General features: G+C 31.5%; 4 protein-coding genes across 6 annotated transcripts; 1 reads left to right on the forward strand and 3 right to left on the reverse strand.

Annotated features, from left to right (window-relative positions):
• Positions 1 to 9,553: 9,553 nt before the first annotated feature.
• LOC112756086 (transcription factor MYB44) lies at positions 9,554 to 11,404 on the reverse strand. Its single transcript, XM_025804513.3, has one exon. The coding sequence runs from the start codon at positions 10,539 to 10,541 to the stop codon at positions 9,780 to 9,782; it is 762 nt and encodes a 253-aa protein (XP_025660298.1). The 5' UTR covers positions 10,542 to 11,404; the 3' UTR covers positions 9,554 to 9,779.
• Positions 11,405 to 36,898: 25,494 nt separating this feature from the next.
• On the forward strand, positions 36,899 to 40,535 carry LOC112756087 (probable carbohydrate esterase At4g34215). The gene is made up of 3 exons (XM_025804514.3): positions 36,899 to 37,318; positions 37,540 to 37,820; positions 40,225 to 40,535. The coding sequence occupies exons 1-3, from the start codon at positions 37,006 to 37,008 to the stop codon at positions 40,471 to 40,473; spliced, it is 843 nt and encodes a 280-aa protein (XP_025660299.1). The 5' UTR covers positions 36,899 to 37,005; the 3' UTR covers positions 40,474 to 40,535.
• A 393-nt stretch (positions 40,536 to 40,928) lies between these two features.
• LOC112756088 (ubiquitin-like protein 5) lies at positions 40,929 to 42,048 on the reverse strand. Of its 2 annotated transcripts, none has more exons than XM_025804515.3 (3): positions 41,837 to 42,048; positions 41,379 to 41,658; positions 40,929 to 41,130 (listed from the first exon to the last, which is right to left on the reverse strand). In XM_025804515.3, the coding sequence occupies exon 2, from the start codon at positions 41,613 to 41,615 to the stop codon at positions 41,394 to 41,396; it is 222 nt and encodes a 73-aa protein (XP_025660300.1). In that variant the 5' UTR covers positions 41,616 to 41,658; positions 41,837 to 42,048; the 3' UTR covers positions 40,929 to 41,130; positions 41,379 to 41,393. The 2 variants fall into 2 exon arrangements, with proteins under 2 accessions (XP_025660300.1, XP_025660301.1); XM_025804516.3 differs by having other exon boundaries at positions 41,379 to 41,655; positions 41,837 to 42,044.
• Positions 42,049 to 50,732: 8,684 nt separating this feature from the next.
• Positions 50,733 to 51,757, reverse strand: LOC112756089 (ubiquitin-like protein 5). 2 transcript variants are annotated; one of them, XM_072198413.1, is made up of 2 exons: positions 51,586 to 51,757; positions 50,733 to 51,414 (listed from the first exon to the last, which is right to left on the reverse strand). In XM_072198413.1, the coding sequence occupies exon 2, from the start codon at positions 51,361 to 51,363 to the stop codon at positions 51,166 to 51,168; it is 198 nt and encodes a 65-aa protein (XP_072054514.1). In that variant the 5' UTR covers positions 51,364 to 51,414; positions 51,586 to 51,757; the 3' UTR covers positions 50,733 to 51,165. The 2 variants fall into 2 exon arrangements, with proteins under 2 accessions (XP_072054514.1, XP_025660302.1); XM_025804517.3 differs by having other exon boundaries at positions 50,910 to 51,417; positions 51,586 to 51,727.
• Between the last annotated feature and the right edge of the window lie 20,332 nt (positions 51,758 to 72,089).

The following is a 72,089-nucleotide window of genomic DNA, read 5'->3' on the forward strand; positions in this document are numbered from 1 at the left end:
AATAAATTTAGAAATAATATACAAATTAAAACTTGGATTTTGAGACACTCATTTTATATTTATCCCCAGATTTCTATATTTATGACTTGTTTTCAGAACAAAACTTAGTATTATAAAAAAAGACAGAGATAGGATTGTGCGTGACGACATATATAAGAAACTAAATAAAGATTTCACTCATTAATTATCCAATAATATATGATGAGACAATGAAGTGGCAAGGTACCTAACATAATATCACATTTAAGTACAAGTAGAATTTCTGGTATCCTAAAGATACTCCTGATTATATTGTTGATAACTATTTAAAGTCAACTAACTAAAATATATATATATATAAAAGAAATATCTGATATATATACGTGTGTGTGTAACGCAAATAAGTTGATAAATAAAATGATAGTGCTCCTAATTAACAGGAAACGCACCAAATGAAATATTAATTAACGAACAAATGCATGGCACATTTGCAATATAATTATACATTGTTTCAAGCATCAAACAATCCAATCAAATATTTAAATTTATCAAATAATAGGTATTTATACACGCCAATTTGAGCAACAATTAATATGATTTATGGTGCATTTGGATGAGATGATAGTCTTTTTCGCTAACCAACAAATAAGTGAATATGTTTAGATTTGTTTGGTGGCGAATATGTTTAGATTTGTGTTTTCGTTTTTAATATTTTCTGCATAACATGATCTATTTTAATATCATGATTATATTGTCTCTATCCTTTACCTAGACACATTTTGAAACTTGAGAGGCAATTTAACCAAATTCTACAACATCACAAATAAGATTGTCAAACTCATAAATTTAAGTAAATTTGTAGAGTTAATTACTTAATTTGTAGACTCAATTTGTAAACTCGTATAAATTTATATTATAAATTTTTTATAAAAAATATATATCATATGTAATATTTATACTTATTTAAATATAGACATTTAAATTTAACCATTTTTAATTCATAACACATAATAAATTAAAATAGTACATTAATTAATACAATAATTACAACAAATACTTTAGAATATACATTTAAATCCCTCACGATAAAGCATTTAGTTTAATATAAAACACAGCAGAAAAAAAAAAAACAATAACTATATACTCTAATAAACTAAAAATTCAAAACTGAAATCCTCTAATATCTTCATCTTCTATAGTATCAACATCATCATCTTCACCATCTTTATCAAAAATATTATTTCTTTTAGGATAATTAAATTCAGAATTATTCCTAAATAAAAAATACAATAACAACTAGCAACTATCACAGAACCAACTTAAGTTTAACAATGAATTAAGTAACAACTAACAAATAAAAAATGCAGTAACAACTATCAACTATCACAGAATTAACTTAAGTTTAACAATGAATTAACAACTATTGCAGAGTTCAGTAACAAGTAATAATTATTACATAAAACAGATCAAGTAAGAAATTGAAGTAATTAAGTTGTGAATTTTTTAAAACATACCTGAATGGAGAAGAAGTCCCAGGTAGTTGTGTTGTCACTATTGTGCAGTCAGACAGCGGCGGCAATGCGTGAACAGAAGATGAAAACGCAGCGGACGACAGAAGAATTGAGAAACGCTAGCAACCGGCAACGCAACAAACAACGGCAGCACAGAAGACGGCATATGCTCCACTTGAAGTGAAATCGAACAGAACAAATTCAATAAAGAATGCGAGGAGGAAAAGCAGAACAGAGAGTAGGGAGCGACATGCGCACAGGTGATTGATTGATGGCGAACGGCGGACGACAGACATGATAGAGGTGAGATGTCACAACAATGAAGAGGAAAAGAGTGAGAGAGTGAGAGTGAGTGACGAGCCCAAGCCATTAGGGTTACATTTTTTTTTATTTTCGGCCAAAACAACACTGTTGTGGGCCAAAACTCACAGGCACCATCATTAAATTCGCTAACTCGAGCTTAAACTCGCGATTTTGATCGAGTTTATGTGAATCTAGTCAAGTTTACTCATAAACGAATTTGTGTATGAGTTAATTCGATTCCACTTCCTAAATTTATATAAGTTTACGAGTTAATTCACGAGCTTGACAAAATGATCATAAACTCACGCACACTTCACATTCATACACTTTAAGAGTTTTATCCACTATTTAGTTATTTTTAAGGTTTGAACTCGGATACCACGTATTAAAAGATACCATATTTTGTTATTCAATCAAAGAGTAAATACCCATAGTCGTCCTTGAGATTCACGCAAATACCCATAATAATCCCTAAGATCCCGATTTCCCCATTGTAGTCCTCCAGATAGAGCTCCGAGCACTCAAAGTGGTCCCTAGCCATATTTCAGGTGATGAGTCATCACCGGAGCGCTGACGTGGCCTCGGATTGCCACGCTGGAGGGTCCAACGGCTAGCTGAGCTGGCTAATTTTCAATTTGTACCCATGTTGGTCCTTCGTATTATATGTAACCCTAAATCCCCAAATTTTCATATAATTCATCTCCTCTTCGACTTCATCTCTTCTTCTTCTTTTTCATACCCTTGAACTACACGTTGTGATCTTCGGGAATGAAGCTTCACCACCTTCCCAGCCATCTGTAGCATCATCATAAACAGAACAATGCCATAGTTAAAGGAGAACAATGCCATTCAGTTCCTAAAAGAAGCAATCTAGGAATACTGAGGGTCAAGCATATCGAAAAATATCAAAACAGAAAGTAACAAACCATTCTCCATACCAAGTCTTCAGGACCCAATGGTTGAGCTGGACAAGGATACAGGAAATGCATTGAGTACTGAAAAATAAAATAAAAGCAATTAATGCCAAATAGGAAAGCAAGACATTGAACTAAATATCAATTTTAGAAAAATAACAAATATGCAGGGTGATTAGTGGTTATATTGCACGGGGCATAAATTATGCTTAAACTTGCCATTGGCATTGGAAAACAGTAGAAAGTTTTTGCAAGGTTTCAGCAGCAAAAGACTGTACATAACCCAGAATACAAACCTTGGAAAGATTTTGTTGCATTTCTTTTATACGAGCAGCACTAATGCCTTTCAAAAAATTTAGAAGCCAACCTAAAGGATTTGAGGTACACATTGGACCACAAACTATTTGGAAGAAGAGTTTCATAGTTTTTCCTCTTATAAGGATCAATGCAGTTGCAATTCCTACTGATAAATAAACAGTTAGAAAGAGAACAAGCCACACCCCCAATCTTTCACCTGAAAAAGCAAGGTTGAAACCTTTTCAAATCATGCAATGATAGTTTTAGGACTGTTATATGCATATAAATCTTCAATTAACTTGGTTTGAGTACCCAACATAGTTTTTGAGGATCAATTATATGTAAAGTATTTTTGCATTGTTAATTATGCAACTTTACATCAGATTATAATGCACTTCTTTAAAAACATATAAAGAAATAAAACAGTATGGCATGAAATAAAATAGAGATTTTGCAGCAAGGTCTACTTTCACCATTTATGTGCTAAGAATCAACTCTATACCTGCAATCAAACATTTAAATTTGCATTTGGAAAATCATTGTTAGGGATCATTTTTCTAATTTACTCTTGTTTTCACTTAGCATGAGAGCCTAGCTGTCCTTGAAACTATCCAATAATTGTGATGAACCAAACGTAATAATCACCTTTTTCATTATACCACTCAGGAAGCAATCTTTCTCTTCCACTTCCAACACAAACATGGAAACCAGGAAGTCTAGCAGGGGCTGCAAAATTCAATTGTCACATCAAGATAATTATAGCATAGAGGGAGAGAGAATATCACAACTTACACTCAGGAAAAAGGTAAGTCTTGCTTAGTACAGGACGTTCATAAGGTGCTACCTACAGAAAATACAAAAAGAAAATACAAGGGAACGTGTATTAAGACAAAATGTAAAGAAAGCCTACTAATGCATTAAAAAAAATTAATCACCACAAGAAAACATATTTTTCCAATCCTGCATACAACTCCCTGTTTCATCCGTGTTTCATTCAGGTTAAATAGAGCAATCCTACAAACCCCAGCCAGCCTTCAAACCCTAGACACTACAATGAGACCAAAACTCCAGAACCTCAACTATACTAACAACTTGCATATCATCAACCAACACTGTATTGAAAAAAAAAAAAAGAAGGTTACCTTGAGTCCAATCACAAAGTCAGAATCTCGTGCTTATGGTGGTGAAGGAGGGGAAGAACGATAACAACTTCTGATCGGATTACTTCTTCTCTCAAATTTTCCTAAACCCAGCGAATACAACCCTATGGCTACGCCATTCATGGGGAGATGAAGAAGAAGTCAGAGGGTGGAAGAAGAAGAGATAAGTGAAGTGAAGTGTTTGTGTACGGCATCGTTTTTGGCTTTTAAGGGCGCCAAACCCAAAACGACGACGTTTTGGACCCCTCCCACGTGGCAATCAAAGTCCACGTCAGCACTCTGGTGATGAGTCATCACCTGAAATATGGTCAGGGACCAGTTTGAGTGCTCGGAGCTCTATCTGGAGGATTACAATGAGGAAATCGGGATCTTAGAGATTATTATGGGTATTTGCGTGAATCTCAGGAACGACTATGAGTATTTACTCTTCAATCAAAACTTCAACTGCAAATTCTACTTGTTATTACTCTTTGAAATATAAATCAAAGTGGACTTGAAGTTTTCAGTACAACCCATTGGGTCACCTTATGGCCATCACTAAATACACTACCAACAAACTCAGCCCAGGATTCCCAAAGTACCCACTTGATGTGCGCTTGGCTTCTATTTAGGAAATATGAAATGGAATTGGGCTTGTCTCTTAACCAACAAAACAAAAATGTTAATAAACCTTTACCAAAAACAAGAAAGGGTAATAAACAAGACAAATATAGTATAAATAAAAAATATACAAATCTTAATAGACAACTAAAAACACAACTAATAAGTAATAATCACTAGAGTTACCACAAGTAATCGTTGTTTGGCCCAGTTTGATCCATTATGTAATTGTAGATATTGACCACTTTATCACTTCATATTTTACATTTTTGTTCTTGATGGAGGGTAGAAAACCACACAACAATTAACCCTAAACACAACTAACAACCACTAGACCTAACCTAACCCATCAAAACGCATTTAGAAGAAAGACCTCCATATCCTTATAAGACATATTTTATTTTTTATTTTTAATCTAGGTGAAATTTTACATATTAGAATTAGGATACAAATTAGGTCGGCAAACATCTTGGATTTACACCTAGTGGACCTAAAACGAAGAAATTTGAACTAATATATCAATACAAAATTCAAAATTGACTCAAGAAACCAAACATTGAGAGTAGCAGATAGATTAGAAATCAAGAAACTTATATTAGTTTTGTTACGAACTTGGAGGAATTGTATGCTTCTTCAACATACACACAATGAAGGCTCAAGAGAGTGTTAGGAAGAGAAACGAATCATTAATGTGGTTCGTAGTGGAACAGACACACGTGCAAATTCAATCTACTAGCTAGCTAGATATGCAAGGGCTATATTTTAAGGAGCAAGGAACCTTCGCCATTCATTCTACAAACATGTGAGAATTGATTAATTGAAGGTTATTGAGAATGGAATCACTTTAATAATAAAGCATACATGATACATGTATGTATATAGCATAGTAAATAAATTAAATAATCAATAGATTAAAGAAGCAGTCCGTAGCAAAAGGTGTACTTGGGAATTGCTATTCTAAGAAAAGATGAAACCTAACTGACACAATAACAATATAATGTTGTTGTGACCCTACCCTATAACATTAATCCCTTTGCATAGGTTCATGTACCTTGTTGGAATCCAATGCCCAGATTAATAATGTTCATCAATAAAGCTAGCCTACCCATATATATACCCACTTCATTGTTTTGGGACCATTTTGTGTTATCAAAATTTTAGGATCTTATTAAGTAAATTTTATTTTATAGAAAATGTAAAAATAAATATTCATTTTAATTTCTTTAATATATTAAAAATTGATTATTCCCTTAATCAATATATCTTTAGCTAGCTAAGTCTAAATTTTAAATGTAATTATACTAATTGATTTACAAAGAGAGATCTGATCTTACGTAATAGACATGCTCCTTGAAAAGAGAAGAGGGGGAGATATGTTTTAAAACTTGCCAAGATCCTAATCACTCAAAATGAGATGAAAATCAATTAAGTTTATTAATTATTACTATACCAAGAGAATATTTATTTATAATTAAATGGGCATGTGATGTAGTACAAGATTGATTAGTTTGAAGTTTGAAGTGTACGCAAGAGGACGGTTGTGAAGTGGAAAAGTTGTACTCGCAAAAGGACGAAATAACGCATGCACCTGACCTTAGGATATGTCCCATATATCATTGTTTATTATTATTTTTTGTTTAAAAATAGAGCAAATTATATTTTTTTTTGTCTCTGAATTATGTTAAAATTTTTAAATATTTTTTAATTTTATTTTATTTTTCAAATTTTTAATTTGTATTAAATATATTCTGACATCTAAATTTTTAAAAAAATTAAGATTAATTCAATAATAACGTATGACAATAATTTGTTTGTGTTAAAGGTTATTTTTATAAAATTATTACTGAATTGATCCAAAATTTTTTAAAAAAATAATCTCAAGAATATATTTAATATAAATAAAAAAATTTTATGATAAAATTAAAATAAAATAAAATAAAATTATTTTTAAAATTTTTAATAAATTTTAAGAAAAAAACTATAATTTACCCGTAAAAATAATAAAATTAAATTTAGATGGAAAAAAAAAAATCAAATCATGAAGTGGTTTGGAGCACGTGTTATTGAGGTCTACAAACTTTAGATGCTCTTAGAATCGTATGTGAATTGTTCTTTCCTGTAATAATAAGATTTTTTTACATTATTAGTGAATCTTGTATTAGAAAAAAAATTATATTATATTATTAATTGCGCGGATATTCAACTGATGGTTTTGTTTGAGTAAATACTTAAAGATTAAATTTAGTCTTTTAAATTTTAACTTATTTAAAATGATTTTAAAATTTTGTTCCATAATTTAATTTGATGATTGATATTTGTGTAATATATACATATAATATTTTCTACTATCGTGACCTAATTTATTCTCTTAGCATGATAAAATTTAGAACAATCTAAAAAGTTAATTAAAAATTAAAAAATTAAACTAAGTAACTAACTATTTTTTTCAATTAAGTGCTACTGAGTACTGACCTAATACAGCTGTTCTTCGTTGAATATGAGGTCCAGTTCTGAAATCTCTTTTTCTCATTTTTTTTCCATTCTTTATTATTATTACTTTTATTTTCACAAACTTCCAAAACTCAAGTCATTCTCATCATTCCATGCACTGCCATTGCCAACGGCCAGTGTTGTATATGGTCGGTATATTTTATTTTAGTAAAATTCTGGATTTGCTTTTAAAATTTCTTAGCAATTTATTTAGTTACTAATATTTGATTATAAAAAATATTAAATATATATTAAAAATTAATTATCAAATTAATTATTATATATTTATATATAAATATATATTATTTAATTTTTTTAATATATATTTTATACAAATAACTGATTTAATAATTAATATTTGAGATGTAATTAATGTAACTATTTTTTTGGTGACTTACTAATGTAATTATTTGATTATTGGTAATTAAATTTTATATTTTAAATTACATGACATATTAGCTAACTAAAATGTTTCGTTTCACAAGTTTAGCAACTAATTGGATTTGTCTCACAGTTCAAAAATTGTAAAAATCAATAAGTAATAAACAAAACCACTTTAAAAGTTGGAAATTAATTTGAGATTTTATTCATTTTGTATTTGTATAGATATTTGTACACAGTATTTGATTTGTAGTGAAAATCAGATGAAGAAATTTTGTTTGATTATAATAGATGTGACAAAAAATCGCAATGAAAATAGTAGTGGGCATTGTAGATAAATATGGTAGTGGGAGAAGTGCGTGTCTATAAGTGAGAGTGAATTTTTTTTAATTTTTAAAATTTTATATTTGTATAAATATTTATATACGATAATTAATTTTAGTGATTGATTTTAATATACACTTAATATGATTGTAAAAAAAAAAAAAACTTTTTGACATGCCCATCGAGTAACTTTAAAGCCCAAACTCGTTAATTCTTTTACAAAATGATCAAAACGGCAGAATTGAGAAAAACTCATTAACAAAAATATTGTTAGTTTTACGAATAAAGTCCTTGATTTTCTAACTGCTAGGATGTTTTTAGTTTTTACTTTGACAGTTACAACTTACAAGTTACCAGCATAGCATACTCAAATCAACTAATTTGGTGTTTGCTTAAAAAAAAAAAAAACTAATTTGTTATTTATTTATTAAATTATAGGGTTTGATGAGACTACTTATGATTTATGTAAAATGTGTCAATCTACCATTCATCGTAGTATTATAATTTATTCAGGTTTGATTCTTTTTTGTTATAAGGGGAATAGAATGGGCCAATGAGTAATAGCTCAAATGGCATAGATTTTCCATACTCAATTAAGAGGTTGCGAGTTTGAGTCTTCTATTTTTTCCAAATTTGTTGCGGGTTCGAAAGTTGATTCTGAAAATAATTTTTTAAGCTAAAATAAATTTTAATAAATATCTAGAATAATATATATAAAAAAATCAACCACTAAAAATAATCACCAATGTAAAATATTTATTAAAATATAAAATATATATTAAAAATAAAATAAATTATATATATATTTATATACAAATATATAATGACTGATTTTAATAACAAATTTTAGTGTATAAATAATATTCTTTTATTAAAAAATATTTTTACAGTGTTTAAAATTTGAACCTGAACAACTTAATTATAATATAAAGAATTTACTAGCTTAAGTAACTTGATATATCTAACTAAATATATGCAAATATTTTGTTTTGAATCAAATTTAAATCCAGCTATCTAGACTGCAACATGCATTAATTTAAAAGATTTTAACCTGAATGCCGTAAGTGAGTTGATGAATGATGAAGCTGGGTATGATTTGAAGTGATTTAAATTTGAGGAAATCAAAATCCAAACTAAATTAACTGATAAAAATGAGGTAGAATTGAGTATAGATAGAGAGTATTGTTTTTCCTTATTTATCACATGCCCTAAATGGGTTGGCAACTTGGCATCACTCAATCTGTCAATCACTTACCCAACAAGTTCCCACCGCCAAGAAACAAAAACCTTCCAACTCTGACCCCACTTTTTTTTATGTTTCTTCTTCCTTCAATTTGCCGAATCCAAACAAAAACAGTTTCTTTTCTTTTTTTTTTTTTGTTTTTAATTTTAAACTTTCTGTCTCCATCACCAACTTGTTTTCCACCAGAATCAGCAATTTTAGTTCAATACACCAATCTCTGACCCACCCCTTCATCATCATCATTTTCATTATGCACGCTCATCACAATCATTTCTCTTCAATTTTTAAATAACGTATGGCGGTTTTATTTATTTATTCATCATATGATATTCATAATTGGCCACGGTATCATTCCTCAGCAAAATGCGCAATTAAAATTGAATCATCACTCAGTTCTATGTTCATTCTGTACACCACCAAAATTATTCCAACTCTTTTTTTTTTGTTTTGCCCTCGAGTGAAGGACTGAAGGGAAATGAAAATGAAAAGTTGAAAACTAATCTAATAACCGTTCGGAAAGAAAGCACAGAAAAAGAAAAAGAAAACTGTTCCTGCTCCAAGGGGCAACACCGTCTTTTTACCTCTCTATTCCGTTTCTAATTCCCATTCGTTTCATAACACCGTTTCGAATCGCTTCCGTCTGCTGCATGCGAACCCCGTTCTCTTCAACCATCGACATGTAATTCCTAACCTCTTTCCTCACCATTTCTTGCATCATCGCCAAGAACTCCGGACTGAACATTTGGGCCGGGTCAGGATCAGGACTAAGCCCAGAACCAAGCCCATCTTTAATCGAATCTGAGCCTGCGCCTGATCCCGATGATCCCGGCAGCGACAAGCTCAGCAACGTTCTTGGATCCGAACCCGGAGCTGACAGAGAGGGAAGCCCCGGATCGCTGAGCTCAGAGCCCGACGGGCTGCTAGGCGTGGTAACGTGGCACGGGCCGACACTGGCGGATCTTTTAAGAGGCTGCGCGTCGGGGTAAACGGCGACGGTGACGGCGTCAGAAGCAGAAGAGCGGCATTTCCTTTTGAGCGTAGAGTTCCAGTGATTCTTGACGGCGTTATCGGTTCTTCCGTTAAGTAACCGGGCTATCGTGGCCCACTTGTTTCCGAACTCAGCGTGGGCTCTGACGATGATATCGTCCTCCTCCGGCGTGAATGCGCGGTGCTCCACCTCCGGTGACAGCTGGTTGCACCACCGCAACCGGCACGACTTGCCGGATCGGCCTGGAATGGACTTGCTGATAATAGTCCAGTTTCTCGGCCCGTGGGCTCCCACCAGCCTCCTCAGCGTCTCGTCCTCCTCCGGGCTCCACGGGCCCTTAACTCGATCCATTGCAATAAGAATAAAATCAAATTCCAACACAAAAGCGAAACAGAGCACCAAGCTCTGTGATTCTTTGAGTCTTATTATAAAGAAAATATGAGACGTTGAAGAACAAATAAATATTTATAAGAGAGAATATTAATAACTAATAAGAGTTCGTTTACTGGGGAAAACGGAAAGATAAGAATAACCGGTTGGGCCGGTGGAAAGTGACCGGTCGTGGCGGTTATTGGAGGCAGTTACTAGGATACAGCTGTCAAACTAACACGCGGTTGGGGTAACGGTTACACGTATGATCACGCTATCGGTGCCTTTATTTAAGACTCGGTTGGTTAGTGTTTAGTAACTGATTAGTACTAACTACTGTTCTGCTTAAACTACTTCAAATTTTCATTCTGTCAAGCGAATTTTATTTATTTATTAATTATTATTTGAATTTAATTTCGATATATGTGTTTAAATATTTATAAATAGTGAATTTGAAATTAGTTATTTTAGCTAATACATCAATACACAATTAATTATAGAACATATTTTAGGTGCATAAAATTAAATTCTTATTATTTTGGTGTTTGAAAGAAGAAACCACTCGCCCACAACTAACAAGTATCTCCCACCCCTTTGATAATGACCGTTTGAGTGGTTAAGCCAACACATATTTATATATTTACATATTAAACATGGGACAAAACGGAGTTGTTTATTTATTTCCAGCTGCATAACAATAAAAATAAAATAATAAATTGATAGATAATACAGCGGGTTGATTGTATACTTTTACGGGCATATTTGAATTAGTAACTAATTCTGACAAGCATTTACGCATGATATTGATTGTTTCATTTGTTTGAGTGATGAAAGAGAATTTATAAGATGTTTAACTGAAATGGCAAAGGGTCATTTCAAAATGAGGCAGGTGATAACGGACAAGAGAGAATAAATGAGGAAATATACTGACGTATAGCTTCAACCTAATTGATTGATTGTTAGAGGTATGTCTTTATTGGTTTGGGCTAACGTATGAATCCATAAATTTTGATTCAATGTAACTATAAAATTGTATTGTTTCCATTTTTTATTTAAGTTTGAAAAGTCATCCATGGGTGGTGTTACTTAGGTAACCTGAGATAGGTGAATTAGAGTTGTAAGATTGGCCCAAACTAGGGGTGCACAGATTCGGCTCGGCCCAATCCCGAACACTTTAGGGGCTAATTTAGTGTGATTTCATCAGGTTTAGGGTCGGGTAAGGGTCTCAAAAATAGACCTGGTCATTATTTCGGGTCGGATCCGGGCCATAGTTCGGAACACCCGAAGTCGGCCCGGTCATCATACACAATTAATATTTTGTGTTATTAGTGATGGATCATGACTATTTTTATGTGGAATTTAAGTATTGTAAACCTTAATATTTTTTGTTATTAGTCATTATAAGACTATAAGTTAATGTTTTATATTTAGAATGCATAAGACTTTAGACTAATGCATAATATTGTGTTATTTGTATTAATTTAAATATTTGGAATTATTAGACAATATTAGTATTGATTGTGGTTTTGCTTTAGTATTGATTGTGGTTATGCTTTAATTTTAAAGAATGGTTGGTTCTTGTTATATTTTTCTAAGTGAATTTTACCATGTTAAATAATGGTTGGAGTCTTGAAAATTTGGATATTTTTACATGCTAGCTTACAAAAAGGTATCAATGTAATGTAATGTTAAGGGCCCGGTTTTCACCCGGTATAATTGTGGCCCGAAAGTGTATTGGTTTCATCGGGTCTAGGGTCGGGTTCGGGTCTAATAAATAGACCCGTTGTATATTTCGAGTCAGGTCTGCGTCACATCAAACCCGACTTCACCGGGCCCATGTGCACCCCTAGCCCAAACGTTAATAGAAGGTGGCCTCCAACTTGTATGTATTCAGAAGCCGTCGTCCGAGTTGTGTGTTTGAAGAATGGGGGGTGGTACCTGCAAAGACATTCCGATGCCTAAATTGGTTAAGCAATTTTAGAATATATTGAAACTTAGTTTTACCTGAGTGTATCAGTGTATTTATAGTGGTGATCCAAGAACCACTGTTGGAGTAGTTCCACTTCTGAAGGTGGATAACTGTCTCTTTATCTTAGGGTTGTTGAAATATTGCTTCTGAAAGTGGATGAGATACTTTAGGGGACAGTTACTTATTTGAATAAGTGTTATCTGCCAGCTCATGTCGAGCCCGACCTCTTTGGGGAAGAGTCTATGTGGAGCCCGACCTCTTTCGAATGAGGTTGGGTAAGTGGTGAAGGTCAATCTTTAGGTTGGGCCTTTTTGACTTACATGAGCCTGGACCATAGTATTGGGCCATGGTATGAACAGTGCACCTACTCGAGTCCGATCTCTTTGCTATGATTTGGATTCGAGTATTAATTAAATTTGGATTCGTTCAAGTCGGAAACCAACGTGATTTTAAAAACCGACGTGATTCCAAATTTCTCAACCGTCGTGTCTAATCAAACGTTGCGTCCATTTGGGGTTTCACATTTACACGTGGGAGCAGTTACATTGGTATCGGCGCATTTCTTTAATGATCGCGTTATTTTACTGTTGTGCCCCTGGCATGTTATAAATACTTTTCCATTTTCTTTCTTTGTTTTCTTTCGTCTTCTCTTTCGAAGTTTTTTTCCTGCACTCTCACTCTTTCTCGTTCAAAAAATCCTTTTGGTCTTTCATTCTCGAGTGCTTCATTATTTTCTGCTGTTGCGACTATCTCTCTTCGATTCTACAGAAAAATGTTAATTCTTATCTACCTTCCTTTATCATTTGTATAGTGCTTTCTTTATTTCTGTTTGGCACGTTTGTACGTTTGAGGAGAATTTCATGCCTTTATCATTCCTTAGTTTGTAATGCGAGGCTTTAGGATTTTTGCATGTTTATTAGATATAGTTGTTGCCGCCTGATGATTCTTTTTCTTATTTGCTTTTGGAAGAAACTGCCTTGTCTTTGAGAACCCTGTTTTTGATGACTTCATTTTTCTTTGTAGGTCTTATCGCTTTTATACCTCTTCCTCCTTTGTCGGAAAAATGTCTTCCCGTATCCTTGAGACCCTTTTGAAATGGGTAGATGATTCTGTGCTTATTGAGAAGCCTTTAGATTTTATTACCGAGTTTCGTACCCATAATAGGATTTGTAGTTTGGAGGCTGACGAGCATAAGTATAAATTAGTGGCCCCAGATCCTGAGGACTGGGTTTGTTCTGGGAGGGTTGCTGATTCCGACCCTCACTTTTTCTTTATGTATGTTAGAAACAAGAGACTAAATTGGAGAAAGAATTTGTATATTATTGAATATATTCAAATTGTCTATTCAAGTTGTCTATTTAAGTTGTCTGGAATGATATAATATAAAAAGGGTATTTATAGGTACTAAGAGAATCGTAATAATAAAGATGTAATCTCCTATAATAAATATTCAGATATACTAAATAATACTAATTGATCCTAATTGATTATAATTATATTCTAACATCCCCTCAAACTCAAGTGGCAACTTGAGTTTGAAAGTTATTTAAAACAACGAAATAAAGAGAAAAAAAACTGCATAAACTGATAAAACAGGTGCAGACGGAACTATCAGAAGGAAGCGCAGATGGAACTGCCGCTAGTCTGAAGGAAGCGCAGATGGAATTGCCGCTAGTCTGAAGGAAGCGCAGACAAAACTGCCACTATATTAAGGAAGTGCAGACGGAACTGCCAGAAAGAAACGCAGACGGAACTGCCACAAGAAAGCACAAACGAAACGCAGACGGAACTGAGAGAACACAAACGGAACTGCCACAAGAGAACGCAGATGGAACTGCCACGAGAGAACGCAAACAAAACTGCCACGAGAGAACGCAGATAGAACTGCCGAAAGAGAGTGAAAACTATATGATTTCTTCATGAAAATAGGTAAGCAGCGGATGACAATGGTGTTTGATCATACGACTCGAAAAAAACACAAGACAGAAAAAATAGGCTAGTCGGTGAGATGAAAAAATATCAAAAGAGTGACAAAAGGGAAAGAAGAATGGCATAGAAAAAATAAAAAAACTACGGTGATTTCACCGCAAGAAAAACAACATATCCTCTTCAAGGAGGATATCATGGCTCTAATACCATGTTAGAAACAAGAGACTAAATTGGAGAAAGAATTTGTATATTATTTAGTGTATTCGAATTGTCTATTCAAGTTGTCAATTTAAGTTGTCTAGAATGATACAATATAAAAAGGGTATTTATAGGTACTAAGAGAATCGTAATAATAAAAACGTAATCTCCTATAATAAATATTCAGATATACTAAATAATACTAATTGATCCTAATTATATTCTAACAATGTACGACTGCCTTTTTTACCCGCTTAGGGGTTTTCTTCCCTTTTTCTGATTTTGAAATGGAGGTCTTATCCCACTGCCGAGTTGTCCCTACCCAGCTTTATCCCAATTCTTGGGGTTTCATGAGGATCTACCAACTTGTAAGCCAAGAGCTTGATTTTCCGACTTCTTCTAAGAATCTTTTTCTATCTCTTCCACCTTACCCGACCTTTTAGTAGGCAAAACACACAACAATGGGTGTCTTTCCGAGCTATTCAGGATCGAAAGGTATTTTCCATTTTTGACGAATCCTTCTACGATTTTAAAAACTTTTTCTTCAAGGTCCAGGCTGTAGAGGGCCACCATCCTTTTTTCTTAGATGAGAATAGCCAGCCCCGATTTTCTCTGTACTGGTTGGAGGCCTCCCCTATTGAAAAATATAGTTTGGATGATTTGGATGAGGTGGAGGAGGCCATTATTGGGTTTTTTCGAGAGGCCTGGGGGAGATCCGAATCTGGACACTAAAAAATTCTTTCTTAGTTCTCCAAGTTTAATCCAATCCGAGCTAGGTAGTTTTGATTTTCTTTGTAGCCATTTTTAACAAGTTCTGATTTGCAACGTGTTTTCCTCCGATTTTGTAAGTTGATTGCCTTTTCGTATATTTTCAGAAATGGTGAAAAGTGGGTCTAGTGCTGCCTATCAAAAGGTCTAGGAAGCCAAGGGGAAGGCTCGTACCCGAGCTGATGCTGCGAAGGTCGAAACTACTGGCGTTCCTCCTCCTCTTCATGACTCGGGGACCTCTTCTCTCCCAATTTTGGTAACCTCTGCCTCTGCTTCTCCTCTTCCTCCTCCTGCCCCTGTCCCCCCAGTTCGACCTCCTTCTGAACCCGAAAAAAAAGAAACGTAAGACCTCGGAGACGGGTTCTTCCCCTTCTAGGGAGGCCAACTTGGACGGTCCGAAATTCGTTCAGAAGCACATCTTTCTTCATAGCCAAATTGCTATGGATGATGCTTCCCTTCGAAATTATCTTCAGATTTTGGTTCGGGGGGGAGTTTGGACTGCTGGAATTTGCACTGCTCTTCTTGACATCTTGGGCAAAATTCCCTTGAGTTCTTTGAGCTCTTTCCAAAAAACTGTGGAGGACCTTCAGGGGACGATTGTCCTGTATCAAAAAGAAGAGAAGAGGCTTCAGGGGGAGAATGTCTGGCTGAAGGAGGAGCTGGCCAAGCTTCAGGAGAGGGAAAAGAAGTTAATGGTCCAGTGATTGTTTCTCCTCCTCGCCCTGAGACCGATTCTGAGCTGAAGACTCGTGGGCAACGTGTTGTTGAGTCTCCTCCTCACGAGGAGCAACAGGAGAGATTCCGGCCGAGTTCTTCTGAAGCTCCGACTCCTGCCGCCAAAGAGATCGCTCCGACCCCTCCGACTTCTGCAGTAGACCGGAGCTCTATTCCCCTTGATGACTCCAATCTTCCTTCTCAGTGATTTCAGTTATTAGCGCCTGGCTTGTGGGCCTTTTTTTTGAACAATTTATTTTATGTGATTGTGTGGTGTTGGTTTCTGACATATTGATCCTTAATAGGATCATTAACAAAAAGGTATTTGTTTTCTTGGTCTTTTTTTGGATAAGGGCCTTTAACAAAATATTTTGATTATGCATATTTTGTGGATTGTTTTGACGCTTTTGTCTTCTTGAGGTTTTAAAACCGTTTGCGAAAAAAACTTTTGTCGTGTGGGTTGTTTTGTCTAAGTTAAACAATTTCATTTGCTAAAAAAACTCTTTTTTGAAAATTTGAGAAAGCCTTCGCTTCTACCCTTGGGATTTTCCTATCTCTTTTGTATTCCTTACATATTCAATTCTTGCTTATTGAATTGTTTTCGTGACTTAGGTTATTTTTGCGATGCATTTCGATTTTCTCTCGGATTTTTCGACTAGTAAGTCGTTTAGTGGTATTGTTCCCGAGTTATCATGATCGTCTTTGTAACCTCTTTATACCGACTTGTACCTCGTCGTTTTATCCTGCCGGTCACTTAGGTCGGTCATGGAATTTTTACGCTTTTTCGAGCTTAAATCGGTGCGTTTCATAGAATAATGATGACAATAATAGAATTATAAAGAGGTAGAATAAAATCTTTATTTATTGATGGAGGTAAATTTTATAAAATTTAACTTAGCTACTAAGGGATTTCAAGACTATTAACCCTTAGTCCCCACTTTGATGCCTCGTTAAAATCCCCTTTAGGAAAACCCTCTTTGCGAAAAAATCATGAAGTCGGAAAAAAGAGTACATCTGGAAATGGAGTTCACTTCTAGCTATAATACCTCCTCATGTTGCAAGCATGCCACGATCTTGGGAGCTCGGCTCCACTCAAGTCAGATACCTTATAATATCCCTCACCCGTTGGAGTAGTTCCACTTCTGAAGGTGGATAACTGTCCCTTTATCTTAGGGTTATTGAGATATTTCTTCTGGAAGTGGATGAGAGACTTTGGCGGACAGTTACTTATTTGAATAAGTGTTATCTGCCAACTCATGTGGAGCCCGACCTCTTTGGGGAGGAGCCTATGTGGAGCCCGACCTCTTTCGAATGAAGTTGGATAAGTGGTGAAGGCCAATCTTTAAGTTGAATCTTTTTGACTTACTTGGACCTAGACCATCGTATTGAGTCAGGGTATGAACAAGTAGTATATACTATATAGATCGTTGGTGGCTTTAATTTCATGCAACTCATTCAATTCATTTAATTTGTTTATGACCATTGAGTTTGAAAACTAATTACTTGAATTAGCATGGTATCACTGGATATTTGTGTAAAATACTTTTATAATACATGAAAATTAATTTTTTATATTTATAGTTATAAATTTAATTTTAATATATTATTCGTATAAAATAATTATATTCATGTATTTAGTTATATAATGTCATATAAGTAAAAATAGGGTAAAGTATACTTTTTGTCCTTAAAGTTTAATAAAAGTTTCAAAAATACCCCTAAGTTTTATTTTGTTTCAATTTTGTCCCAGAAGTTTTCGATTTGCATCAAATATATCCTTGACAGCTAAATTTTTTAAAAAATTTAAGATCAATCTAACAATAATACATGAAAATTATGCTTGATTTGCTTATATTGGGGGTTGTTCTTATGAAATTGTTGTTAAATTGGTCTTAAATATTTTGAAAAATTAGTCGACAGGGGTATATTTGATGTAAATCGAAAACTTTTGGGACAAAATTGAAACAAAATAAAACCTAGGGGTATTTTTGAAACTTTTGTGAAACTTCAGGGACAAAAAATATACTTTACCCGTAAAAATAATATTTTTTTATATTAATCACATAAATAATTATTTAAAAGAACAGATGTAATTGAATCACTGATAAATCTGTTAGAACAATCAATTTCTAAAGCAATTTCCAAAATCAATAGTAAAATACAAGCAGCAATATCAACAATCTTTAATGTATGAAACAATAAGAGATGAGCAAGAGAGGCTCCACTAACACAGTATAATTTTTGGCATTCCTCTTTTGTCCTCTTGCCTCTCTTTTAAATCAACCATCCACTAAGTTGTTATAACTAAGTCGCTAATAAAATTATTTTTCTGTAATGCACCCACTAAATTTCATAATCTTTTATCTATGCCGGTTGTTTCTTTATTATAGTACTCTTCTACTCTGATGTTTGGTCATTTGGTCTAATTGAGTTACTGTTTAGAATAATCGAGTTCATATTAATGATTGTGTAAAATATTTTACACTGTCAATACATTAAAATTAAACTCTTACGATAAATTAATAATAAAAAAAAGCTAATAAAATAAGCATTAGATTTATGACAAAAACCAAAGTCAAGAATTTGGCAGGGAATGAAATTGTATAATTTTCTAGGTTTTAAAAAATTAAATTAAAATTTCTTTTACCTTTCCCTCGAAATCTCTCCATCTACATTTCTTGCTGCTTCGTGATTTTTAGTGTTTTTTGTTTTTTCATGCGCGATTTCTAGTGTTTGTTAATTATCTTCTATAACCCATTATAGGTATGGGCTGGGTTGGCATACATTAAATGGGTTTCCTCTTTAGATCGTAGCCCAATATACCTTATAATTGATCCAATTATAACAAAAAAAATTATAAACACAGAATATAGATCTCTCAACTGATTTCTCCCAAAAAAAAAAAATCTTGACCTAGAAATTAAAACAAAAAACACAGTTTTCCTTCCGTTTTAGGCTTTTTGCTCCAAGACACCGCGCAATTATGCCCATAACTTTTCTTATGATGGTGCCTCTTCGTGATTTGTCATATATTATCAAAGATTTCCCTACAAACCATATTTAGTTAATTGGTTTAGGAGAAGTATGGAAACAAGTAAACAACTCTTCTACAAGCCAATATAAGTTAATTTTATTATAATTTAAATTTTATAAATAAATTTAAATTTAAATTTTTTTATATTTATTCTAATTAATTATATTTATAATACATAATAAATATAATCCATAAAAAATTTAATCTCTTTCTATTCTAAAAACAGTTAAATTAAAATGCATAATTTTCTATTCTAGTAAAGATATACATGAGAGTACTTTTGGAGTACTGTATTTATATTTAAATTATAAAAATATTATTAATATTATATTAATATTTTTGAAAACAATGACAATAATTGTCAATTTGTCATGGAACCAAAAAATCATAATAGTAGAGACAAAAACATGCATTTCGGTAAATAAAGTTCAAAAATAAATTTTAAAAAAATAAATATTTTTTATAATTTATATTAAAAAAAATTCTATTTTTGTAGGTTAACTCCCTCACGCATATTCATAATCTCTTCTGTCAACATTACGAGATTTTGTTGTCCAGTATAAAGCTTACAAATGAGATTTGTTGGCACGAGAAAAAGTTTAGATAGTAATCTTCTAATTTTGCTAATTAATTTATAATTTTTCCCTTATTTTTGTAGTCTTATTTTATTTATTTTTATGTTCAACTATCATCGCTTAACCGCATTCTTTGTGAAAGGAATACATATTTAATATATCGAAATTTGCTGGATCATCTCCTTTATAGAAATATATATTAATATTATATTAATAATATTTCTATAATTTAAATATAAATACGACACTCTAAGAATATTCTTATGTATATTTTTACTAGAATAAAAAAATATACATTTAAAAGATTATTAATATAATATTTTTATAATATTAATATAGGAGTACTTTTGGAGTACCATATTTATATTTAAATTATAAAAATATTATTAATATGTATTTCTATGAAAAAGATGATCGAGTAAAAGAAAAAAAAAAAAAAAAAAACTAACCGTTTTTTAATATATTAAATCTCTATTCCTTCCACAAAAAATGCGGTTAAGCGATGATAGCTGAACATAACAAAAAAATTCTGACGCTCCTCCCAACAAATTTCATTGTAAGCTTTATATTAGGCAACAAAATTTCATAACGGTGAAGGAAGAGATTATGAATATCCATGAGAAAGTTAACCTACAAAAATAAGATTTTTTTTAATATAAATTATAAAAAATATTTATTTTTTTTAAAATCTATTTCTGAACTTTATTTATTGAAATGTTAGTTTTTGTCTCAACTATTATAATTTTTTGGGTCTATGACAATCATTATTATCGTCTCCAAAATTATTAATATAATATTAATATAATATTAATATTATTTCTATAATTTAAGTATAAATACGGTACTCCAAAAGTACTCTTATATATATTTTTACTATGATAGAAAATTATGTATTTTAATTTGTCAGGATCATAAATTATATTTTTTATTTTTTATTTTTTTAAAAATATATAATTAATAATTATTAATTGAAGTTGTTTAACTGTATTTTTTCTAATAATATTGATCTTATTCCTACTTAGATCCATTGATAAGTGGTCCAAGGTTTTAAATGCTCTCATATGAACTTAACGAGGGATTTTTGATGCAATAAGAAGAATAAAAATTAACCTATTCACATATGACATACCTACTAATTTTGACATAAAAGTTTCTAAACTTTCATTTTTTTTTTTGTATTCCTCAACTTAAAACTTTTTTTTTGTATTGAAATGGGACTAAAGTCCAAAGAAGAGAAAACTAATTACAAATTGCCATGAAGGAGCCACAAAGTTTTTAGCCCACTTCGCTCCAGGCCCAATCACTTCAACCAATCTAGGACAACCATTTCAGAATGGGACTCTGAGTTCGTGGGAGTTGGAATTTAAAATTTGGGTAGGGTATTTTGGGCTTAGCCCAAGGGAAAATATTTTTTCTCAAAAACAGATTTAATAAAATACAAAAAAAAAAAATTTAACATCGTAATGTAAGCCTGTAAGGTATCTGGCACAAGTGAGAAGAGAAAGGAAAAGTAATAAACTTGAGTAGTGAAAATCTGGAGAGAGAGATTTTTATAGTGCCTAAGAAGAATAAAATTAGTTACGACTTTAGCTTGTATTTATAGCTGATTAGAGTGCCAGCTGTCATAATTACCTAAACTAAAACTATAACTAACTTAACTATCTATAAATTTGTCCTTTAAACTCTAATACTTTTATCATGTAGAAAATGTATTCAAACCACCTTGTTCAGCATATTAAGAAAAAAAATGGCACCCACCCAATTCTTGGCATTTAATTGAATTGTACAGCATGAGAAATTAAATATTTTCTTTAGGAAGACAAACAAATATCAAATTAAGGCTTAGTTAGTGAAAAAAACAAAGAATTGAATTAAGAAACTCGATTTGTTGGCTTTATACACAAGCATGCACATTCTGTAATAGTTGTGATTATTATTTTCAGCGGAATGATTATGTTTTCCGCTCTTTAAAAGGTATAAACCATCAGTTATCCAAAGATTAGAAGCCAACGACTAATCCTAGTTATGAAAACTATTGCACACACGTTGTTTGGCTGCCTCTAAATATTGGACTTAAAATAATCCGAACAATTATCACTTGTGTTAGACCTCATGAATGGAGAATGAATAGCTGATTATTACATATATTTTAATCATAAATAAATTAAACCATTTGAGAAGTCCTCCAGTATTTTCAGTAGAAAGCAAACCACACACAAAAATTAGTTTTGCTAGTTCAATCATTCTGTTCTTTTATTTATATACGTAAGAAAAGACCTTGTTATTATCTATTGTTTTTGCATTTTTGCGGCCATAGCTTTGGCTCAACCTGTAGATTCTGATACATAATAAGGATGTACAACAAATACAGAGGATGTGAGAAAGAATGATAAAATTTATGTGGGTTCCGCTAGTTTTTATTTGAATAAAATATTTGTTCACCACCAAACATGTTTAGTCCCTGCATACTATGTAGATTAGTAATCTATATGTGAATATTGGCCTTAGCTCAAACCTTGGTCTAATGTTGTGCTTTACCAGACCATAGTGACTAAACATTTTTATTTGAAGGCACTCATTGGTGCTGAATAAGAAGGGAGGGAGGGGGCATGGAGTCATATTTTTGTTTCTCGTATTTTTTTTTTACTTCTTTTAAAAAAGTTTAAAGAACCAACTACAATTTAAGTCGACTTAAGTCAATTTTTTGTATTTTTAGTTTTGATTCGAAAAATTAAGATAGTGGAAGGTTGTTTTTTCTTTTTTATAATAGACTTCTTGTTTTTTCAACTAGTTAATTATAGTTGACTACCTTCCTATTTAGTTCCCTAATAAAATCGTTTTTTTATATATATTGAAAAGTTAAGTTACTAAATTAGTTAATATATTTATTTATATACATATATTATTAAAAAATATTTTTAATATATATTTTATATAAATAATTATTTTAATAATTAATTTTTAGTGTTTATATATATATATATAAAGATTAACTTAATTTAAGTTGAGGGTTAACATATATTGACAAATGTGTTTTGAGCGTCAAAAACTAACATAACGATTATTTCATTCACAGTTTGTATCATTCAAAACAGAAAATATAGAAAAACCTAGCTACTCATACATAATTCCACATCACTACATAATATATGCTATCGTCTTAATTATTTGAACACAAAGGATGTATATTAAGCAACAAAAAAATGGCATCTCCATAAAAAACAATAAAACATACGTGATATATATTTTATATTTATTTTTAATTTTTACCTATTATATTATACACAATAAAACACTAAATATTAACTACATAATAATTTTTTTGGCATTGTCATTAATATTATTGTGAATTAGAATTTTATTAGAAGGTATTTATTATCATCGTTATTTTAATATTTATTGTCTTATGTAAAAAAATTGTATTTGTTTGACTTATTTACCCAAATGCTACAACTTTAAAACAAGTACTTCTATAACTAAAATTCAAACACAAAATAATTTATTTATAAACTATTATTAATAAAATTCTTATATTTTAAGTTATTTTTTCAAAAGATTTTATTTAAATTATTTACCCAAATTAGACCGAATCAACATTAATATTTTGTTTTAAATGTTTTATTTATTTATTTTTGCTACACTAGTCCGTGGCAGAAAGTAAGGATGGCAACACGATTCGAATTCGCCGTACCACTCGTCCCTTTCCGTTCGGAGCGGGTAATTATTCACCCCGCACCGAAGTAGATTTTCAGCAGGACGAGACAGACTGGATTTATATATATATATATATAAAAAATAATTAATAAAATAATTAATAAATTATATCATATTTAAAATTTTATTTTAATTTATATAATGTATGTAATGATGGTTATATAAATTTTAAAATTTTATTTTATTTATTAGATTTTAATAATAATAAAGACAGATAGGAACAGAACAGGGCAGGTGCCCGTGCAAGCAGGCAGGAAGCTGCTTAATACAAAAAAAGAAAATTCCTTTACTTTTGCTTACACTTTAATAACACAACAACACTTGATCAACAAAAAATCATCACCATAATAACAGAGATAGATTTATAGTCGTTTCCTTGATCAATGGATCCTGGAACCAAACCCGTGGTGGTAGTCAAGTGTAGACATCAAATCTTGAATCTTTTACAAAGAATACAAATTAAACCCAATATCATTCGGATAATGACATTATTCCAATTAAAGGGGCCTTTTACAAGTCAAAAATTACGTTTGACACATTTATCCAGTTCTAACACATAGTATATATTACGCCATTAATAGCACATGAAACAAATAACATTAAAAGATCAGTCTCAAGTACTATTATACCATTCAAGGAAGCAGCATGCACAGAAACAATACCTGCAGACTTTGTGTTTGATTCTGTGAGTTTGGAGAAAGAAGGGTTGATATTTATAGCTTTAGTTGACCAATATAATAGTATATTAAAAAATTTTATATTATCTTTTAATTTAAATTATAAGATATTAATAAAACAATAAAAAATATAATGTTAGTTTAGATATAAACATCTTTCACTAGTTTTAAATAGGAATGGCAAATTCTGTATTTGTCGGGGATCAGGGACTTCACAAATATCTGCAAAATTTTTTTCTTTTACTATTATAATTTTTTGGATATATAGCAATTATTATCATCGTCTCCAAAAATATACAGATATACTGGAATAAGTCATATTTAACAAAAAAAAATTTAATTATAAATTAAAAAAATAACTATTTCCCAAAAATAAAATACGACTTATTTCTGTGTACTCTTATGTATTTTGGAGACGATGATAATGCTTATCATTGTTAACTTTTCAAACTCAATTTGATGTATTTAGAGTGGAATTTGTCGGAGAATAAGGTGAATTTGCTCATTTTTATAGAGTTAGCTGTGGAGTGTGCTGAACTTGCCCAAATACAGAAAAAAAAAATGTACATTTCGATAAATAAAGCTCAGAAATGAATTTTGAAAAAATAAATATTTTTTATAATTTATATTAAAAAAAATCCTACAAAAATATGTATATATATATATAGGTGGATAAATTAAAATACTATTTGTATAAATAGATGTAAATCATGTACCTTAAAATATATGTAAATCATGTACTGTTTGATAGCTAGAAATATTTTATTGGATGAAAAATGCTTTCCCTATAAAACTCTATTCTCTCATGACTCTATCTCTATCTTCCTCTAATACTAACAGTGCAGGAAAGAATTACATCTCAGCCACCTATGGTAAGTACCTTTTTCTCTTTGCAATCTACTACTAGTCATTCATCAAATTCTACTACTTTGTCTATGTCTGTTTCAGAATTTGCTACGCTTTCTACACCTCATTCACCTACATCTTCACTTAATTCTATTTTAAGGGAAAAAAAAAAAAAGAAACATGCTTTTTTTTATCCAACCCTGTTTTTACTGTAATTATTGGCTCAACATACTTTACTATTCAGAATAACTTCACATCGAAGAGGATTGAGAAGAGTAATTTGCATCAAGGACTATACATTTTAAAGGCATCATCCCCAACTAATTGCTCAAAGTCGCTGACATCACCAAATCTTTCAAGTTCTGATTCTAGTCATATTTCAATAAATTTGTGCAACTCACAATTGTGGCACACTTGCTTAGGTCATGTTTTATCTAAAATTCTGCATCATTTAAATAATACTCTTTATTTACAAAATAAAGCTAATTGCAGTGGTTGTGAGATATATCCACTTGCGAAATTTCAAAAATTTACTTTTGATTCCCGCAATAATTTATCTTTAAATTTTTTTGATTTTGTTCATTGTAATGTATGGGGACTTTACCAAGTTTCAACTTATAATGGAAAGATTTTTCTTGACTATTGTTGATGATGCCACAAGATTTTGTTGGATTTATTTACTGACTAATAAATCAGATGCTACAACTTGTTTAAAGAATTTATATTTCTTAATAGAAACTCAGTTTAGCATCAAGATTAAGTGTTTCAGGTGGGACAATGCAAAAGAACTTGCTGTTGAGTCTGCAGCAAAATTTTGACTTCTAATAGCTACAAAGTAATATGAAATTGAACACTACTCACAATAATGCACTCGCTATATAATTACTAAAGAGAAAAGGAAATAAAATAAAATAATAATAATAATATGAAAAGAAGATGTGAATGTAGTTGTTATTGTTGATGATTATTGAATTGAAATTCTACAAACGTTTATATAGTGGTTATATGCTATAATTTCAACGGATAGAAATAAAACTTTCCTATAATAACTCTTAGCCTTCCTTTTCTTTCTCCCTCACACCTCTCAAGGCATAAGATTATTGCAGCCCGTGCCTCAAGATCTAATTCTTCTCAATCCTCATCTTTCATTCCTTCTGACTTTTTCTCTTTTCCTGCTAGTGCCTTGTGTAACTTTTGTGATATAAGCAGATTTTTCATCTGCATCCTCTAATAGGAAAAATCATTTTTCCCATTGAATTTCTCGATTTCATATTTGTCTACTTTGACATTACTACTAGTTGAAGCCATTATATTCAAAATTGAATTTTACCACTCAAATAATGAATAATATAACGTTGGCTCTGATACCAATTGTTGAGTCTGCAGCGGAATTTTGACTTTTAATAGCTACAAAGTAATATGAAATTGAATACTACTCACAATAATGCACTTGCTATATAATTACTAAAGAGAAAAGGAAATAAAATAAAATAATAATAATAATATGAAAAGAAGATGTGAATGTAGTTGTTATTGTTGATAATTATTGAATTGAAATTCTACAAACGTTTATATAGTGGTTATATGCTATAATTTCAACGGATAGAAATAAAACTTTCATATAATAACTCTTAGCCTTCCTTTTCTTAGCCTTCATTTTCTTTCTCTCTCCCTCACACTTGCACTCAAAGATTTCTTGAAGCAAAAGGGAGCTCTCTACCAATTTTCTTGTCCATATAGACCATAGCAAAATGCCGTGGTAGAACGAAAACACCAACACCTTCTTAATGTGGCTCGAGCTCTCTACTTTCAAGCTAAACTGCTCGTGTCTTTTTGGGGAGAGTGCATCACCACTGCTGCCTTTCTCATTAATAGAACCCCAAGTCCCTTACTAAACCTGAAGTCTCCATTCGAACTACTATTCAACAAAGCTCCCAACTATGATGGTTTAAGAAATTTTGGTTGTTTAGTCTATGCAGCAACTAATTCGAGTTTCAGAACCAAATTCTGTCTCAGGGCAGTTCCATCAATCTTCCTTGGCTATCCCCTTGGATACAAGGGTTACAAACTATACAACCTTGAGACCAAACAGTTTTTTGTCTCCAGAGATGTGATCTTCCATGAACATGTCATGCCCTTTAGCAATTCCCCACACCTCCAACTCCATAAAGACTTGTTTGCCGATTTTGCCTTACCTACCCCAGCACAAGACCCTACACCCCAAGATTCCTCTCCAATTCCAATGCCTACCCAACGTTCCATGGCACCAGCTACTACTTCCAACATTCCTTCAATTCCACCCCCGCCCCGGAAATCCTCCAGAACCCATCACCTTCCACCATACCTTACTGACTATGTATGCCTTACCAACACGCCCTATCCTCTTATTCTAAGCCGTAAAGAAGAGGTGGCGAGGTATTACGACATCTAAAAGTAAAATATGTACATAAATATAGTTGAAAGAATTTACAATTAGGATCTTTGAAGAAAAAGCTAAGCAAAAGCGAAAACAGAAAATCATGTCATACTCGCAAGGTTAATCGTAAAACGGATAGGAAAGATCGAAAGAAGGCTAAAAACATAATATTCAGAACAGAGTTCCATAATACAGATATCAAGCTCCAGACTCGACCTGCGAAGCTAAGGCCGGCCAAAATATGTAATTATGTATATTTATACAACCCAAAATACAAATCAAACTACAGAATAAATATCTATTTCTCCAAGTCAACCTTTAGGAGGGCCAAAATACAAAATATACATACGGAGATTCTATATACATATATACATAGTCTAAAACATAATATAACAACTCAAAAGACAGTTATTCGCTTGTAAGGATGGTCTCCAAATGCTCAACAAGATGCCTCTCGATCTGCATCTGGAAAACAACAGAAATATGTATAAAATGAAAACCAGAGGTTCTCAGTATGATAAAAGTACCCACGTAGTTAATATATATAAAAAATCTCGAAAAAACTAGAAGCATACCTAGAACTCCGACAATTATAACAGAAAATATATATAGAATGAGGGATAATTATACTATTAATTAATAAGAACACTTGTAAACAAGTTAATCTATGTATAGAAATCGAAAGAGCTGCATATGTTTTATAAGATTCAAAAAGTAATTTTAGTTTTTAATGAAGAGAATAAAATAATAAATTTTTTTATAGATAATTTTGTGTTATTAATAAAAATCTTTTTTCATACTTTATATCTTCATCAATCGTCTTAATGTATTCAAAAATTTATTTGTCTAAAATATATTTTTTGGATTGAATTCATTATTTGTATTCAATAATAATTTTGAATCAAGTTCGAAACACGTCTCAAACAGACTCAATCCAGATTAAAATTATAGTTTTGTGATTAAAATGTAAATTTTATATTTTAATTGATCATTCTAAATATAATTTTTTTTAAATAAGATAGTTGTATTAATTAATTAGTTACTAGGGATTTAGGAAGGCTCAATACATTTAGATGGACTAATGGCCTGTTTAAAAAGCTTTAAAAATTATTTTTTTTAATTTTTAATTTTTGAATAGTAGTAATATTAATATTTGATATAATTTTTAAAAAGTTATTTAAGTGCTTAATAAAAGTTAAAAAAATAACTTTTTTTTATAATAATTATTTTATCACATTTTTTTAAAATAAATATTTTAAAAACTAAAAAATTAAAATACAAAATAATTTATTTATAAATTATTTTTAATATAAATATTTATATTATTTAAGCCATTTTTAAAAACGAGTTTAATTAAGCTCAGCCTCTCTCACTGTCGAATCACTGCCCCAGTGCCCCAGCGCCACCTTCTTCTAACTGAAACGTCTGCATCAAACAGGAAAAGCCAATAATGCCCCTTTGGTTGTCTTTGTTACCGGCGGATATATCGGTATCCGCTATCTCGTCCACCGTGGCCGCCGCCACGGTCACTGCCGCAACCTTCTTCTTAATCTGCAAGTCTCACCTCATAACACTCCATCAAGAACAACCGAAACGCAATCCACGTGGCAAGATCCTGTTCGTTTCGCGACTCGGATATTCAACTGCAGAAGCCCTAGCGGAGCGCCTCCGCAATTTGTTAGAGTCGAAAGGCCTCGTTTTGGAGGTCGTAGATGCTCGGAATTATGATCCCGAAGACCTACCCAAGGAGAACCTCATCCTCCTCGTTGATTCAACTTCGAATTTTTGGTACCAACCTCCCGAACCACCTGAACTACTGGCCTTAGACGACAGCAAAGGAGCAAAGGACTTCGCCAGTTGGCTCATGCATAACGCGGAGAGCTTTGGGATCGGAGCGGTTGTTGTGAAGGCTTGCATATTCACTGCATTTGTCGTGGGCAAAAGGGATGGTAAGAATTTGATGGCTAAGGCCGCCAATCATTTTAGGGATTTGGATCACGTTCAATACTATGATCATCTTGAAGAGTGGTGGGGAAGTGTTGTTGCGACGGTTTCGGGAGATACGGTTGCTGATGGCATGTGCGGGGAATCTGAACCTGAGGTCAGTTTATAACTATGACGTTTTAATTTCTTATCTAATTTTATTCTAAACACTATGATTGTTGTTCTAATTCTAGGATGATGTTGGTTGTTCTGATCCAAAAAGCATATATATGTTGGTGGAAAATGTGGATGTAGTAGATAGAAAAAGAACCTTCAGGCGCAGGATGTTAACTATCACTGAGGCCAACTTTATCAAGCATGGAAGTGTTGATCTTGAAGATGGAGGTCCTGTGACTGCCCAATGGCCTGTTGGAGATGATCTAATAATGGATTCCAACTTACCAACTTTTCAAGGATTTTGTTCCCTTGGTGGCAGCTTGTTCATTGCTGGTGGTATCATGTGTAACAATGGATCAAAATTTGAATTTGAGCTAGAATTGGAACATTTTTTCCCTGCAAAAATGTGGTGCCTCAAGTATGATGGTTCGACCTGGATTTGGAGTTTATGCGGAAGCATGATCGACTACCGAATGAATCCCATAGTAGTCCCATACCATCGCAACTTGTACATCTTTGGGGGTGATACTAAAGATTGGGTTGAAATCTACAATTCACAATCAGAGTCATGGGAAAAAAGGGAAGTGCCTAGGGAAGCGCCCCATGTGGACTTTTGGTCGAGTTCTAAATCTTACTTTTTGTGGGAGGACAGAACAAAGCCTCCTAAGAAAACCCTCATTATGCTTTATGTTTATTATGGTAAGTATCAGGAACTCATCTCATATGACATCGAGGCCAACCTTTGGAGTGGATACCTTCCCTGCGATTTCCCGCCAATTCGTGATTCTTGTCCTAGGAAACTAATTCGTTTGGCATGCAGTAATTATCTCCTCATTGTTGACTCTGCCGCTATGTGGTACATTTATGACTTTTCTAAGAAGAAACTCATGGCAGATGTGCACGTGAATGGATTGGAAAAGCTGACGGGACGGGTTTCGTATGTTTTTTGTTGCCACTACACCAGCGAGGAAAGTCTGATTTATGTCTTCATGGAACCAGATGAAAAGGTTGTTGAGGAATATGGTGGTGATCCTGACTTTGTTCCTTATGCTAGAGTCAAGCTCCAAACAAGTGGTAATTTTTCTACCAAGGTTGAATCCAAGGGTAATCTTAAAGTTGGTCCCTATAGCAAACTCTATATGTAAGCATGAACCTTTCTCTGCTTTCTTTGTTTATAATTACTGTGCTGTTTGAAACTTGCTCACTCAATCCATTGAGCTTCATTGTACAGGTTTGCTGTTGGAGACCAAGACATTGAATTAAAGGGAGGATTGTAGCTTAGTTTTGTGCATCATACTGGTGTGGTGGACATTATATTAATAGGAATATGTTTTCTTGAACAGAGATATTCCTTTATATTCATTGTAGCTTAGGTTTGCGTAGAGATCTTCATTCTGGACTGGTGAGTTTGTTGCATTAGAAACTAATAATTAGAGATTTCTTGCTTTTAAGATCATATAGGAATTTTCTTCAATGTTAAATTAGATATGTACAAATTACAAAAGTTGGCTCTGCTAAGATTTTAGTGGAACAGAGCAATGTGTCCAATTATCCAGGGGGAGAAGGTTGATGTTTTTGTTGGTGCATTTAGACAATCGAATGTAAATTCGCAATACGCCTGGACCAAATGTTGATCCAATATAAAAATTAGTTGATATCATATCACTAATACTAATACTTGTTTCGTTTATGTTAAAAAAAAGGTACGTGCATAAAAAGTAAAAAATCCATTATATATTTCTTAATTAAAAATTTTTTCATTCTCTATTTTTAATAGCCCAAATAATCTTTTTTAAACTCATATTAGTGAATTACCCTGATATGATAAAAGGCTATTACATACTTGTATTTAAATAAAATTCGTAACATTATGTTACATGAAAAAAACATTAAATAATTGATACGAATCATTGTTATTACAATCACACAGATAATGATTACTAACTATATTATATTCAGTTATGTATTCTATATCTAACTATTTTGGTTTATGATAGTGTACAATTGTTCAACAAAATGAAGAATCATAATGCAGATAATTAACACTTCTTTTGTAAGGAATTTTGCAATGCCACCAATCTAGTAGATAAGGAGTATATTAGTCCCCAAATAACGACTAAGAGTTAGTCAAGTAACAATATAGTTGCCTTTGTTTAAATGTTGCAATCCACAAAAATTGCAAACTACAATATCATTTACAACATTTCCACCCTCTCTATTTACCATGGTCTAAATGTGTTTTTTAGGGTTCAATAAGTAAATTTCAAAGATGCACTTGTCTTCAAAACAGAATTATATATAGAGAATTATTGAAACACAAATAGACTTGTAAAAAAAAAGATACAATAAAAATAAGAGAAGTGTAAGACGTAAGACATCAAGATGCTAAATAAGGGAAATATTCTTAGCTTCACTTAATTACTAAAACAAAATTCTTTATGCACTACTTAGAACATTACCTTTGAGATTAAGGGAAAGGTTCCTATCATTTATCAGGGGTTCTAACTCGGGTACATACTTCCCTATAAAAAAAATGTGTTTTATGAATGGTCAATTTAATTAGACAAAAAAATAAATTAAAAAAAAGGTAAAAAAAATTACAAAGTATGATACTAATTTCAATACTGCATAGCTCACCCTATCTGCATAATAATTGTGCTTAAAATTGTAAGCATCATTAGCTGTTTCAAGACAATTGGATATGTACAAATTACAAAAGTTGGCTCTGCTAAGATTTTAGTGGGACAGAGCAATGTGTCCAATTATTCCGGGGAGAGAGAAAGTAGATGATGTTTTTGTTGATGCATTTAGACAAATTAGTGTAAATTCCGCGCTACGTCCCCATTAATATCCCACCCTACATAAACCATTACAATTGCCACTAGGGCATGCTGGTTCCCACCTATGAATGCTATGAATATTTTGAGTACTAGCTAACTCTAAAAGTCTCTACATCCTCAATCCTCATCATAAGAGACACAAAAAAGTAACTCAGTCTTAAAACTATGTGATAAGAATAATACATCTACTCTGTTCAAGAAAACATATTCCTAACAGCAACATCTATGCTGCAGTAGTCTTTCCTTTAATGTCTTGGTCTACAGCAGCAAACCTGTCCACAATGGAAAGGGTTATGAATTAATTAAGTTTGAGACATTATAATATAATAATAGAAAGAACAGCGAGAAGAGAAAGGTGCATGCTTACACATTGTACTTCCAATAGGGACCAACTTTAAGATTACCCTTGGATTCAACCTTAGCAGAAAAATTACCATCGGTTTGGAGCTTGACTTTGGCATAAGGAACAATGTTAATATCATAAGTGAATGACTCTTTCTCAATATCCATTTCCTCAAGATCCATTTTATCTGGATCAATGAAGACATAGATCAGACTTTCCTTGCTTGTGTGGTGACAACAGAAAACGTCAGTCACTGTCCCAATCTCATCCAACTCATTCATATGCACAATTGCCACGAGTTTCTTCTTAGACAAATCATAGATGTACCAAATAGTGATAAAGTCAATAATAAGAAGATAATCACTGCAACCCAAACGAACGAGTTTTCTACAACCCCAGTAATGTGGAAAATTGCACTCAATGGGGCTCCAAATGTTGGCATTCAAATCATATGACATGAGCCATTGATTCTCATGATCAACCGAATACACAATGAGGGTTTCCCAGAAAAAGCAAGAGTGAGGCCACAAGTACACACTCTCGGGTACTTCCCTTTTTTCCCAAAATTCTGATTTTGGATGGTAGATATCAACCCATATTCTTCTACCCTGAATGATGCACAACTTGCCATCGTATGGGATTACCATGGGGCAAACCGTTGAGCAGGGGAAGAACATGCTTCTGCATAAACTCCAAATCCAAGCAGAACCATCATACTCGAGGCACCACAGTTTTGTGTCCTCACCAGAAGCCAGTTGCTTCCATCCTCTTTCAATATGATCCAGGTCCCAACCAGCAAAGAATAAACTGAGACCAAGGGAACAAAATCCTTCAAAAAATGGTAATCTAGACTTGCTTGTTGCACCATCTGGAAGACGCCATTGGGCAGTCACAAGACCTACGTCTTCAAGATCAACAGTGCCATTCTTCATGAAGTTGGCCTCACTGATAGTTAGCATCCGGCGCCTGGAGGTTGTACTATCTCCATCACCCAGATTTTCCACCAACATATATATGCGTTTTGGATCACAACAACCAGCATGATCCTGGAACTAAGAAAACATTCATAATATTTAGGACAAAACTAGATCACCATAAGTTTAGAACAATTATCTATCAATCAGAAAGCTTTTCAGCAGTGTAAGCATTCATAAGAAATAGATTAGTGGTTGACTTGACGAGGTAGGATTTGAAACAAAAAAATATATATACATTTGATATATAAAGGATAAGAGCATGCGGAAATCTACCTCGGGTTCAGATTGCTCGCACTCGTCATCAGCAACGGTATCCCCGAGAACTGCACCTTTCAAAACCGCAACAACCCCTTGCCACCAGTTGTCAAAATCAAAAGCAGCGTCGAATTTCGCAGCCTGACCAAAATCCCTAATGCGATTGGCGGCCTTAGCCATCAAATTCTTGCCACCTTCAGAAACACTACTGCCTACTCCAAACACACTGAAACTGCAAGCGTTCACAACAAAAACCCCACTCCCAAAGTTCTCCGCGTTATCCTGGATCCAACTGCGGAAGTCCTCCGCTCCGTAAGTTTCGTAGCTGGATCCCAGAGCTAGTTTCCAATGTTCCGAATTTGAAGCAACGAGGAGGACGATGTTCTCTTTGGGTAGCTCTTCGGGCTCATAATTCCGTGCATCTACCAACTCTAGATACACGCAATTACGGAAGTGCATTCCCGAGGCTAAAAACTCGTAGAGGCGCTTCGCAAACGCTTCTGAGGTTCCAATCTGGGAGACGAATAGGATCTTCCCACATGTATTGCGTTTCGGTTGTTCTTGATGGAGTGTTATGATGTTCTCTTTGTGGGGGCAGAGGTGAGACTTGTAGATTAAGAAGATGGATGCGGCCGTGACTGTGGCGGCGGCCACACTGGACAGGATAGCGGATACCCATATATCCGCCGGTAACGAAGACAACCAAAGGGGCATTATTGGCTATAAGCTCAATTTTGTTGCAGCCGTCGAAGAAGGTGGCACTAGCAACGTACTGGTTATTAAACCGTTGGTAGGAGCGGCAAAATGGGTTGCGCACTAATCCACTAAATCTGCTACAAAAGACGGATTCTGTTAGGATTTGGAATTCGCAAAATTAAAAAAAATTATATAACTTATTAATTTTTAGTTATTAATTTTATTTATTTTATTTTACAATTTCGTATATTTGTTCAAATTATATAACTTATTTTTTAAAATAAATATGGTTCTATTGACAAATATTATTTTAAACAATTTTATTGAAGTTAAAAATTAAAAAAAATAATAAAAAAATTATATTATAATTTGATTTTTTTTATTTGTATTTGATTTTTTAATTATTATTTTTTAGTTAATTTTAATAAATTTTATTTTTCAAAAAAGAAAAAAAAGAGTCAAGTGGTCTAGTCCGCCGACCCGCCAATCCGCCGTAAAATGGGGCAGGCTAGTATTTTAAACCCATTTTAATTGGCGGGACGGGACGAGTTGGGGCGGACCGGCCCGCTTTGCCACCCCTAATCACGGGTTTACTGGTCCAACCGTGATTCAATCAGAAAAAAACGTTTTAGAATAAAATAATAATTAAATTATAGAATAGCTCTCATCAAGACAATCAATAAATCATCAGTTTTTTAGTCTCTTGGAAGACCAAGAAACAAACCACCGGTGCCCGCTAATCCACTGAAGCAGAATATCGTGCATTTGTTAATACAAATGGATATTAAATGTGTTACAATTTTTACGTATCTCATCTCTTCTATCGGCCCACCAATTTTATATTGTGATAATCAGAGTACTCTTCATATTGCTACTAAACCAGTTTTTTATGAGCAGACCAAACATTTAGAGGTTTATTGTCACTTGTTTCGACAAAATGTTCAAGCTGGAGTGATGAAACATCTTCCCATTCCCTCTTCTGGGCAGCTAGTTGACATCTTCACCAAGCCTTTATTTTCTCAACCATTCCATCTTAATTTGAATAAGTTTGGTGTTCTTGACAAGCTTGTGGGGCGTATTAAACCACTCTTCCACATTAACTCATGACAACAATAAAGAAGTCTCACGGTCTACAAATTTAACCCAACATAGGATACACAAATTTAATTATAATTTTACTCTTTATTATTATCTTATCTTTAATTTATTTATCCTTATCTTATCTTTATTTGCTTTTATTTTTTATAGGTCAACACTTTATATATATTTAATTTTACTTTCATAGTTTACAATTTCAATCAATTAACAATCAATAAAATTTCTTCATCTTTTCTTTTCTTTCTTTATTCTTTCTCAATTTTATTATCTTTGCATACTTTTTATGTACTCTTTCCGTTTTATTAATAAGTAAAAATAATTAATTTTTAAATATATTATTTAAAAAATGTCTAAATACATGAATTTGATTGAATGATTATATAATGTTTTACACTATGAGAACATTTAAATTAAACCCTTACATATACAAAAAATCACTTTAAAAATAATTTATAAGTATTGCCTATAAAAAACTTTAAAAAATTCTACAATATCTGGCCATAATAATTAATTAATACCACATTTTGCTTAATTTTTTTTCCAAAAAAAAAAAATAGGAATTGATATAAGTAATTGTCATAGTTATAGTCTCGGTGACATTGTACCCACCTCACTCTATGTAAGTTTAAGTATTATTTTCTTTGTTGTGAACTTAGATAGCAACACTCAAGTTAAAATCCACCAAAATTTTTTACTTTAATGCATTACAAAAACCCTTGTTTGAAATAGTAGCAATTGAAAATAGAGCGCATTCATCACTATGCTTTCTTTCATTTTTACACGACCTCAACATTCATGATATATTATTCTCAATTGGAAAAGTATGAGGAGCTAATGGAATATTTGTACAATGTGTACAATGGAAGATTAGAGAGTATTAGAGATGGAAAAGTATGAGGAGCCAATGGAATATTTATACAATGTGTACAATGGAAGTTTAGAGAGTATTAGAAATATAATCATTAGTGTTACCTTTTTTCATCAGCTGAAATTTTTGGGATGAGTGGTATCATGACATTGTATTAAAGCTCTGAATCCGAAAAGTCAAGAGTTGGATACTTGATTAATCCAAAATTTAAAATGTTCCCATCCCCTAATGTGTCTAAACGATGCCACATCAATTCAATCAATGATCATTGCCTACCTTGCCCCCAATACATGGATTCTTCCAACATAGTTCACCACACCCACATGCACAAAACTCAAAAAGTCAATAAGAAAAGCAAATCATTAATTTCCGCACTCTATCTTCATTTAATATAAAGTCCATTTTGGTGTGTGCCATATTATTGCCACCATGGACAACTCCATGCCTATGTTATCATGTTTGTTATTCTTGTTTTTGCAATGTGGCTTCTCTTCTTCAAACATGGACATCTTCATCCTTGCCGGACAAAGCAACATGGCTGGTCGTGGCGGCGTCAAAAACGGGAGGTTTTGGGACGGTAATGTCCCACCAGAGTGCCGGTCCAACCCTTCTATCTTGCGACTAAGTGCGAGTCTACAATGGGAAGAGGCCCATGAGCCTCTCCATTTAGACATCGACCTTGGCAAGACTTGTGGGGTTGGACCGGGTCTGGCGTTCGCAAACGAAGTTCTCAGGATCAAAGGTAAAAATACCTTAAAAACATATAATATTTTTTACTTTAATTTATTCGACAAGTGTTTTAGAACAGAAAATGCATAAAAAAAAAATTGTCTCTTTTCCTATTTCTAAAGTCTAAACAAATATGTTATTTATTGTCTCTATATTTCTGTTTTGAGATAATTAGCTAACAGAATCATAGGATAGAATGCACATTTAATTTCTAATATATATGTATATTAACAGGTGAGAGTGTTAATATGGTGATGGGTTTGGTGCCTTGTGCAAAGGGAGGGACTAAGATTGGGGAATGGAGTAAAGGGACAAGTTTGTACAATGAATTGGTGAGAAGGGCAATTGAGTCAGTGAAGGGTAATAGTGGAAGAACAATTAGGGCACTTTTGTGGTATCAAGGTGAGAGTGACACTGTTAGAGAAGAGGATGCTGAAGGTTATAGCCATAACATGGAGAAATTTATTATGGACCTTCGTTCTGATCTTCATCTTCCAAATCTTCTTGTTATCCAGGTTTGCCTATTTCTTTTTTCTTTTTTTTTTTACCAAAAATAGAAGACTCGAACTCGCAATCTCTTAAATGAGTATGAAAAGACTATGCCATTTGAGATATAATTCATTAGCTTTCTTCTTTTTTCTCTCTTGTTATCTTATCTTATTCAATAAAATAACACAGATTTTTTTTTTAATATACTTAATTTTTTTATTTTATACAACCTTTAAAGATGATTTTAATAATCTAAATTATGATCATATATAATATAAATACATATTTACATATGTATGTTTTTATTTTAGTTGTTGTATGTGCCAAACGGTTCTTTGTGTTTGTACTTATTTGGAATGGATTTTTTTTAATTCTTTTTCAATTAATTTTTATAAAGTATGATTTTTATATTCTGTAATTTTTTTTATGTTTTTTTTATTTTAATTAAATTTTATATAATATAATATCACACTTTATAAAATTAATTGAGATAAAAAAAATTAAGAACATCTATTTTCATACTAGAACTCTCTTAATGTTACGTTAGACAAACAATAATCAAAATTATTTTATTTAATTTAATGTTAAACAAACAATAACCAAAGTTACTTTATTTAATTTAATATTTATAATTTTATGTAATATTTAAAATTATGCAATTATTTTAATAATAATAATAAATAAATACTAAATAAAATAATTTTAGATTATTTGAGTTTATCTTTTATGGTCTCAAACATTATTGATATTCAAATTTGTGGCCGTTCATGTAATTCCAAAAGACTTAGAAATGGCAATTGGCATCCAGCTCTAATTCAATAAATTGGCCCACTCATCAACTTGTATGAATTATCATCCTTTCTATTTTTGAACTAAAAACATCAATACAGTTTCCACAATAAAAGAAGTGTAGTAGTGTACATTTGAAGGCGCACCATATTTAAATCACTTACTAAATTCAAAGTCGACAAAAATAGAAAAAGTAAAATAGTGTGGGAATGACGTCTGTATCTAAATTACTATATTATTATTCTTCTTTCAAAAATTTAAAAAGTTGGCTCAATTTATTTAAAATTTTGCAATATAATATAATAGTTTAGTCAAACAAGAAGTTCAAATGTTCCTTTGTTTAATGTGTGGGACAAAACAAAGAAAGAAAGCTTTTTTTTTTTACGAAATTTATATTGTCATATTTTGTAACTCTTCCATCCTGGTTCAATAAATAATGCTTCTTTTAAAAATTTGAGTAATTACCAAATCACAAATCAGTTTTAAGGATTTTAAAAGCGGATATTTTAGTCTCAAAAAAAAATTAATACACCGATTAATTTTTAAGGTTTTATTTCAACAGACAAATCAGTCTCTAGTTCATTTTCTGGCAAAGTAATTATCTAGATTAGTCTTCAAGGATTTTAAAAGTAGATATTTTAGTCCATAAAAAAAAATAATACACAAATCAATACTCAACGTTTTTTTGTCAGATATAACAGTCCATAATCCATTTTATTTTTACTATATGTCGAATTTTATTATTATTAACTTAACTTTATGTATCAACGATGACACTAGCATATTAATATACTATTTTTGTTAGAAACAAGGAAGGTGAATAATGATACTTTAAAATTTAAATTAAAATATTTCTTTTATTACAAACATATTTTTTAAAATAGGACCTCTTTTGATTATATTAAATACAAAAATATTAAATAATTTCAACCTTAAATTTTTTATAGAATAATCTCTAATAATTTTATTGAATATTATTATTATTATTATTGAGTTACTAATAATAATAATTTTATTTTACTTTTTTTTAGACAGAGAACTATTATGTCTAACAGAGAAAAATGTCAGGGATTGATCTGTGTATTAATTTTTTTGAGGGATTAAAACGTCCACTTTTAAAATCTTTGGGGGCACTGATATGGGTAATTACTCTGTCGAAAAATAAACTACGAACTGATTTGTCTGCCGAAGTAAAACTTAGGGATTGAGTATTAATTTTTCTTGGGGACTAAAATGTCCACTTATAAAATTCTTGGAGACCGATTTGGATAATTATTCTAAAAATTTTGTATTATGTGAGCGTTCTATTAACATTCACTTTTAGATATTTTAACTTAAATTAAATAAATTATAATGCCATCTGAAACATGATTAAATGCACAAATTGAAAAGCTATGATTATTGCTTGAGAGTAAAGCTAAAGAAATATACAGAATACTACATTCGTTTTAAAGTAATGGTCATTTTTCCCTTTTTGATACATAATCAATCTATTTTGCATATAAGGACATTGATGTTTTAATGTATAAAAAATTAAAATAATAATCTTTTTAAAAAGGTGAAATATATATAATAATGTTTAAGAAATGAAATTAATGAATGAAGGAGATGGCATGTAAAAATGTTAATTAATGTATGCAGGTAGCACTTGCATCAGGGGAAGGAAAATACATTGAGAAAGTGAGAAAGGGTCAATTAGGGTTGAAGCTTCCAAATGTGAAGTGTGTTGATGCAAAGGGTTTGCCCCTCAAAACAGATAAACTTCACCTTACTACAGTCTCTCAAGTTCACTTAGGAATGCGTTTGGCTCATGCCTATATTGCTTCCACCACTCATCATCATCATCATCAATTTATTAATCACTCACTCACAAGTTATGTAACTAGTTAATTAAATCAGGAATTTCGGATAAGAGTAAAATATATATTTTTTATATACAAAATTTTTGTTCATTTTTTTAAGTTCTCAATCAAGGGCCTTCTATTTCTACATTTTTTTTTGTCATCCGAACCTTGACTGGAACCCTAAAAAATTATTTCTACTGCCCCAGCAACTGCCAATGGCCATAGAAGGATAGCAAGGCCAGCAAAATCTAACAAAATCTGAGACATCCCTGCTCAGTAACGAACCCCACAGCAGAATCAACAGAAAACCTAACTACATAACAATTTAAAGCATGCACAACAGAACCATATATCGGGAAGCAACCATTGAATAAGAAACTACTGATTATTTACAGGCCACAGAACTATCTTTTCTTTCTCAGTTATGAAGAATGTTAGAAGAACAATACCTCAAAAGATTGTCTAATCAAACAAAAATTGTAATTAAGCACACTATGCAAGGAAGATAAGAAGGGGAGGTTTCAATTAATATGAATCCAACAAGAACACGTCAATATGTTATATAACAAATTGTTCCAACAGCAAATTAAACCCAATATCATTTGGGTATGTACATTATTCCAATCAAAGGGGTCTTTAAAAAGTCAAAAAGTTACATTTCACAGATTTATCCAGTTACCAGCACATACGCCATTAATAGCACCTGAAACAAACAACAGCAAAAGATCAGTCTCGAGTACTATTATACCATTCAAGGAAATATCAAGCACAGAAACAATAACATGAGCACATAAATTGGGCAATTCCTTAAGGAAATAGCCTTTACTAGTGATGAACAAAATTATGAATCCACAATGCTCAACAAAGGTAAATTTTAACAAGCCAATTGTTAAATAAACGCAAAACCATGGGAACCTTAAAATAAACAACAACAGGGAAGAAAGAAGAAACCTTTGAAGAGGGATTTTAGTTGTAGTAGAGCTCGAGGCCCATGCCGTCGTGGATCTCGTAATCTTTGAGGGTGATGTGATCCTTGTAGATGGTGTACCACTTCTGAATGCGAATCTTGTCAGCCCTCGTTCCTGTCTGAGCTGCAACCAGCTTCTTCAGGTCTCCGATGGTATCGTCATCGTTGCATTTCACGCGGACCTTCTTCCCCAATCGATCGTTCAGAACCACCTCGATCATCTTCTCAGAAATTCCCAGAAATTCAGAAATTATAACACTCCTACTGTAATTAACAAAGAATCAGAATAAAAAAATTATAACATAAACACATAAATCACAGAATCCTCAAAGATTGAATCACATAAATCATAAAAATCAGAATCATCATCAGAAATATAAATTATAATTAACCTAACTCTATACATTATAACAAATGCTTCAAAATCAAAGAACTGACTTACCCGACAGAGAATAGGGGCAGACCAGCGAAGCCCGGCGATTTACCCGCGAAGGCCGGCGAAGACGCGACGACCGGCGAAGATGCGACGAGGAGAAGACGCTCTGACGCGACCGTGCGAGGAATTTTGTCACTGAGGTCTAGAGTGACCGTGCGTGTGTTAGTGAATGGTGAGAGGAAAGGCTGAGGGAAAGCTTTTGAATTTTTGTCACTGACGTGGAGGGTTAACTCAATCTCATATATCTTATATAGGGGTGCACAGACCCGGCCCGGCCCGAACACTTTAAGGACTAATTTGATGTGATTTTATCTGGTTTAGGGTCGGGTACGGGTCTCAAAAATAGACCCGGTCATTATTTCGGGTCGGGTCCGGGCCATAGCTCGGGTCGCCCGAAGTTGGCCCGGTCATCATACACAATTAATATTTTGTGTTATTAGTGATGGATCATGACTATTTTTATGTGGAATTTAAGTATTGTAAACCTTAATATTTTGTGTTATTAGTCATTATAAGACTATAAATTAATGTTTTATGTTTAGAATGCATAAGACTTTAGACTAATACATAAGATTATGTTATTTGTATTGATTTAAATATTTGGTATTATTAGACAATATTAGTATTGATTGTGGTTATGCTTTAGTATTGATTGTGGTTATGCTTTAATTTTGAAGAAGGGTTGGTTCTTGTTATATTTTTCTAAGTGAATTTTACCATGTTAACTAATGGTTGGAGTCTTGGAAATTCGGATATTTTTACATGCTAGCTTACAAGAAGGTATCAACGTAATGTAATATTAACGGCCCGGTTTTACCCGATTTTCACCCGGTATAATTGTGGCCCGAAAGTGTATTGATTTCATCGGGTTTAGGGTCGGGTTCGGGTCTAATAAATAGACCCGGTGTATATTTCAAGCCGGATCTGAATCACATCAAACCCGGCTTCACCCGGCCCGGTATAATTGTGGCCCGAAAGTGTATTGATTTCATCGGGTTTAGGGTCGGGTTCGGGTCTAATAAATAGACCCGGTGTATATTTCAAGCCGGATCTGAATCACATCAAACCCGATTTCACCCGGCCATGTGCACCCCTAATCTTATATAGACTAGTGCAGCTGACACGGAAACAATAAAAGATATATTAAAAGATAGGAAGCTTATCACCTACTTTTTTTTCTTATCAGTCGGATACACACAAAAAACTTCCAAAAAATACAATAATCCTAGTTTTTTCCGTTTAAGTTTATTTTCTTTTTTCTTTTTCTAATGTAATATACTAGTAGATTAAATAATTTATAATTATATGATGGTAAAATGATACACGTATAACCATTTAAACAATAGTAATACATTTTTTTATTTTTTCTTCTTTACGTCTTTATTCTCAATTTTTTAAATGATAATTATAAGGAAATAGTATTCGTATGATATATATATATAAAATTGTTAAATATTTATTTTATAAGTATATATTAAAAAATTAATTATAAGTTTATAACGTGTATCGTTAATTTGTTAAAAACATTTTAACATTTTATTAGTTTGCTTTCTTTTCAATTTTACATGGGAATGATTAAACATGTGAAACAAAATTAAGACATTATCACACTTATGTTTAACTTTTATTAATTAACGGAAATTATATATTCTAATATCATATATAACTTAGTCAAAGTATATGAACTGTATTTTTTTTATTAAAATTACATTGTCTTCATTGATAAAAAATGGTTTTAATTTTATTTTAAATAATTTTTCAAACTTATATATCTAACAATTAAATATTTAATACAAGATTTCAAACAACTTAACAAATAGCCCGATTTTCACAGTTTAATTTAAATATAATTTTCAGCCATAAAACATTTTTTTATATGCAACAAATTATAGAATTTTTTTTAAACAACATAAAAAAATCATTATTTTCAAAAACAAATTATTCCAACTTTAAATAACAAAATAAGTTTTTTTTTTAACTTCACTAAGTTTGCTGCATCCCCTCCGTCCACCTAACTCAGCTAGGATAATCAATAATTCCAAAAAGTGAATATTTGTCTAATGGTTATGTCACACTCGTAGTCACATAGTCGATACCTAAATCAAAAAACATAAACTATTTTCAAAATCTCAACTATAATACAAAAAATACAAAAATAAGAATGACAATAACTACAACATACCTTTTTGTAACACAAAATATTATCTACTTTAGATGGATATCAGTAGTAAATTCTTTTTATTCTTTTCGTCTATTGTTGACCAATAGCATTTAATATTAAATTCTTCAATGCGGTTAAACTGCAGTGGTAAATCAAATGTTAGGGACATGTAATAATTTTAAATTTTAATCCATTTGAACTGTTTTGGGCTTATAATACACATTTAAATTGATAATTTAAATTTAAATTTGAGAAAGAACACAAGTGATTTAAATTTAAAAATTTATCATTATAATACACATTTATATAAACTTTTTAAATTGAATATCAATTGTCAAAAGTTGAATAAAAAATTATTATAGGATCAAATTTAATAATTTAATAGGACAAATAAATATAATTATTATGTACTACAACAACAACAACAAAGCTTTGTCCTACTAAGTGGGGTCGGCTTCATGAATCAAACGACGCCATTGTGCTCTGTCATGTATCATGTCTACAGAGAGACCGTTTACATGTAGATCTCGTTTGACCACCTCATGGATGGTCTTCTTAGGTCTTCCTCTGCCTTTCGCCATTTGTCCATCTTCCATCTCATCCACCCTCCTGACTGGATGTTCTATCGGTCTTCTTCTCACATATCCAAACCACCTGAGACGCGATTCAACCATCTTTTCCACAATGGATGCTACTCCAACTCTCTCCCTTATATCTTCATTCCTTATTTTATCCAATCGCGTATGACCACCCATCCATCTCAACATCTTCATATAATTATTATGTACTATTCAAAAAAAATTTAAATTGTAATAAGAACACTTATCCCATTATAATATAAATAGATCTGTTCCTGATTTAACATTAATATAATTTTTTTACTTTTTATTTTTTAATAGTAAGATATTTAATATTCAGTGTTTTTTGTTTGTATTTATTAAAATCATTCAATATATTTATTTTATTAAATCACTTGATTTATTTTCAGTTAATAAAATTTAATGATTCACAAAAATAATATTTTTAATATGGACAAAGTCAAACTCATTATAATTAATTATACAATTGTTTGACTCAAATAAAATATTAATATAAAAGACGTAAAATCGCGTAAAACTAAAATATTTTTGAATAATCTCAAATAAAAACAATGTAACATATAACAATTAGAATAAGACTCTGACAATGATAAAATTTAAACTTAAGATCTCGTATATTTTATCTAAATTTTTTACTATAAAAGTATTATTAGTATTATTAGTATTTTATTTTATTTGTATGGAAAGAAGAATTCAAAGTATGAAAAAGACTAAAAACTGGTGGAAGAAGTAGAAGAATCTCATAACAGGGAGCATGACAGAATAATAGTTCATTCAGGCAGTTAAGACTTCAACTGTATTCAGTTAGAGTCTGTTAGAGATTGCTATTATGAGTGTCAGGCTGGACTTCAGTTAGTTAGTCTTAGTCTGTTAGCTTAGCTTTCCCAATCAATTAGTTAAACACCCCTTCCAACTGTCCTTGTGTATATATAGACTACAATGTAAAGAATGAATGAATCGAATCACTAATACAACAGAACAGAAAATTCACTCAATTTTTCTCTCTTCTTTCTCTCCTTCTTCTCTATTAAGGCATGATACCTTTCCAGTGTATAATATAACAAATAACTTTTATATTTAAATGTAAAAACATAACTTTAAAGCAATTTTAAACCTGTATTTAATTATGTGTAAAGCAATTTTATACATGCATTTAATTACGAACGTCACATCATAAAAAACAACTATTATTTCGTTGATAATGGTCATCCAAAAGAACATATATGTGGTTGCATGATTGTGTAAAATATTTTACACTGTGAGAGCATAAAAAATTAAACTATATTTTATTGGTTTAATTATTCTGTCGATCTCTATAATTTTATTGAATTTTTAATTAAGTCCCAATACTATTTTTTCTTTTCAATTGAGTCATTATACCATATCAGATTTTATAATTAAGTCCTTATCGTGACAAAAATACTATAATTAACATAATATTCTGTTAAACAAAATGAATATGCCTAATACTTGACTTAATATTTTGCATAATTTAATAGAATATTCTATTAACTTCAACGTTTTTGTCATGGTAAGAACTTAGTTATAAAACTAGTATTTTTACCCATAATGTTATTATGGGAATATAAATCTTTTGAAATTACGTCGACTTTGTCTTGATATTATATGTTCCGATCAGGAACTTATCCTTCCAAGTATAGCTCGTTGTCACCCAAGAGACTCCCTCTGAAAGATCCTTGAGCGAATTGTGTACTCTCCAAAGGCTTGACCCGTGCGTTAGACCTGCAAAAAGGATTTCGATACTCAAATCAGTAATCAATCAACTAATCTTTGTAAATACTCTTTAGAGTTCTTGCTTGAGAGTGAATAGAATTGAATGCCTCTATCACCCTATTCGGTCTGTATATATTGTTACATAATGGCAACCGTTGTGTGCCTGTAAAGCCTGAGATATGTGTCGGCATTGCGAAAGTGCGCATACTCGAGATTAGTTATTTTAATAGGGCGAAATGATTTGAATTTCAAAGTTAGTTCCGATGTGTAGCGTTATATATTTGAGCTATTCGGTTACGGATCACAACTCCCAAACTTATCTTGCTAGTTGTTTATACTCGGAGCAAGTTGGGCTTAGTTTTTGGACGCTATACCTCATGATGGTTGTGAGCTTGTCCTGGTACCCTCCAAGCTCAACACGCGAACGTGTTGGCAAGTTTGGGTCTTTAAGGCACGTAATTTAAACAGATATAAAGAGATCGCACTAGTTATATATGTAAGAATAAGAATAAACTACAAGCTGGATGCTGTGAAGAAAGATGACCGTACAGGATAGATACTGTGAAGGAAGATGACCGTGATAGTGAGAGACCTAATGAAATTTATTTATTGGTATATCTTAGTTAATAATATCAATCTCGTTAGATAATCAACACGGGGTTAGTCAATAATAAACCAACAAATATTTTTAAATTGCATTCTAAACTAATTAATTATCATTAATTAGTAATTATTTATTTTTTTAAATATATACTTAATTATTATTAATTAAAATTGTTTAAAATTAGATTATTAGGAGTTGTTTACATTTACTTTTTCTAATAATATTGACCTTATTCCTACTTGGATCCATTGATAAGTGGTCCAAAATTTTAAATGCTCTCATCTAAACTTCATAAGGGATTTTTGATGCAATAAGAAGAAAAAAACATTAACCTATTCACATACCTACTAATTTTGACATAAAAATTCCTAAACTTCCAAGTTTTTTTTTTGTATCCCTCAACTTCCAACTTATTTGCCATGAAGGAGCCACAAAGTTTTTATCCAACTTTGCTCCAGGCCCAATCAAATAACCATTTCAAAATGGGACTTTGAGTTTGTGCGAGTTGAAATTTAAAATTTGGGTAGAGTATTTTGGGCTTAGTCCAAGGCAAAATATTTTTTTCTCAAGAACAGATTTAATAAATACCAAAAAAATAAAATTTAACATGTGGTGTAAGGTATCTAGCACAAGTGAGAAGAGAAAGGAAAAGTAATAAACTTGAATAGGAGAGAGAGATATTTATATAAACTCTAATACTTTATAATGTAAAATAGAAAAGCTCTGCATATAAGCACAAGCCATTAGGGCTTGTATGCTTTACAAGTTAATTAACGAATAAACTCAAAAAACGCGATGCAAAGTTTACGTTCTTCTTCTTCTTCTTCTTTCTCTTCCTCTTCTTCTTTTCTTTCGTTTCTTGCCTTTTCTTTCTCCTCCTTCTTCTTCTTCTTCTTGCTGCACGTTCTTCTTCCTCTTTCTCTTCATCATCATCTTCTTCTTCTTCTTTTCTTTCGTTTCTTGCTTTCTCTTTCTCGTTCCTCTTCTTCTATTTCATTTCTTGCCTTCTCTTTCTCCTTCTTCTTCTCATTGCTGCACGTTCTTCTTCCTCTTTCTGTTATTCTTCTTCATTTACGTGCTTTTCTCTCTGTTTTCTTTATTCGTTATTCTCGATTTCTATTGTTTTTTGACATCAAGCTCTGAAATTATTTTTGAAGAAGAAAAAACAGCAGAAGATGAGGAGGAGAAAGAGAAAGAGTTCTGAAATATGCATAAGGTGTACTTCAACGAATTTTGGGTGTATTTCTTAAATTCTTTGGGTGTATTCTTATAATCTTTTGGGTGTATTTCTATAATCGTTTAGGTGAATTCCTGTAACCGTTTGAGTGTATTTCTGTAATCCTTTGAGTGTATTTCTGTAATCGATTGGATGTAATTTTGAAGTTCTATTATCTTCAAATTTGGCAAGAAAATTGTTTTCATGGAGGAAGAAGAAGAGTCGTTCATAATACATGGTGAGTAGCGCGCTTTGAAAACAGGAAGTTGTTGAATAACGTGCATTTTATTTACTATTGAATGTGGAAGTGTGTAATGCGTTAATTAAGTGTAATGCGTGTGTTTTATTGGACTTGTAAGACTTGTAAACTAAAAAGACTTGTATGTTGTATGTGTAGCATACCTCAATGAAAAAAAAAATTGTATTCAAACCACCTTGTTCAGCATATTAAGAAAAAAAAATGGCACCCTGGCATTTAATTGAATTGTTCAGTATGAGAAATTAAATATTTTCTTTAGGAAGACAAACAAATATCAAATTAAGGCTTAGTTAGTGAAAAAAACAGAATTTAATTAAGAAACTCAATTTGTTGGCTTTATACACAAGTATGTACATTTTGTAATAGTTGTGATTGTTATTTTTCAGCGGAATGATTATGTTTTCCGCTCTTTAAAAGGTATAAACCATCATTTATCCAAAGATCAGAAGCCAACGAACTAATCCTAGTTATGAAAACTATTGCACACACGTTGTTTTGCTGCCTCCAAAGATTGGACTTAAAATAATCCAAACAATTATCACTTGTGTTAGACCTCATGAATGGAGAATGAATAGCTGATTATTACATATATTTTAATCATAAATCAATTAAACCATTTAAAAAGTCCTCCAGTGTTTCAGTAGAAAGCAAACCACACACATAAACTAGTTTTGGGAGCTCAATCATTCTGTTTTTTATTTATATACATAAGAAAAAATCTTGTTATTATCTATTGTATTTGCATTTCTGAGGCCATAGCTTTGGCTCAACCTGTAGATTCTGATACATAATAAGGATGTACAAAAAATACAAAGAAGGTGAGAGATAATAATAAAATTTACGTGCGTTCGGCTAGTTTTTATTAGTCGCTGTATACCATGTAGATTAGTAATCTATATGTGAATATTGGCCTTAGCTCAAACCTTCCTCTAATCCTGTGCTCTACCAGACCATAGTGACTAAACATTTTTATTTGAAGGCACTCATTGGTGCTGAATAAGAGGGGGCGCATGGGCCATGTTTTTGTTTCTCGTGGTTTCTTTTTTCGGTTTTTTTTTTTAATTTAGAGAACTAACTACGATCTAAGTCAACATAAGTAAATTTTGTGTATTTTTAGTTTTAAAATTCAAAAAATTAAGATAGTAAAAAGTTTTTTTTATAATAGATTTTTTATTTTTCAATTAATTAGCTCTAATTGATTATCTTTCTATTTAGTTCCCTACCAAAATCATTTTTTATATTTATTTATATATATATTATTTAAATTATTTTTAATATATATATTATATAAATAATTATTTTAATAATTAATTTTTAGTGTTTATATATATATAAACAAAGATTAACTTAATTTAAGTTGAGGGTTAACATGCCAATGAATTATAGCTTAAATGGTATAATCTTTTCATAATCACCTAAGAGTTTGCGAATTTAAGTCTCCCTATTTTTAGTATCCAAAAAAAAAAGTTGAGGCTTAACATATATTGACAAATGTGTTTTTGAGGATCAAATCAGCATATTGATTATTTCATTCACAGTTTCTATCCTTCAAAACTGAAAATATAGAAAAACCTAGCAACTCATACATAAACGTCACTGCATAATATATGCTACCGTTTTAATTATTTGAACATAAGGGATGCATATTAAGCAAAAAAAAAAATGGCAATTCCATACAAAAAAAAAACAAAACATGCATGACACATATTTTATATTTATTTTTAATTTTTACCTACTATATCATACATAATAAAACACCAAGCACTAACTACACAATAATTTTTTTAGCATTATCATCAAAATTATTGTGAATTAGAATTTTATAAGAAGGTATTTGTTATCATCCTTATTTTAATATTTATTGTCTTGTGTAGAAAAATTGTATTTATTTGAGTTATTTATCCAAACGCTATAATTTTAAAACAAGTACTTCTATAACTAATAATTCAAAAATAAATTAATTTATTTATAAACTACTATTAATAAAAATCTTTATATTTTAAGTTCTTTTTTCAAAAAATTTTATTTAAATTATTTACCTAAATTAGACCAAATCAACATTAATATTTTATTTTAAATATTTTATTTATTTATTTTTCCTACATTGGCCCATAGTAACACCACCCGAACTCGGTATCCACCCGTCCTTACCCACTCGGGACAGGACGAGACTGAGTTTAGGTAACAACCGCTTCTCTATATATATATATATAATAATTAATAAAATAATTAATAAATTATATCATGTTTAAAATTTTATTTTATTTATTAAATTTTAATAATTATAAAGACAGTAGGGGCGGGACAGCCCGCAGTACCAACAAAAAAATAAAGAAAATTCTTTTGTTTTTTATTACACTTTAACAACACAACAACACTTGATCAAACCCATAATGGTTCCTTCACTTCCTTGATCAATGAATTTTGGAACCAAACCCATAGTGGTTCCTCAAGTCTAGACATCAAACCTTGAATCTTTTACAAGGAATATAAATTAAACCCAATATCATTCAGATATGTACATTATTCCAATCAAAGGGGTCTTTTACAAGTCAAAAATTACACTTGACACATTTATCCAATCCCAGCACATACTATATATTACGCCATTACTAGTATATGAAATAAATAACATTAAAAGATCAGTCTCAAGTACTATTATACCATTCAAGGAAGCAGCATGCACAGAAATAATACCTGCAGCTCTTTGAGTCTGATTCTGACTTTGGAGGGAAGAAAAAAGAGACCTTTGAAGAGGGATTTTAGTTGTAGTAGAGCTGGCCCATGCCATCGTGGATCTCGTAATCTTTGAGGGTGATGTGATCCTTGTAGATGGGGTACCACTCCCTCGTTCCTGTCTGAGCTGCAACCAGCTTCTTCAGGTCTCCCATGGTGTCGTCGTCGTTGCATTTCACGCGGACCTTCTTCCCCAATCGATCGTTCAGAACCACCTCGATCATCTTCTCTTCTTGATTAATCGTTCCCAGAAACTCACAGAAATTATAACACTGCTACTGTAATTAACAAAGAAAAAATTATAACATAAACACATAAATCACAGAATCCACAAAGATTGAATCACATAAATCATAGAAATCAGAATCAGCATCAGAAATATAAATTATAATTAACCTAACTCTAGACATTATAACAAATGGTTCAAAATCAATGAGCTGACTTACCCGACAAAGAATAGGGGCAGACCAGCGAAGACGCGACGAAGAGAAGACGATGACCACTGCAAGACGGCGAGGTGAGCGTGACGGTGAGGGAGCCAGGTGAGCGTGCGTGCGTTCGTGAATGGTGAGAGGAAAGGCTGAGAGTTTGAGGGTGCAGAGTCTGAAGCTTTTGAATTTTGTCACTCAGGGCTAGGCTTATATCTTATATATACTAGTGCAGCTGACACGGAAATAATAAAAGAAGCTATTCCGGTATGGCATTGTACGACGCTGGAACATGATATTCCATTCTTATATACCGTTTAGATATAAAATAAAAAATGTAAAAGGTGTAGATTGACAGCACGCGATTTCAGTAGACACAGACCAAATAAGAACATCAAGGGCGTGCAATCGGTTAGAAAGGTAAGCATAACAAGAGTAAGTCGAATTTATGTGAAGCTATGTCCAAGTTGAATTCAGGAAAGGTCTCCGTAGCCATAAATTTATGTAAAGCTGAGTCAGAGCGCAAGTCGAACGGATGTAGATATTAGTGGGGGATTTTTTGTGCGTTTTGTCAAACGTAGAGGCAACAAGGGCCTAACCGCCTAACGAAAATGGTTCTAAATGCATGCATGACAAATTGATTATTTGTCAAATAAAAAAATAAAAAAGAAATTAATTAATTAAGGATTAATAATTAAATTCATTTTTAAATAAATTAATAATCAAATACATTTTTGAAATTTTTTTTCATAATATTATATTTTTAATATCTTTTAATCTTATTAATTTTAATAATATTTTTTACAATTTAATAAACAAAATTGTTTAGATAAAATAATAAAAATAATCAAATTATTATAAAATTATTTTTATTTGTATTTTTATATTTTATATTTTTTAAATTTTAGTTCTTTTATAGTAAAATTTTTTTATATAAATAATTTTATCAAACTATTATTAATTATATATTAAAAATGTTAATTTTTTTAGATTTTATTAAATAAATATAGTAATTATTTTAAAAATTTTCATCTAAATTTTAGTCCAATCTATTATTAGTTTCCCATTTTAATTTTTCTATATTTGCTTTAGTTTAAATTTTTTTTTAACAAATTAACTTTAAGAAAAAAAATTTGATAATTGAAAAGATATAGAAAAAATGACGATAATTTCAAATAATAATAATATTAAAAAGATTATTTTAAGATATTAAAATTTAATGAGTGATGTTATAAATCGATTTTTTAATTATTGAATTTTATTATATAAATTAAATAATAATAAAAATTATAAATTTAAAAATATCTAAAATAATTAAATTTTAAAATGGGTTGGAACCAGTGTTCTGAGCAACACCATTCGGCCCACAAGCTGCAAGCTCTCCTTCGTAACGTTTTTTAGCTATTACCCATTCTCGTTGTATTCAGCTGGTCATTAGGGACAAATCATAACCATATTCAGGGTTATTTCCGTCAAAATATCTCTGACTACAAGACAAAAAAGCTCCAGGCAACTTATCCGTACTTAGAATGTGATGTTCCGGTTTTTCTGTCCGGAACACTTGATAATTTTTCTAAAAAAGATATTAGGAAGCTTATCACCTATTCCATCCTACGAATGTGGAACTTTTCCGTTCTAATTTATTTATTTAATTATTTTGATTTAATATAAAAAATATTAAGGGTCAAGATTGAGGTGAAAAGTATGTTGTGAGTGTGCAATTTGAGTAGTTTATAGATGATCTTCAACTCATATTTTTTTTTATTCAATTTTCTTCTGATAAAATTGACATTTGTGAAAAGATTTTTGAGACTTCTTTCTTAATCCAGTCATAGGTAAATAAATTATATCAGTAAAACTGCATATCAGGTAATCTTTTTTTAAAAGGATTCTTAAAACTTTCACAAATATTAGTAATAGGGTCGTACTAATGTAAAGATTCACTTTATAGAAATGCGACCCTCCAACTATATTGAAGGATTTTCGGCCAATAAGTCTTTGTAATGTAATTTATAAGCTAGTGACTAAAGTGCTGGTTAATAGATTACGACCTTTTTTGGATGAGATTGTTAGCCCAACTCAGGGAGGGTTTATACATGGTAGAGGAGCGCCTGATAATATTATTGTGGCCCAAGAAGTTCTTCATTTTCTTAAGCGGACAAAGTCTAGAAAAGGAGCTATGGCTTTTAAGATTGATTTAGAAAAGGCTTATGATAGAGTTGATTGGAATTTTCTTGAGCACACTCTTGAATCTTTTGGCTTTCCTTTTCTAATTATTTGGCTTGTAATGAATTGTGTTCAGGCTTCAAATCTTTCTATCCTTTGGAATGGGAATAGATTGGACAGCTTCCAACCTCGCAGAGGACTCAGGCAAGGAGATCCAATTTCTCCTTATTTATTTGTTTTGTGCATGGAGAGATTGGCGTGCTTCATTTCCAAACAAGTTGATGAGGGTATTTGGGATGGTGTGGCTGTTTCTAGAGGAGGACCTAGAGTTTCTCACTTGATGTTTGCAGATGACCTCCTCCTTTTTTGTAAAGCGAAGAAAAATCAAGTTCAGAATGTTGTGCACACATTGGAGTTGTTCTGCAAAGCTTCAGGTATGAAGGTTAACATTGAAAAATCTAAAGCTATTTGTTCTAGAAATATCTCTAATAGAAGGAAGGAAATGTTGTCTGGTGTTTCTCATATTCCTTTTACTAGTGACCTAGGCAAATACTTGGGGGTGAACCTTAACCATCCTCGAGCTGCTAGGTCTATTTTTTCGGACTCTTTAGAGAAGATCAAGAATAGGCTGGCTAGTTGGAAAGGTCGGCTCCTTAACAGAGCAGGCAGGCTTTGCTTAATTAAATCTGTTGCTTCTTCTCTTCCTATTTATCAGATGCAAGTGACTCTTTTTCCTACTTCGATTTGTCAAAAGATTAATTCTGTACTTAGACAATTCTTGTGGAAGGGAAAGGTGGGGGAGCGATGCTTAAATTATGTCAAGTGGAGCAAAGTTGTCACTCCAAGAAAATATGGAGGTTTGGGAATTAGAGATACCCAGTGTGTAAATTTTGCTTTATTAGGAAAGCTTGTTTGGCAATTACTGCATAATAATGATAAGCTTTGGGTAAGAATTATGTTGGCAAAATATTTATCTGGGAGGTCTTGCTTTTCATCCAGTTTTTCTAATAATGTTTCAAGCACTTGGCGAGCGATTTATAAGACAATAGAAAAGCTTCGTGATGGTTTTGATTGGTGTACAGGCAGGATGTCTCAATCCTTTTGGTATCATGCTTGGCGACCATGTGGAACGCTAGCTCCTTTGGTTCCTTTTGTGCACATCTCTGATTCTCACTTGAAGCTAGAAGATGTCTGGTATCATGGACATTGGCGGTGGGATATTCTTTGCACAATGATTCCGGAAGAAGTTAAACTTGATTTGATGCTCTTTGATCCTATCAAGCAGGCAGGAGATAAAACAGGTTGGTTTTGGACAAACTCAAATACTCCCACCTACTCGACTAAAAGCGGGTATGAATGGCTATTGAAGAAGAAATTTGGCTGGAACGATAATGAAAATTGGCTTTGGCTTTGGCGCTTGAGAATACCGGAGAAGATAAAGTGTCTGCTCTGGCTTTGTCTCAACAACGGAGTTCCCACAGCTAGTTACCGGTTTCAAAGAGGTCTTGCTACTTCTGATTTTTATCAGCGATGTTATCTTGCTCTAGAGGATATTAACCACTGCTTTAGGACTTGCCAAAAAGCTCGTCAGATTTGGATTAGCTTAAATTTGGGAATGACCGCTGAGGACTCTAGTTTGGATTTTGTGTCTTGGATTCGTTCTAACCTCAACAAAAATGAGTTTCTCTTTGCAGCGGCCTTTTGGTGGATTTGGAGGGATATGAACAATGACATCTTCCATCAAGATGATCCATGGAGTAAGGAGAAAATTGTTCACTTAGTTCAACATGCTGCTCGCGATTTCTCTAAGGTTGTTACCAACCAAAAACATATTATTCCTTCCTCTTTGCAATATAACTGGGAACCACCTCCAATGAATGTCTGTAAAGTGAACTGCGATGCAAGCGTTTTTGAAAATGGGCAATTAGCGGGCTTTGGATGTATTATTAGAGACAGCATGGGAATTTGGATGAAAGGTTGTTCTGCCAGTATACCTCTTTCTAGTGTTCTCTCTTGTGAGCTTCATGCTATTTGGAGAGGGCTTGTTATGGCTTGGGATTGCGAGTGTAAAGAGGTCATATGTGAAACTGATAATCTTGATGCATTTCTTCTTGTTTCGCGAGGCACAACCAGCATGATTACGAATGACTCTGATCTGCTTGGCAAAATCAAAGAGATACTTCAGCGCAATTGGACAGCTACTTTAGTGCTCATCCAGCGTACAGCAAACAGAGCGGCTGATTTAATGGCTAAGACTGCTGCTTTAAACAAGCAGGTGTACCTAGAGTGGTTACAACCCCCTAATAATTTAGACATTATTATTAGAGAGGAGTGTTACTCTTTCTCTTAGGTATTTTTTCTTTGTGTTATGTTCAGTCACAAAAAAAAATTCACTTTATAAATTTTATACAAATATATTTTGTAGTTAAAATTAGTGACATGTGTCCTTTTTTATATTAGACCGAGTTCCAATGTAAATACAAAGATTGTAATTGGAGTACCATACAATTATTTGCGGATTATTAAATATTAATTACTAATAACTCCGTTTTTTTTTTGTGACTATTTTTTTTTTGGTGACTAATAACTCCGTTTAAAATTGATTTAAGCAGTTAAAAATTGTTAAGATTTATTATACTACTTTTTTTTATCAGTCGGATTCACGTAAAAAAAACTTCCAAGCAATACAATAACCCTAGTTTTTTCCGTTTGGACTATTGACTTAAGTTTATTTTTCTTTTTCTTTTTCTAATGTAATATATTAATAGATTACATAATTTATAATTATATGATGGTAAAATAATACATATATAACCATTTAAACCATAACAATACATTTTTTTTATTTTTCTTCTTTACGTCTTTATTCACAATTTTTTAAATGATAATTACAAAAAAATAGTATTCGTATGATATATAAAAAATGGTTAAATATTCATTTATAAGTATATATTAAAAAAATAATTATAACGTGTATTGTTAATTTGTTATAAACATTTTAACATTTTATTAGTTTGCTTTCTTTTCATCTTTACATGGGAACGATTAAACATGTGAAATAAAATTAAGACATTATCACACTTATGTTTAACTTTTATTAATTAACGGAAACTATATATTCTAAGTTTCTAACATCATATATAATTTAGTCAAAGTATATGAACTGTATTTTTTTTCATTAAAATTACATTGTCTTCATTGATAAAAGATGGTTTTAATTTTACTTTAAATAATTTTTCAAACTTATATATCTAGCAATTAAATATTTAATACAAGATTTCAAACAATTTAACAAAATTAGATAGCCCAATTTTCACAGTTTAATTTAAATATAATTTTCAGCCATAAAACATTTTTTTTATATGCAACAAAATTATAGGATTTTTTTTAAACAAAATAAAAAAAATCATTATTTTCAAAAACAAATTATCCCAACTTTAAATATTAAAATACGTTTTTTTTTTTTTTTTTACTTCATTAGGTATTTATCGCATCCCTTCTGTCCACCTAACTCAACTAGTATAACGAATAATTCAAAAAGGTAAATATTTGTCTAATGATTATGTCACACTCTTATAAAATGTATGTACTTGTCATTACATAGTCGATACCTAAATAAAAAAACATAAAATATTTTTAAAATCTCAACTATAATACAAAAAATACAAAAATAAGAATGACAACAACTACAACATATTTTTTTGTAACACAAAACGTTATCTACTTTAGACGGATATCAATAGTAATTTTTTTTATTCTTTTCGTCTATTGTTGACCAATAGCATTCAATATTAAATTCTTCAATGCGGTTAAATTGAAGTGGTAAACCAAACGTTAGGAACATGTAATAATTTTAAATTTTAATCCATTTGAACTGTTTTGGGCTTATAATACACGTTTAAATTGATAATTTAAATTTAAATTTGAGAAAGAACACAAGTGATTTAAATTTGAGAATTTATCATTATAATACATATCTATATAAACTTTTTAAATTGAATATCAATTGTCAAAAATTGAATAAAAAATTATTATAAGATCAAATTTAATAATTTAATAGGACAAATAAATATAATTATTTTATACTATTAAAAAAATTTTAAATTGTAATGATATCCCATTACAATATAAATAGATTTGTCCCTGGCTTAATATTAATATAATATTTTTTTACTTTTTATTTTTTAATAATAAGATATTTAATATTCAATGTTTTTTGTTTGTATTTATTAAAATCATTCAATATATTTATTTTATTAAATCACTTGATTTATTTTCAGTTAATAAAATTTAATTATTCACAAAAATAATATTTTTAATATGGACATAGTCAAACTCATTATAATTAATTATACAATTATTTGACTCAAATAAAATATTAATATAAAAAACATAAAATAGCGTAAAATTAAAATGTTTTTGAATAATCTCAAATAGAAACAATGTAACATATAACAATTAGAATAAGACTCTGACAATGATAAAATTTAAACTTAAGATATCGTATATTTTATCTAAATTTTTCACTATAACAATATTATTAGTATTTTATTTATATTCAAATAAAAAATATTTACATATTTGCTTTCGTTAATTTGTGTATGGGAAGAAGAATTTGTAAGTACGAAGAACACTCAAAATTGATGGAAAAAGTAAAAGAATCTCAGAGCAGAGAGCATGATAGAGTAATAGTTCATTCAGGCAGTTAAAGCTTCAACTGATTCAGTTGGAGTCTGTTAGAGATTACTGTTATAAGTGTCAGGCTGGACTTCAGTTAGTTAGTCTTAGTCTATTAGCTTAGCTTTCCCAATAGTTAGTTAAACACCCCTTCCAACTGTCCTTGTGTATATATAGACTACACTATACTGTAAAGAATGAATGAATTGAATCACTAATACAACAGAACAGAAAATTCACTCTAACTCTTCTCTCTTCTTTCTCTCCTTCTTTTCTACTAAGGCCTGATACCTTTAAGTGTATAATATAACAAATAACTTTTCTATTTAAATTTAAAAACATAACTTTAAAGCAATTTTAAACCTGCATTTAATTACATGTAAAGCAATTTTACACATGCATTTAATTATGAACGTCACATCATAAAAAACAATTACTATTTCATTGATACTGGTCATCCAAAATATATATATGTGATTGCACGATTGTGTAAAATATTTTACACTGTCAGAGCATAAAAAATTAAACTATATTTTATTGGTTTAATTATTCTGTCGATTCCTATAATTTTATTGAATTTTCAATTAAGTTCCAATACTATTTTTTCTTTCCAATTGAGTCATTATACCATATTAGATTTTATAATTAAATCCTTATCGTGGCAAAAATACTATAATTAACATAATATTCTGTTAAACAAAATGAATATGTCTAATACTTGACTTAATATTTTGTATAGTTTAATAGAATATTCTGTTAATTTCAATGTTTTCACAGTAGGAACTTAGTTATAAAACTAGTATTTTTGCCCATAATGTTATTACGGAAATATAAATCTTTTGAAATTACGTCAACTTTGTCTTGATATTATATGTTCCGATCAGAAACTTATCCTTCGAAGTATAGCTCGTTGTCACTCAAGAGACTCCCTCTAAAAGATCCTTGAGCGAATTGCGTACTCTCCAAAGGCTTGACTCGTGCGTTGGACCTACAAAAAGGATTTTGACGCTCAAGTCAGTAATCAATCAACCAATCTTCGTAAATACTCTTTAGGGTTCTTGCTTAAGAGTGAATAGAATTGAATGCCTCTATCACCCTATTTGGTCTGTATATATTGTTACATAATGGCAACCGTTGTGTGTCTGTAAAGCCCGAGATATGCGTCGGCATTGCGAAAGTGTTCGAGATTAGTTATTTTGATAGGGGAAATGATTTGAATTTCAAAGTTAGTTCCGATATGTAGTGTTATATATCTGAGCTATTTGGGTACGAATCACAGCTCCCAAACTTAACTTGCTAGTTGTTTATACTCGAGCAAGTTGGGCTTAGTTTTTGGACGCTATACCTCATGATGGTTGTGAGCTTGTCCTAGTACCCTCCAAGCTCAACACGCGAACGTGTTGGCAAGTTTGGGTCTTTAAGGCACGTGATTTAAACGGATACGAAGATATCGCGCTAGTTATATATGTAAGAGTAAGAATTAACTACAGGCTAGATGCTGTGAAGAAGGATGATCGTACAGGATAGATGCTGTGAAGGAAGATGACCGTAAGAGTGAGAGACCTAATGAAATTTATTTATTGGTATATCTTAGTTAATAATATCAATCTCGTTAAATAATCAATAGGGCCTAGTCAATTACAAATCAACAAATATTTTTGAATTGCATTCTAAACTAATTAATTATCATTAATTAGTGATAATTTATTTTTTAAAATATATAATTATTATTAATAATTAAAATTGTTTAAAATTAGGTGATTAGAAGTTGTTTACCTTTACTTTTTCTAATAATATTGACCTTATTCCTACTTAGATCCACTGATAAGTGGTCCAAAATTTTAAATGCTCTCATCTAAACTTCATAAGGGATTTTTGATGTAATAAGAAGAAAAAAACATTAACCTATTCACATACCTACTAATTTTGACATAAAAGTTCCTAAACTTCCAAGTTATTTTTTTTTTTGTATCCCTCAACTTCCAACTTATTTGCCATGAAGGAGCCACAAAGTTTTTATCAACTTTGCTCTAGGCCCAATCACCTAACCATTTCAGAATGGGACTTTGAGTTCGTGTGAGTTGAAATTTAAAATTTGGGTAGGGTATTTTGGGCTTAGCCCAAGGCAAAATATTTTTTTCTCAAGAACAGATTTAATAAAATACCAAAAAAAGAAATTTAACATGTGGTGTAAGGTATCTAGCACAAGTGAGAAGAGAAAGGAAAAGTAATAAACTTGAGTAGGAGAGAGAGAGATATTTATATAAACTCTAATACTTGTCTAATGTAAAAAATGTATTCGAACCACCTTGTTCAGCATATTAAGAAAAAAAATGGCACTGGCATTTAATTGAATTGTACAGCATGAGAAATTAAATATTTTCTTTAGGAAGACAAACAAATATCAAATTAAGGCTTAGTTAGTGAAAAAAACATAATTTAATTAAGAAACTCAATTTGTTGGCTTTATACACAAGCATGTACATTTTGTAATAGTTGTGATTGTTATTTTTCAGCGGAATGATTGTGTTTTCTGCTCTTTAAAAGGTATAAACCATCATTTATCCAAAGATCAAAAACCAACTACTAATCCTAGTTATGAAAACTATTGCACACACGTTGTTTTCCTGCCTCCAAAGATTGGACTTAAAATAATTCAAACAATTATCACTTGTGTTAGACCTCGTGAATGGAGAATGAATAGCTGATTATTACATATATTTTAATCATAAATAAATTAAACCAAGACATCACAACTATTGACACCCATCCGAGCAGTGTGCTCATGAAAGATTTTAGGGATCAATCCCTTGGTTAATGGGTCTGCTAGCATATACTCTGTTCCTATATGTTCTATGGAAATCTGTTTTTCTTGAATTTTCTCCTTAACAACTAAGAACTTGATGTCTATATGCTTCGATTTTGCCAAGCTCTTATTGTTGTTGGAGTATAATACTGCTGACTTGTTGTCACAGAATATCTTTAATGGCTTTTCAATGTCATCTACTATACGAAGCTCAGTGACAAAGTTTCGCAACCATATGCCATGTTTGGTTGCCTCAAAGCAAGCAACATATTCTGCCTCCATTGTTGAGGAATCTACAAGAGTCTGTTTGTTAGACTTCCATGCAATAGATCCTCTAGCCAAAGTGAAGATACAGCCTGAAGTTGAGCGTCTACTATCTTGGCATCCCGCAAAATCGGAATCAGAATACCCAATGATCTCCAAATTTTCTGATCTCCGATAAGTGAGCATGTAATCCTTTGTTCTCTTCAGATAACGCATTACGCGTTTAACAGCTATCCAATGATCCATGCCTGGATTGCTCAAGTATCTACCCAACACTCCCACTATAAATGATATATCAGGACGTGTGCAGACTTGAGCATACATTAAACTCCCTAGTGCTGATGCATAAGGCTTATCATACATTGTTGTCCTCTCAAGATTATTTTTAGGGCATTGTTTGAGACTGAACTTGTCTCCTTTAGCTACGGGTGTGTCCATTGGTCTACAATTTTCCATGCCATATCTACTTAAAATCTTTTCGATATAGTTCTTTTGTGATAATCCAAGAATACCTTGAGAACAATCTCTTAGTATCTCGATTCCTAATACAAAAGAGGCATCACCAAGATCTTTCATTTCGAATTTGTTCGATAGAAATTTCTTAGTTTCATGCAACAAGCCTATATCGTTGCTGGCAAGTAGAATGTCATCAACATATAAGACCAAAAAGATATATTTAATCCCACTGAACTTGCGGTATACACACTCATCTATGATATTCACCTCAAAACTATATGAGGTAATGACTTGATGAAACTTGTGATACCATTGACGGGAAGCTTGTTTGAGACCATAGATGGATTTCTTTAACTTACAAACCATAGATTTTGAATCACCTAATACAAAATTTTCTGGTTGTACCATATACATCGTTTTATCAATGTCACCATTGAGAAACGCTGTCTTTACATCCATCTGATGTAGCTCCAAGTCAAAATGAGCTACTAGTGCCATTATGGTTCTAAAAGAGTCTTTCGATGATACTGGAGAGAAAGTATCTTTATAGTATATGCCTTCTTTTTTAGTAAAGCTTTTAGCGACTAGACGAGCTTTATATCTCTCGACATTACCCTTGGAATCCCTTTTGGTTTTAAATATCCATTTACAACCAATTGGTTTCACACCCTCAGGTAATTCCACGAGATCCCAAACCTCATTGTCTTTCATAGACTTCATCTCTTCTTTCATGGCATCGATCCACTTTTCAGAGTTAGAACTTTGCATGACTTGAAGAAAATTGATTGGATCATTTTCTGTCAAACCAATGCCATCCTCATGTTCTTGGAGATAGACAATATATTCATCCGAAATTGCACTTCTCCTTTCTCTTATGGATCTCCTTAATGGCACTTCTTGAGGTTGTTGAGCTTGCTGTATGGGTTGGGTTTGAGGAGGATTCTCATTATTTTTCTGTACTGTAGCAGTATCTTGAGCAATAACAATATTCTCATTGTTCTCTTGTACTGTAGCTGGATTTACAACAGGATTCTCATTGTGCTTTTGTACAATAACTGTATCTTGAACAATAATAGGCACAAGGTCCTGATCATTGTCAGTTATAGAATCCTCATCAAAAGCAACATTCCTAATATTTCCTTCCCCTCCAAACTCAACATCCTCAAGAAATCTCGCATTTCCCGTCTCAAAAATAGACCTTGATGCAGGATTGTAAAACTTGTACCCCCGTGAACGCTCAGCGTAACCAACAAAGTAGCAACTAATTGTCCTTGAGTCCAATTTTCTTTCATGCGGCCTATAAGGTCGCGCCTCAGCTGGACATCCCCAAATATGCATATGCTTTATACTAGGCCTTTTCCCAGTCCAAATTTCATATGGGGTTTTGTTAACTGCTTTGCTTGGCACCCTATTAAGGATGTACACTGCGGTCTTTAAGGCTTCTCCCCAGAGTGATTCAGGCAAGGAAGAATGACTAATCATACTTCTCACCATGTCCTTAAGAGTTCGGTTCCTTCGCTCTGCAACACCATTCATGCTAGGTTTGCCTGGCATAGTGTATTGCGGAACAATACCACACTCCTCTAGGAAAAGAGCAAAGGGCCCAGGACGTTGCTCTCCTGAACTGTCATATCTTCCGTAGTATTCACCACCACGATCAGATTTGACAGCTTTAATTTTCTTTCCAAGTTGAAGTTCAACTTCAGCTTTGAAAGACTTGAAAACATCCAAGGTTTGGAACTTTTCATGAATTAAATATAGATACCCGTAACGAGAGTAATCATCTATGAACGTAATAAAGTACCGTTGTCCATTCCAAGAGACAGTAGGGAATGGGCCACATATATCGGTATGTATTAGTTCTAAGACATCTTTAGCTCTCTCGGCACCTAATTTCCTTTCGTTTGTCCTTTTCCCCTTTATGCACTCAATGCAGACTTCAAAGTCCGCCAAATTTAGGGGTTCGATAATTCCATCCGACACGAGCCTCTGAATTCTCTGTTTAGAGATGTGGCCTAGGTGTTTGTGCCATAATGATGCCGAATTCTCATTCAGTTTTTGTTTTGTACCCGTTTGCAGTATTTCATTATTATAGGAATTTAAGTTAAGCCTATATAGATTATCCACCAAATGACCAGAGCAAATATTATTCGAATTGTAAAAGAGACTGACTTTATTGTCTCCGAATGAACAAAAATAACCTGATTTGTCCAAACGAGAAACAGAAACCAAATTTCGTCTAAATGACGGTACATAAAATGTCTCTAATAAATCCAAGTAAAATCCACTCGTGGAACATAATCTAAAGGTTCCTATAGCTTTGACTGCAACTATATTGTCGTCTGCCACGTAGATGTATCTTTCAGCATCACTTGGCGGTCGGCTCAACAGGCAACCCTGCATAGTGACACTTACATGAGTAGTAGCAGCAGAATCTACCCACCAAGTATCAACAGGTGCATAACTTAAACTAGCCTCAGAACAAACGAAAGTAAGAATTATACCCTTCTTTACACGCAAAGTGGCATATTTAGTACAATCATTCTTCATGTGTCCCACCTTCTTACAGAAGAAACAGGTTGAAACTTGATCCTGTTTCTTAGCCTTTTTTCTGTTGAGAAGGCGCATCCGCAGTAGTATCACGCTTTCTTTTATACTGAGAAGATAAAGCCATGTGAGCACTGAATTTCTTAGTAAAGAATTTCTCAACATCCTTTAGGAACTGTTTGGCATCTTTATCCTCAGTAATTGAGCCCCGAAACGCCTCAGGAATTGAGCGTTTCATGATCATAATGCTCATTCGATTGGATCTCTCCCACTTCTCTATTTTAATCTCATTGAGATTTTCCGAAGTGGAAGTGGGTTTCTCCTCTCGAAGTGCTATATCCAGATCCATACAACCGAGGACAATCTCCACGGTATCCTTCCAAACTTTAAAGTTTGTACCATTCAGCATAGGAATACTGCTAATTTGCGCAGAAACATTGGTAGCTAAAGCCATAGTTTCTAGATTAGAACAAAAAGAACATGCAGTAAATATTAGTTAATTAATGGGTAAAAAATCCATATTGAGATATCCAGCACAACATTAATTTTCAATCTTTGGATAGAAAAATTAACTGTAAGTGATACTCTCATTGCAGTAATCAAATATTGTCAAAATTCCTGTCACACATTAAGTCTTTCTTTGGACCGACTTAATGTGCACATGGAAACTTAAACTTCGCAACCTATTTATTACCGCATATATTTTCTATTAATTGGCCAAACAATAACCTTCCTTTGGGCCGATTATTAACCGCATAATTAATAGAAAATAAACAGAAGTGTGCAATGCTTATTATTTGGCCAAACAATAAACTTCCTTTGGGCCGATTATTGTTCGCATAAATAATAAGTATTACTTTATTCTTAATTGGTTATACCCAAACATGTATTTACTATCAATATGTGTATGTAATTCGGCCAAATATAGACCTTCCTTTGGGCTGACCAATATTCGCATGAATTACATATCATCATATTCCTAATGTTTTGAATAAATTAATTTTCACAAAAGAGGCGCATAATGTTCAATCAATCTATTTCAAAACCAAATCTTTATAAAACAGATGGGTATAATAATCCTTATATCCCAAAAGGATAATCTATTAATTTGTATTAAATTAATAGCACAGAGAATTAAAATTAAAACAATCATAATAATACTCTATTAATATTTTAAAAATAAATCAATTATTATTATATCAAAATTGGATATGATAACATATATATTTTGAAACCAAATGCCAAGAGTTCATATACGGTCACAATGAACATAAATATTATGAATGCCATATCATATAAAAGAAGGTAACCAAAATATGCTTGTTATAAGCACGCAATAATATATATATGATGTTACACGTATATATACAAATAATTGCAATCCAGGGCGTTTGCGTTAAAACAAATAATCTTTGTGCTCGTGGATCAATACCAATTATATATGACACACATACATATATCGATCCAAATAAAATAATATAACGCTGATATTTTTTATGACTAAATCATGGATGGCTCTGATACCACTTGTTGGAATAAATTAATTTCAATAACTTAGATCATCCATATTGAATCACCAAAAATATATATATATCATAATGCGGAAGCGTACCTGAATTCATAAACATAAATCATACGATTGGAAGAGTTTGGATCTTGTGGTTTTTTGATCTTCCTCAACCAAAGCCTTCTGTATTCCTAGGAGGCTGAACTGCAACTCTTTTGATGGAGAAAGAGTAACGAAGGCGGCTTTTGGTATATTGGGGACCGAAACCTGAAGGTTTATTTATATTTGAGCATGGCACCCATTAAACCCTTAAACCCAAATAAAATAGTATCTAAAGCCCAAAAGATAATATATCTAAAATCCAAAAAAGATAATTATCTAAGGAACAAAAAGATAATATCCGGTTTTATTCTCATTTAATTCCAAATCAAAAGTAATAATGACTTATTCAATTTAGCATTTATAACAATAAATGAGATCACCATTATATAAGTCATTTAATTTGAAATAGCATAATTTGTGATTATAATTAATATATATATTGCCCACAAATAAGTTAGAAAATCAAATAATTTCCTAACATTATACACAAGCATGTACATTTTGTAATAGTTGTGATTGTTATTTTTCAGCGGAATGATTGTGTTTTCTGCTCTTTAAAAGGTATAAACCATCATTTATCCAAAGATCAGAAGCCAACTACTACTAATCCTAGTTATGAAAACTATTGCACACACGTTGTTTTGCTGCCTCCAAAGATTGGACTTAAAATAATCCAAACAATTATCACTTGTGTTAGACCTCGTTAATGGAGAATGAATAGCTGATTATTACATATATTTTAATCATAAATAAATTAAACCATTTAAAAAGTCCTTCAGTGTTTCAGTAGAAAGCAAACCACACACATAAACTAGTTTTGGGAGCTCAATCATTCTGTTTTTTATTTATATACATAAGAAAAAACCTTGTTATTATCTATTGTATTTGCATTTCTAAGGCCATAGCTTTGGCTCAACCTGTAGATTCTGATACATAATAAGGATGTACAAAAAATAAAAAGAATGTGAGAGATAATGATAAAATTTACGTGCGTTCGGCTGGTTTTTGTTTGAATAAAATATTTGTTCACCACCAAACATGTTTAGTCGCTGTATACCATGTAGATTAGTAATCTATATGTGAATAATATATGTGAATATTGGCCTTAGCTCAAACCTTCGTCTAATCCTGTGCTCTACCAGACCATAGTGACTAAACATTTTTATTTGAAGGCACTCCTTGGTGCTGAATAAGAGGGGGAGGGGGGCGCATGGGCCATGTTTTTGTTTCTCGTGGTTTTTTTTTTGATTTTTTTTTTAATTTAGAGAATTAACTACGATCTAAGTCACCATAAGTCAATTCTTTGTATTTTTAGTTTTAAAATTTAAAAAATTTAGTGAAAAGTTTTTTTTTATAATAGATTTTTTATTTTTCAATTAATTAGCTCTAGTTGATTATCTTTCTATTTAGTTCCCTACCAAAATCATTTTTTATATATATATTAGAAAAATTAGTTACTAAATTAATTAATATATATTTATTTATATACATATATTATTTAAATTATTTTTAATATATATATTATATAAATAATTATTTTAATAATTAATTTTTAGTGTTTATATATATATAAACAAAGATTAACTTAATTTAAGTTGAGGGTTAACATGCCAATGAATTATAGCTCAAATAGTATAATCTTTCCATAATCATCTAAGAGTTTGCAAATTCAAGTCTCCCTATTTTTAGTACCAAAAAAAAAGTTGAGGCTTAACATATATTGACAAATGTGTTTTTGAGGATCAAATCAGCATATTGATTATTTCATTCACAGTATCTATCCTTCAAAACTGAAAATATAGAAAAACCTAGCAACTCATACATAATTCCACGTCACTGCATAATATATGCTACCGTTTTAATTATTTGAACATAAGGGATGCATATTAAGCAAAAAAAAAAATGGCAATTTCATAAAAAAACAACAACAAAACATGCATGACACATATTTTATATTTATTTTTAATTTTTGCCTATTATATCATACATAATAAAACACCAAGCACTAACTACACAATAATTTTTTTAACATTGTCATAAAAATTATTGTGAATTAGAATTTTATAAGAAGGTATTTGTTATCATCCTTATTTTAATATTTATTGTCTTGTATAAAAAAATTGTATTTATTTGAGTTATTTATCCAAACGCTATAATTTTAAAACAAGTACTTCTATAACTAATAATTCAAAAATAAAATAATTTATTTATAAACTACTATTAATAAAAATCCTTATATTTTAAGTTCTTTTTTTAAAAGATTTTATTTAAATTATTTACCTAAATTAGACCGAATCAACATTAATATTTTATTTTAAATATTTTATTTATTTATTTTTCCTACATTGGCCCATGGTAACACTATCCGAACTCGGTATCCACCCGTCCTTACCCACTCGGGACAGGACGAGACTGAGTTTAGGTAATAACCACTTCGATATATATATAATATATATAATTTTAATATATAATATATATAATATATGTAAAATAATTAATAAAATAATTAATAAATTATATCATGTTTAAAATTTTATTTTAATTTATATTATGTATATAATAATAATTATATAAATTTTAAAATTTTATTTTATTTATTAAATTTTAATAATTATAAGGACAATAGTGGCGGGACAGCCCGCGCAGTACCAACAAAAAAAAAAAGAAAATTCTTTTGTTTTTTATTACACTTTAACAACACAACAACACTTGATCAAACCCATTGTGGTTCCTTAATCAATGAATTTTGGAACCAAACCCATAGTGGTTCCTCAAGTCTAGACATCAAACCTTGAATCTTTTACGAGGAATATAAATTAAACCCAATATCATTTAGATATGTACATTATTCCAATCAAAGGGGTCTTTTACAAGTCAAAAATTACATTTGACACATTTATCCAATCCAGCACATACTATATATCAGGCCATTAATAGTATATGAAATAAATAACATTAAAAGATCAGTCTCAATCTCAAGTACTATTATACCATTCAAGGAAGCAGCATGCACAGAAATAATACCTGCAGCTCTTTGAGTCTGATTCTAACTTTGGAAAAAGAAAGGTTGATATTTATAGCTTTAGTTGACCAATATAATAGTATATTAAAAATATTGTTATTATCTTTTAATTTAAATTATAAGATATTAATAAAATAATAAAAAATATAATGTTGGTTTAGATATAAATATTTTTTACTAATTTTAAATAGGAATGGCAATGGATATCCACAAAGATGAGATCATCTCTATATTTAATTTCGTTCTTGTCCTATTTTCGCAACAGATAACAGGAATTTTGTATTTGTCGGGGACCGGAAATCCACAAATATTCGCAAATTTTTTAAAAATAAAAAATAAAAAAAATTAAAACTAAAAAAAACTAAATAATCCTTTGTTGTCATTATAAACATCGTGTTAATAGTTTCCAAAAATATTAACAGCAACAAACATTTAATATCACATAAATTAGAAGAGACATTCTATAGAGTCACAGAACAATAAAACTATAATCACATATACACAACAATTCACAATAAATCACATAAATCAAATTATAAAGAACAATTTGTAGAAAATCACAAAAATTAAATTACAGACGTTACAAAACCACATAAATTACAAAAATCACAGATAAATATAAATTAACAAATATAAAGTATAATTATAATTATAATTAACCTAACTCACAGAAATTATAACTAACAAATAAAAAACTATAACATAAACACATAACAGTCATGCTACACATCTATATAATTTTTTATCCAAGTCCATCCAAGCTTATCCAATACCAAAAAAATCCAATACCATTAAATAGGGGTGGTAAAGCAGGTCACCCCAACCAGTCCCGCTCTGCTTAGGCTCGCCCCATAAACGGGACAGACCGGCCCGTCCGCCAACTAAAATGGGTTTAAAATGCTAGTCCGTCCCGCTTTATGGCGGATTGGCGGGTCGGCGGGTTAGCCCGCTTGGCTCTTTTTTTTTTTTAAATAAAATTCATTAAAATTAACTAAAAAATAATAATTAAAAAATCAAATACAAATAAAAAATAGTCAAATTATAATATAATTTTTTTATTATCTTTTTTTTTTAATTTTTAACCTCAATAAAATTGTTCAAAATAATATTTGTCAATAGAACTATCTTTATTTTAAAAAATAAGTCACATAATTCGAACAAATATCGAAAATTGTAAAATAAAATAAATAAAGTTAATAACTAAAAGAAGAATAAAAACAAAAATAAAAAAATGTGTTTGAAAATTCTATAATTATTAATTTTATAATAGTAATCACTCTTTTATTTAATAAAAATAAAAAAATAAAAATCATCGGCCCGGCGGACCGGCCCGCCCTGTCCCGCCAAAACCCGCCAATTTGGCGGTGCGGGTTTGGTGGATTTTTTGAATTTGGCGGGCTCCAAATTCTAGCCCGACCCGACCTTTTTAGCAGGTTTAGCGGGTCGACCCGACGGGTTCAACCCGTTTTGCCACCCCTACCATTAAATAAGCGTGTATTACACGCGCCCAGAGCACAGAAAACGTTAATATATTCATTCGCGCATTGAATATGAAACAATGTTCCTTCTTCAACATTGAAACTGCTATTCAAGAACTTCGAATCTCTCTCAAAATTTCTCAAATTTCACTCGTGTTCTCTGCGAAAACCGTTATTGGAAAAGAATCACGAGAAGATTTCGAAAGGAAAAAGAAAAAACGAATGAAAACAAGAACAGAGACTGCGAAATCTATGATAAAAACTACTGTTCATTTAAAATATTGCAATCTCGCATTTCTCCTAGTTGCATTTTAGGTTTACTGAATTGAGTTACTTCGTTTAGTAGATTGATTTAATCTGATTCCAATTTTTGGCGTAACTAGGGCATAGGAATGGAAATGTGTTCTTATTTTCTTTTTGTTCAGTGGAGTTGCTCATTTTCATTCATTTGAATGTTAGTGTGTTTAGTTGAGTCCTTTTGCATGCAGAAATGATTTACTTGATGATTGAATGTTTATCATGTTTTATTCAGTACATGATTGGTGTTCGGTTCACTGGTGTTTGTCATTTGATTCACCTGATTGTTGGTGTGTTCAGTTGAATTCTTTGGCATGCAGAAATATTTTTCTTGCTGATTTAATATTTATCAAATTTTATTCAGAACATCAATGAAATTCAGTTTGGTGGAGTTGGTTATTTTCATTCATTTGATTGTTAGTGTATTTAGTTGAGTCCTTTTGCATGTAGAAATGATTTACTTGATGATAGAATGTTTATCACGTTTTATTTAGCACATGATTAATGTTCGGTTTAGTAGTGTTGGTCATTTTGATTCACTTTATTGTTATGTGTTCAGTTAAGTTCTTTTGCATGCAGAAAAGTTTTTCTTGATGATTAAATGTTTATCACATTTTATTCAGCACATGAATGGTGTTCGGTTCAGTTGGGTTGACCAATTTAATTCACTTGATTAAAACATGCATGCTTGTGCTTATCGGTGTATTGAGTGAAGTATTGGCCAAATTTTTTTGTCCTTACAGCAAAAATAAAGAAGACAATGGTGACAAAGAAGGAAAAACCGCGCTATAACGTAAGCATATGCACACATTAAATATATTTATCACCAAAATCAGAGACCAAGTAATTCGAGCATCTGAAGCAATAAGACTCCCAAAGCCATCTGCTGTCATCTCCAACCCTTATTGTAATTTCACAAGTGGGGATATAGATAGTAAATAGGATATAATTTGTTTGACTGATTGTAATTAGGATTATTTTGTTTAACTTGTTTAAAAAAGCAAATACTACTTCTTTCAATGTATATATGTGAATATTAATGTAATGTTATTGCAAATCTAATGTTAATGTATATATCTGATTTAAGATTGATTAGTCCTTGTCCTGTCGGTCTGAAATGTTAATGTATATATCTGTTGAAACTGTCTGGCTGCTGTTTTGTTTCAAGTTCACAGTGAATGAAATCAATGTATTTATCAA

This window comes from Arachis hypogaea, chromosome 6, assembly GCF_003086295.3.
Source record: "Arachis hypogaea cultivar Tifrunner chromosome 6, arahy.Tifrunner.gnm2.J5K5, whole genome shotgun sequence".
Lineage (NCBI taxonomy): Eukaryota > Viridiplantae > Streptophyta > Magnoliopsida > Fabales > Fabaceae > Arachis > Arachis hypogaea.

Bases quoted from the DNA above. Each gene is read 5' to 3' on its own strand.
- LOC112756086 (XM_025804513.3), bottom strand. From the start codon at position 10,541: ATGGATCGAGTTAAGGGCCCGTGGAGCCCGGAGGAGGACGAGACGCTG.
- LOC112756087 (XM_025804514.3), top strand. From the start codon at position 37,006: ATGGACAACTCCATGCCTATGTTATCATGTTTGTTATTCTTGTTTTTG. The intron at 37,319-37,539 runs GTAAAAATACCT...GTATATTAACAG, and splicing joins CGAAGTTCTCAGGATCAAAG to GTGAGAGTGTTAATATGGTG. The intron at 37,821-40,224 runs GTTTGCCTATTT...TAATGTATGCAG, and splicing joins CAAATCTTCTTGTTATCCAG to GTAGCACTTGCATCAGGGGA.
- LOC112756088 (XM_025804515.3), bottom strand. From the start codon at position 41,615: ATGATCGAGGTGGTTCTGAACGATCGATTGGGGAAGAAGGTCCGCGTG.
- LOC112756089 (XM_072198413.1), bottom strand. From the start codon at position 51,363: ATGATCGAGGTGGTTCTGAACGATCGATTGGGGAAGAAGGTCCGCGTG.